Source organism: Athene noctua, chromosome 1 (assembly GCF_965140245.1).
Source record: "Athene noctua chromosome 1, bAthNoc1.hap1.1, whole genome shotgun sequence".
NCBI lineage: Eukaryota > Metazoa > Chordata > Aves > Strigiformes > Strigidae > Athene > Athene noctua.
In genome coordinates this window covers 17,300,975-17,373,063 of record NC_134037.1, presented here as the reverse complement: position 1 = coordinate 17,373,063, position 72,089 = coordinate 17,300,975, and the positions used below count along the sequence as shown (strand labels likewise).

The window sequence follows — 72,089 nt, the reverse complement described above, 5'->3', positions numbered from 1 at the left end:
GGAATATCTGGGCTCCATTTGCGTGACGCACTTTTCCACAATTGGGCTGGATACAACTCCAGCCCCTGGGTGCCTGCTCGCTCCTCCGCTCCCCTATCAGAACATCTCATCAGCATTTGGCTATCATGCAGTGTGCCTGTCCATCATCGCTGGCAAAGTCACACTTCCTAATGCTAACTGCCTGACAGGTTTTTCCCTCCACTCTGCTTTCATAGACCTGCCTTCACACAGAACTGATCACAATCATGTCCCCCTGTGTGTGCTGCAAGAAGAGATGGACACAAGCTGCTGCACTCACCAGTTACAAAACTGCTGGAAAAATGAAGGCAGCAGCCAAGAAAAGTGTTTCTAAAGTCTAACAGAAACAAACAAAAATGCATCATCTTTTAATGTTTCCTTTGCTGTTCTGTACCATTCCATAGCTGAATCTTACAGGATTATTAAAACCCTATAGAAATCTATAGATATTTTACCTTCTGTTAAATTCTATAGGACTTTTCTCATAGGGATCTTAGACCGAGGACCCTGCAGAATCACAGTAATTAAAAAATCAGGGTTAAGTCCTACTTTTTACTACCTACCACTGAACTTCTCCAGCCACATGCCACCATGGTGAGAGAAAGATTTAGGAAGTCCTGCAGCAGTGTGCACAGTGGCATGACCAAACAAAATTTCAGAAAAGGACTCTATGCAGCTCCAGTGGCTTTGTACAAGCCCTGACACTCATGCAGAGGTTTAACCGCCTGTCAATGGTGCTCACACCACGTCCTGCCCTGCTGGGACCCTGTGCCCTGGAAGCTCAGGGGCAATCCCAACCTCCCTCCTGGCGAGCAATACAAAGCAGGCCTGATCCTAACCTCTGCTAACTCTGCAATTCACTTAATTCCACAGCAAAAAATGTATTTATCAACACTAATTCTTGATTGTAGACAGGGTGACAGGCAGTACCCCCCAAAAACATCAGTACTGCACAACTCCCGGCAGAGTAGCAGCCCCAGATCACAAGCAGTTGAATACTTGGGGTCTCAGTACAGGATGGATGAGAAGGAGGGAAGAAGAGTCTAATAATTTCCTGTTGTGTAATTACAGTAAAAATAGTTAATTCTGAATAAAGTTATTGCTTTGTTGTATCCATGGCAACAGAAATGGACTGCTAGACTGTCTGCAAATGAACGTGGTTTTCTTCTCCATCACATAAAGCAGTTCAGTGTGCCCCAATATTTCAGCAGGCAGGCGAGGAAGGGCTTGGACTCCGTGCTAGGGTGGTCTCTGCTCTGGGGTGAGCAGACACACAGGAGCAGAGAAACACATGTCCAAGCTCAGCAAGCTCTGTATAAGCCCTTTACACTTTCATAGCACCCTGGTCTGCCCCTTGGGCCTTTTCTGAAGGCACGCACAGGGAGATGTGGGCTTATCCCCAGCCTTCCCAGCCAGCCCCTCACCAGCACCAGCACAGGTGGTGGGTGGACACACTCAGCTTCTCCTGGTGTCACAACCTCGACTAGAAGCCCAAGAGAGTTTCAACAGTTCTATGATCCCCTTGGGTTAAATTAAGGTGATGATATAGAGAAATTATTACTTGTTTTGAGATTTATTTACTTATAGAAAACTGCTTAGCAACTTATTTACATACTTATAGCAAGTTATAGTATTACTTACAGTATTTTTAAATATTTCTAAGAATCCTGCTTGCCCAGACTGTTCTATGGAATTTTACCAAGGACTACTGTGTTCATCAAAACAAAGCAGTTCACTGTGAAAATCTACCAAGGATTACAGTGTTCAGCAAAATATTATACTTTTGTCCTTGAGGAACAGGTGGCTCTAACTAGTTGAAATTTTGCTAATAAGATAGCCATATATGCATGGTAGATGTTCTATTGGTTCTCTTAGATAAGACAGAAAAATAAACCGGTTGAAAAACACTCTCGTTACACAAGAAATTGGCCAAGAGAATCTGCGCATGCTCTGGAGGAAAAACAAAGTGAGAAAGACTACGAGCCTTCCTCCCAAAGACCCCCGAAGACGACCACCAGGAGGCAACACGCAGGTGCAAAGAGAACATAAACTGCTGACATCAGCCTTTCTAACTAACCCAGCCTTACTCGTGCATATGTATGTTTGTGTTAGGTAATCCAATGAATATGGATATTCACACTCTGTAAGTTTTTGGTAAAATGTGTGGTGGGTGTGCAAGCTTTGTGGAGAGATCCCCTTGCACCCCGGAGCCGGAGTAAACATACCTGTTGTATGACTCTATTCGAGTTGTAGAGTCTTTTTTCCATGAATCAGTGAAATGACACTAAACGACTGGTTAAAATGTTTTACTTGTGGTAGAAAACAATTTAAACTTGGAAAATGATAACAAGCAATGTAGTCTCTTATAAATCTATGGGAAAGGGAAAGGGAAAGGGAAAGGGAAAGGGAAAGGGAAAGGGAAAGGGAAAGGGAAAGGGAAAGGGAAAGGGAAAGGGAAAGGGAAAGGGAAAGGAAAGGAAAGGAAAGGAAAGGAAAGGAAAGGAAAGGAAAGGAAAGGAAAGGAAAGGAAAGGAAAGGAAAGGAAAGGAAAGGAAAGGAAAGGAAAGGAAAGGAAAGGAGAGAAAGAGAGTCAAAGAAATCCAGATCACCACCCCTGGATCCAACCTTGTTTCAGGTCAGGTAATCTTGAGTGGTGGGTGCACACAGAGCAAAGTTTCTGTCCCCTTTTACATCCATTTTATAAGCTGGTTAGCATACTAGAGGAGGAGGGGCTGGTATTCTACAGACTCATTTCCATGAGAGACCAGTAAAAAGGTGGAGCATGGGTTCCGACTGAGTCAGTGGTTGTACTCACCCTACCCACCTTTGGTTTTTCCTCCTTTCCCAGAGATTTTTGCTGACTTCATGCTTCTTACCAGTCATCCCAGAAATGATCACCTATCCAATGGCAAAGGCCCAAAGTCATTATCAAGGTATGCATGGTGTCTGGTTTACACAACAGAGCCACATAGTACGGGGTTTACAGAATGAAGCCAGTGATTAGCGGTACTTGTGCTTGATGGCAAACATTTGGTTTCACTCAGTCCAGTTTCCCCCTTTGAGGCTTCTCTGAGGATTTTGTCAATGCAACTGCAAGGGAGTGGGGGGTGCATCCTTCTATACACTCCCGCTTCCTTGGGTGACATTCCTTATACTAACTCAAAGGTCACAGCTTGTCCTTGAGGTTTTCTGTGTTGATGAATGCTTGAGGCATTACTTCCTTCAGTTCCTTACACCTGGCTTTTCCTTGCCTGCCAATCTCCAGGGAAAAGGCTAATGATGGTGATTAAGGGGAACAGTCAACCCATGTGTCTGATCATCTGTCTCTTCTGCTGCTGCTGCTGAGACACAAGACCTACTTTTTGCTAAAAACAATTTTTTGAATCATGCCACGTTAAAAACTGAAACTACTCATACCTTACAACATCTAACATGATGTAGATGAGTTTCTTAAAATTATTTCCTCTTTTGTGTGGCATTTGTCTTATGTATTTGCCAGTCCTGTGCTTTAGCTGTACAAACACAAATTAATCTTCTGATATTGTAGTGCTCTAGAAAGGAGCAAGTTTTTACTCTGATTGTACAGATTTCTAATGTAGCTCTTCCACACTACTGCAAACTCTTCATCATGGATTTGGTCCTGGATGCTTGGCTTGATGAGGAATTATTTCTCCTGCCATCAGGCACAGCCACTGGCAAAGCTACAGGATTGTCCACAAGTGTCAAACTAGGCAAGATTCCCATGCTTATACAGAAATAAGGACAAATGCTGATGGAAATGGCCAAAATTGGAACATAAAAAATAGCATTGCAATCTTTCACTGTAAACCAGTCTGTAAAGCAGACATTAAATGTCCCCTTTTAGACCTAAAGTACGTGACTACAGTTTTACTGGCACCTGCTTATATCATTTAATGTACTATATGTGCCAAATGACTTTTGAATAAAATGGCCTTTAGGGAGAGATTACTTGACTGAAATAACTTTAACTTTCCCAACATTGCTAATACTGATACTGTATTACTGCATTTCAAAATCATAATTAACTTCTTGCACAGTATCCAGAAGATAAAAGATAAAAATATAAATTACTGTGCTGGATTATCTAAAACAAGGAAAAATGTTTAACACTGCAGCATCAGGGTCTAGAGAGGTATGACTTGAAGTAGTGTGTGAGAACTCCTCTAGGGCTCATGAGGGCTTAATGATGGTCCCTTACTTTACACATTTATCTTCTTCCAGTCTTCATTATTCTGGACTAAATATGTCAGAGTCTTCTGCTCCTCTGGATGGCCTTTCTCCATGAGTTTTTTTCTATATTTCTAGTAAACATACACACCTGAAACTTGTGTGGTAGATGAACCCCCTGCATAGAAAGAGTATGTCCATAGGCTTTAACCTTTGCTCCTGCTTATACTTTAAATTATTATCTTTGTGCAAGATATATGGTATTTACAGCAGATCTGGAAACATTTTGGAGCAGAGGCCATACAGACCACCTTACCACCCGGCCTAAGGCTCCCTTGAAATCGGTTGAGTAGAGACAAGAGTTCATACCAGCTCAGTATCTGTCCTCTCTTCGTTCTCGTATCAATACTTTAAGCTTACTAAATTTGGTATCTGGATGCTTCATAAGTAGCTAAAATAATGATGACATTTGATCCTACATTCACTGATAAAACCCCACCTAACAGACATGTAATGGAAAGTTAGCTTAACTGGACCAGCCACAAAATGGCAGCTTTCTGGTGGTTAAAAAAATGTAAATATCATCCCTCTCTGTATATAGAGTAGTTCACACATTTTTCTCTGCGTTTTTGTGCTTAAATTTAGAATTGAACTTGATATGTTCGTGGGGTAGAACAGACGGGAGAATTCATTTTATTCAAGTGTTACTCAGTGACTACTCAGGCTAGTGGTCACTCTGCAGTGTCCCACCACAGGTACACAGGGCATGCCACTGAGCCAACCCCTATGTAGAAAGGGATGACCAAAATAACAGCAGTTCTGAAGTGCAGCTACAAAACTGCCTAAAACAAGGACACATGTTGGTCTGTTCTCCACCTCCCAGGGTGGGGACAGAGTGGCTGTGCTAGGGGACAGGATGAAGAGAAATACCAAATGGCTCCATAAAAGAGATTAAATAGACTTGGACTGTCCAGCCTTAAAAAAGTCACTACTGAGGGCAGCTACACCAGGAGTCTAGAAAGCCAAGTGAGGAGAAGGGAAACAAGGAGTGCTTATTAACTATATTTTGTAAAACAGAATTGAGATGACAGTCTAAGTAACAGACAGATGGGGGTTTCAATCAAACTGCAGCTGAACCCATAGGCATTGGGTCTTCAAGGGCAATACCAGGCAATATTGACAGGTATCATCGGTGTCCTTTTTCACAGTAAGTGGTACTATAGCACCATGTGTACTTTCTCCTTGATGTAACAGGTCCTGTTTATGAAGTCCTGCCCAAGCAGTCATTCCTGTAGGTACAGACTAGGTAATTGAGCACTTCCCTGGCTCATGTGTGGGGACACCTCCCAGTGTGTCAGTTCTCAGTGGGGTAAGAATTCACCAGAAAAAGAGCCAATACAATCTCTGAAGTGACAATGTTACAAGGTGGCAATTTGTAAGCTCTGAAAGAAACAAATGCAGATCATTAGATCTTGTCAACTAATTAACATCCTCCTAGTGAGGACTGTAACAAATAACTTGAAAAAATGGTTGTATTATTTATGTCAGGGTAATTTCAACTTGCTGGGAAACGTTTTCCTCTTGCACACAATAAACACCAAGAAGGAAGGAAAAACTTATGGAACAAAAAAGATTTGTTTCGCACCAGCTGTAGCCCTTCCCTTCCCTTCCCTTCCCTTCCCTTCCCTTCCCTTCCCTTCCCTTCCCTTCCCTTCCCTTCCCTTCCCTTCCCTTCCCTTCCCTTCCCTTGTTCACAAAGCATTTATTTCATTAACAGGAGAAAGTAAAAATTATAGTTTCCTGACCACTGTTATTTGTCTCATGTGAAGGCAGAGTGCTTGGGTTCTCAGTCAAGAATCAGCAAAAATCAAATGATAGATGACCAGCCAAAGTGGACCAACATTTCTCCATATGTAGCAACAGGTTTCAGTGCATGCCTTGGGTGTTATCTGAAATAAGTTGGGGCGGTTTGCATTCTAATCTAGAAAAGATCTTGGTCCATTGCTGACAATCTGTAAATTACCCGTTGACACTAATATGTTTGTGCTTCTTCTGTGAAACTTTATACATGTCACTGAATGCCAATGAGCAGCAGGTCAGTGTTAGTATCCCTAATTTATCTGTTGAAGTTACATCACCATGTTGATAAGACCAACAATATTGTCTGGAAAACAGTAACCATCACACATATATAGAAGCCTACCTTTAATTCCCAACTGGAAAATATCCCTTATTTCAAATTCTGCTGCCCTATGTAATTTTTATTCCATATGTTCAGGAGATTAGGGCTGGGATACAAATTTCAAATGTCATGCCTAGGCGACAAGCTGCCGTAAGTATTGTATCCCAGCCGCATCTGTGTTTATTTGCATGTTCTCATCTACTGCTTATAATTAATTGTTGGTCATTAAATTCCTCCTTGTGAAATGCATACCAAATTTGATTATAATAATTAGCTTTTATTTGATATTAATATTCTTTTAAGTACAGTGAATTGCATTGCATTTGTAATGGAAAATCATGTAATACAAACTCTTATAATGTGCTCCACTGGCAACATAGCATTGGAAGCACATAAAGTTCTTGCAACTTTATGTATGAAGAAGCAGCTTTTCTAGCCGAAGTACCAGGAATAAGAAAACAGTTTGTAACATAATATTATTATTGGTGAAAATTGTGAACACTGAGCTGCTGGGAAAAATAAAAACACTATACTATATTTTTCAGGTCACATGAAGGATGGGTGAATAGTTATAGCTTATAATATAATAATATGTAATAGAATTATTTAATATATAATATAATAATATATTATTTTATATAAGTGCATGAAGTAGGACATGACAATTTGTGTGTATATAATATTTTTCAAAGAAATACTGTTTATTTTTTCTGTTTGTGGGTTGTTGGGGTTTTTTTCCTGAGGGAGGGTTTTGACTAAGATGCCATCTCCAGTGGATGGTATTTCTATGGGGATTTTTATTAATTACAAGAAACTAAGGAAAAAAAAAATAAAAGCTTTTTAAGGAATCTTTTTACCTAGGTGACAGACGTACAAAATTACCAAGGAGAACAAGTCTCATTTTTATGTTGTAGTTCAACTAGTTTTCTGTAGCATGGCTTTCGTAGGCAGCAAAGAACCATTCTGTAAACAGAGTTAGCCTTTCCACTGCTGTCCTGATACATTTTTCCCAAATATGCCACATGCACATTAGTGAATAACCCGTTCCATGCCCATATACCATTGTCTAGTTTGGAGGGTGAATGGCATGGCTTGGCTTGCACCTGTATAGGAAGACTCTGCTGTTCCCAGCACCCACACTGCCTCGAGGGACGGATCCTGCTCACCCATGTGCTGTGCCCCAGCGCTGTGTAGCAGAGCCGGAGCTGCCCCAAGGCTGTGCCAGGGACGTGTCAACAATCCCACAGTATGGGCAGCCACATGCCAGCACTGCCCCAGGTCCTCATCTTCTTTAGCTTACTGGTATGGATGTAACTTGTGTGGCCCAGAGAAAGCTGAGTTCTTCACGGCAGCTGCTCATCTGAAGGTTAACAAAGAACTCTCACTGTCACACTGATGTTGGGAGTGAATCCATCATGCATTGTTTGCAATTGATCTAAATCACTGGTATAACTGGAAAAGACAGTGATTGAAACGAAAGGGAAGGACTGCTGCCTGATGTCTACTCCAAACAAACTTGCCTCTGGATCCCAAGGACATTTGCATGACAAATCTTTTTTCCTCAATATCTGTCACATTTATCAGCAGCAGCCTGTGCTATCTCTAGAGTCCCTTGCAAAATCTGTCACTGTATTCCTTTCACCTAGTGTTTCTGCAGCCTCCGTCTCTTTTCCACTGCTGCCACCTTATGCATTTTTAGCCCTAATGGTTGTCTCCTTTATCAGCTATTCTTCTTTTCCCTTGCCAAAACCATCCACATTCACATTAGTAATTTGAAGTGTTAGAAAGGTCACCTTGGTGGAGAGTCCCAGGTGCAGTTTTGCCCAGGCCACCTATGTCACCCCAAGTAATATCTAAGAAGGGTTCAGGAGTCAGCACAGAGAGATCTCCAGGAGTTATTTCCAGCAGGAGAGACCAGTGCAACTTCTGTTTGAGTGCAGTCCCTGTTTTGAAGCAGAAGAGAGCATGACATTACTGACATGGCCACGCCATGCTGTATTGTTGCACTCTTATGCTCCCAAACTGGCTCTCCTCTCCAAACACAGGGCTAGTCTGCGCCTGTTTTGCATGGAGAGCTGGTGCTGGCACCATTTAGATTATCAAATATGAGCTGATAAGCACGTGTAGCAAATGTGATCTCAGCATAATGGCAGTTGTGGCATTTAATTCCTTGCTGCAAAATTTTAGGGCTTCAGTAACTGCCAAATATACTCTCCTAATGTGCTTCCTCATTCTTTGGACTGACAAAAATGTCACACTGACAAAAGCCCTTTATGCCACCACAATGGAATGCAAATATTTTCTTATCAACACTGTTGGGTATGATGGAAGAACAAGCTCAATATGTGACCATGAGCTGAGATGGGTGATGTTGAATGCAACAAGAGCTGCTGGGGAAGACAGCACCACCATCATGACAGTGGCCGCACCATGCAGTAGTGGGTCCCTCTCTGTGTCCCGCACCACCACAGCTGAGCTGATGGAAACCCTGATGCCTGCCCCACCAGAAATGCTCCAGTGCACACTGGGGAGCTGGTCTTTCACCCAGCTCCAGCAAAGTATATATTAGGGACAACACATGAGGAAAATTACAGGGTTTTGCCAAAAGAAAGAAAGAAGGAAAGAAGGAAAGAAGGAAAGAAGGAAAGAAGGAAAGAAGGAAAGAAGGAAGGAAAGAAAGAAAGAAAGAAAGAAAGAAAGAAAGAAAGAAAGAAAGAGAAAGAGAAAGATTTTCCCATTGTTGTCAAATATTTTCTTTGCCGTCTTTCAATTTTTCTTTCAAAACAACAAAACTAAAAAAAAAAAAATTGCTCAGAAGCAGTTTCTGAAATTTCTTCCTATGTGTTTTCATTAAAGAATGTTCGTTTTATCCCAATTTTCCCTGAATAAAATAAAATATATTGCTACAGAAAAAAAAAATTATTCTTAATAGGGATGTTCTGTCTGCTATGAGAGCGAAGGACCATGGTTTAGTGAGACAGTATGGGATGCAGGAGAGCTATGCATGCACAGTCCTGTGATGGGATTGCATGAAGTTTAATCTTGGTTTTTGAAGCTGAATCCTTTCCTGTGCGACATATGTGAGAGCAAGGGTAATCCTCCTGTACACCACCGCAGTTTTGGGAGGATTAATAGTCCCAGGCAGTTTGGAGACATTTGTGAAGCACCCACCATTTTTACACAGCAGGGTTCTGCCAAGCCACATTTGCAAGGACGATTCATTTTCAGAGGTTCTTTTTTTTTTTTTTTTTTTTAAATAATTCCAAATTTTTCCTGTTTGAAGACTGCCCTAGGCTTGCTGGTGCAAAAGCCCTTTCCCCCCAGCACGGCACTGGCAGGTATAACTGGGTATGACAGGAAGCAAAGCTGCTGATGGTTTCAGAGATCTGGAGTCACAATTGCAAGCGAAATGAAGTATTCCAGAGACAGCGACAATAAGGCAATACAGAATCTGGCAATTCACACTAATATCTAATGCTATAGCATCTGATTGAGCTGGTAGGATCAGAAAGATATGCAGCTTTTACATGAGACATTTTTACATTGTTAGTGGACTGTTGATACAGAGAAATGATTACTTATTTTGAGATTTATTTACTTATTTACTTATAGAAAACTGCTTAGCAACTTATTTACTTACTTATAGCAAGTTATAGTATTTTTTTAATATTGGTAAGAATCCTGCTTGCCCAGACTGTTCTGTGGAATTTTACCAAGGACTACGGTGTTCATCAAAACAAAGCAGTTCACTGTGAAAATCTACCAAGGATTACAGTGTTCAGCAAAATATTATACTTTTGTCCTTGAGGAACAGGTGGCTCTAACTAGCTGGAATTTTGCTAATGAGTAAAGATAGCCATATACGAATGGTAGTTCTATTGGTTCTCTTAGATAAGATAGAAAGTAAATAGTCTGAAAAACACTCTTGTTACTCAAGAAATTGGCCAAGAGAATCTACGCATGCTCCGGGGGAAAACAAAGTGAAAAAGACTACGAGCCTTCCTCCCAAGGACCCCCGAAGACGACCACCAGGAGGCAACACGCAGGTGCAAAGAGAACATCAACTGCTGACATCAGCCTTTCTAACTAACCCAGCCTTACTCGTGCATATGTATGTTTGTGTTAGGTAATCCAATGAATATGGATATTCACACTCTGTAAGTTTTTGGTAAAATGTGTGGTGGGTGTGCAAGCTTTGTGGAGAGATCCCCTTGCACCCCGGAGCCGGAGTAAACATACCTGTTGTATAACTCTATTCGAGTTGTAGAATCTTTTTCCGCAAATCACTGTCTTCAGAAAAGATACCCCATTTGGGGCTCAGAGGAGTGTAATATTAAGGTTGCTTTTAAAGAGATCACACATATCTTTTGAGTGCAATAAAATTGCATTAATAATTCCTGAAGGAAATATGATACTGAATATATGTTAAAAAGTTTTCCATGATTCCATAAAATGGTTAGTAATGTCATAATATTAATAAATATTAATTTCCTGGGAATGTTTTTGTTAGGGTACAATTTTTTCATTTTGTACAGGCTGTAAAAGTAACTATCCCTGTCCACAAAGACATTATTACTGTAGCTGAAAAACTGACTGCATAATTTATGTTGTGTGTTTATTTATTACTATTTGTGACTCATCTAGCAATAGTTTCTGCAGTTTGCTCTTTGCATTTTTAAATTATTGCATTTCACCTTGTGGGTAATAAGCAACTGCTTATGGTAAGAAGTTGATATGTCAATTTGGTGAGTAGGCATCTAATTCACCCAGTATCTGTTCTGCCCCCAGACCTGAAAATCTTACTTTCAGTAGGGTCTGAACGTAAATAAATTGTGGGTTTGGTACCCTCAAGGCGGCCCCATTTGGGATGCTTAAAAATCTTTCTCTTTTCCAACTATTTGATGTATTTTTGAGCATAGTAGAGAGACCAGGGTGACAATTCATAGGCAGCAAAGTATTCAGTTCAAAGTAAAGGAAATGCAGGCGACCCCAACATACCTATTTTGGAAAACAGCAATGGCCCCTCTTTCTCCAGATCACTTTGGCATTACTTTGCTATCACCATTACCCTGAAGACTGTAGATGAGACCAGGGCCCATTGGGTGCTTGTGGTGGTGCAATTCTTACCCCTCCCCACCCCTCCTTGTTGGGCTGCTTGGTGCCAGATGTGATTCCATCCACATCCCCCCAGAGCTATACACCAATCTCTGGAGATCAGGACTGATAACGTTAAGGAGCCTGGCTCCTGCCCCTCCCAATTGCTAGGAAACGGTTATAATGGCCCATCATGACCTGATGGCCTGGCACACCTGTGTCTGGGATGTGGTCAGATGGAACAATAACAGAGTTGCAAGTTTATCAAATTCTTGTGCAACTGCCAGAAGGCACCAGAAGCCATTTGACAAAAAGCCAATTATCTTGGACCCTATAAACTGTGACCACCAGGGAGACGCTTTGAGCTCTCCTGCATCGCAGCGGCCTGTGAGCAGCATCTCCCCTGAGCTGAGATGCCTCTCAGGTGCCAAAACCCTTAAGGCGTCGTCTGCTCCAGACCGAAGGCCAGAGGGAAGTCCACCCGCTCAAGTCTCAATTATCGTCTGTTGAGGAATGCCAAGGCGTTATGAGTATTTGCTCTGAACTTGAGAGGGAAATTTTCTTTGAGCTAGCTTCTCTTTCATCCGTTCTTTCTCTCTTTATTGGGGGTGGGGGTGAGGTGGGGTGTACGTACCTTTGTTTCTGTGTGTATTTGTCTGTTTTGTGTTCATTTTACTGAATCCAAACACCTTTGTTTATGAGTATGTCCATTTTGTGTATGTGCATGTATATTACATGTATAAATTAAGGTACCGTTAAGTAAGTTAGAGTGAATCTTGTTCTTTTAGAATCTGTGAGTAAGTCTCTTTTCTTTCTGAATTATTTTGTATTGATAAATTGTTGTTAGTTATTAATAAATCTAGATTTCTTACTAAATCATTACCGCGTCAATACTTAGATCCACAACAGTGCTCTATGGACACAAGGCTTGCAAGCCCAAGGCTCCGAATACTAAGGATCTTATGGGTAACCCAGAAAAAAAATGCCAACCAAATGCATCAAGAGAGCCAGAGGCACAGCAGGATGAGAGAATCAGACACAGACATGTGATGAGCTGGAAGCAGAGGTAAATAGACCAGCTATCACATGTGCTACCCTCACAGACCATGCCATGCTGCCTTGTAGGGATTGAAAGCAGTCGGTTGTGCCACAGCAAGTTATTTTTTCCAGTAGAAAGACTGGAAAAACTCATCAGGAATCAGTGATATGGGCAGTACTGTAATTACCTCATCACCACCACCACCTATAGAAACAGGTACATCTCAAGAGCGTTCTCAGGATTATCACATCCTCACAATTTCTGTATGTGCATGTTTTACCAGTTCTTCTCCTTGGCCACTTTTCTGGCTGGTTTTGATCTTGAACGAGACCTTAGAGCATATCTGCTACTTGAAATAAACGAAAAATGTATTTCAGATGGCTGTCAAGACAGTTTCTCAAAAAATGAGAGCTCTTTTCAACCTCTTCACTATGAAACTATTTCCTCTAACAAAAAAAGAAGGTGGCCAGGTTTCAAGTACTAATTCTAGTCCTCCAGCTAGCTACAGACAGATTTAATGTAGTGTTGCATGTTGCAACCATTCAGACAGCTCGAAGCCACAGAATAAGGTACAAGAAGAGCTTTGTGCTGCTTGAGAGTGCAGGACTGAGTGATGTGCAGCCCCAGGGAATGTAGCTTCGTTTCTCTGATGGTTCTTACTGCAACAAGCGGTGGGGGCTTTTTCTCCTCTTCTTTTCCCCTTGCAATCATTTTCTTGGCCAGTGTTTGTTCCATGTTTAGTCTTTCTTGGGGGTCAGGGACCACATGCTGAACAATTTGTCAAAGCCTTCATTGGGGTTCCCACTTTGGAATCTCCCCTTCGCTCTCTCAAACCCTGGGAATCGTTTGAGCCCCAAAGGACCATCAATCCGATACTGAGGATTCTCCCTCTAATCACAGCTTTGGAAAATAAGCCTTTTCTAATACTCTTCTGTGCAGAAATGATAAGTCCCAGTAAATACTTTGCCAGCCTTACACACCCATCATCAGTGTCTGTGCTGTTTTTCTCTAAACTCTTCTGCCAAACATTTTCCTTCTGTACTCACTGCTATCTCAGGTGTGCCTCTTCCACACTGGCAATGGCCGTACTGGGAGAAGGACCCTTCTTCCACCCCACACCCCCCACCTCTCTCTGGGACCCAGGGAAGATGCCATGAGCAGACTGCTCCAGCCCCACGGGCAGATGCTGCCTCAGGAAACATTCAAAAAGAAACTTGAGATGCTCCCCAAGCCCTTGTGGGCAGCTCAGAAATAGAAAACTTGCAGCACTCTCCAGCTACCAGCTTCTACTGGGACCTTATTGGGAACCTGGAGCATATAAACCTTAGCATGTCTATAGACGCTCACACAGAAAACATAAATTTATGAGTTTTATTAGCACAAGGAATCCCTGACCTAGTATCTGTAACTTAATCCAGAGACACAACTGTCTTCCTCTGCCATGGCTGCTAACTGTACTGTATCCAGTAAAGATGGGAAGGTCTTTGAGACCCTCTGAAGGAAGGCATAGTACCTCCAAAGTCGTAACTTCAAAGCTGGTAAAGCAGGAGGCAGCCACTGGAGCTCTTCCTTCCAGGGATATCATGCTAGGAGGGCAGTTACATACCATACTGTGCATGTAGGAAGGTCTCCAGGATTTGAGGTCTTCCAGAGCATGACGCAGGTTTAATGAAGTAGTGTCAGATTTTAACAGGCTCCAGATTATTTGAAACATGACAAGTCATATTACAATTGTTTTCTCTGTCCAGTAAAGCCTGATTCCACAGGACCCCAGTGAAGCTACACCAGTGAAATCCCAAATCACCTATTAAATAGTTCAACTAAAGTTTGACTTTCTGCAGCTTCTGTATAACATGCCACTTCAGGATTTCAGGAAGACAGTAACATTTTGTCTAAATGTCCAAGGCAGAATTTAAAGTATCACCATCTATCCAATGTTTAAGGATAAGCATTTAAAAGATGCCGATGAAGAGTACTGTGCACATCAGTTATTGTTTTAAAAAGAACCCATTCAGCCGCAGCAGTCACAGAGGAACTGGTGCTCAATATGAAGAAAAATTAAACAGGAATGTACTCTCTAAAGTTGATCATAACTGTATCAGTCATAGAAAGTGAGACATCTTCCTATTAGCCTGTACTGGTGGAGGACACTAATAATTAATTATCACAGTGTAAGGAGGAGTGATTTGCCTTTGCCACAAAAACAAATCTCAGCACTTGTTAACTCAGCAAAAGTACTGAGATGTGTTAATTTGTCATATTGGAATGAATCTAGAAGGTTAGGAGTGGTTTATATTTTGGGAATGAGAAATATTAGATTATTTGCAAGATTAGATTGATCTGACACTGAGGATGTTAATATTAATACGAGCCTCTGTAGTGCTAAAGAAATGTTAGAAACCACCCTGAATAACCCAAATGCCTTATAGAATCATTTATTACTGTTATTTGCAAGTTAAGGGCATAGAGAACCTTTTTTTTTAAAAGGTTTCTGCATTAATTTAGTATTTCGTATTTAGATTTGGTCTTCTGTGGGTCACAAAATGCAAAAAATAACGGGAACCAGGAACATTTTGTGGGTGTTTCTGAGTGGCCAAATCTGTTTCAGCATGTTTCTGGTAGGCTGTGAACAGTTAATATCCCAATTCCCTTTTCTGGGAAATGCAATATAAGGGATAGCAGAAGAAACACAATCAGCCTGATCCTCCTCTCAGATTGCTATCTTGATTACAGTGTTTAAGGAGGTCCCTGGGGATGAGGTTGCATGCACTAAAGATTTTGTTAGTCTAACAGGGAAAGAACTGGGAAAGCAAAGGTTGGAGGGTGCAGTTGAATGGATGCAAATCTACCAAGTCCAACACTCACGTTGTATGTGTAGGATGCCCACAACAAGCCCAGTGTTTCCAGGATCATCAGGGCACTCTTCCCACTGAGCACAGACATCCCATGCACAAGCAGATGTATAACCAGATGTATAATTTATAGTACTGGAGCCATCAGAGCCAGACTGCTGAGCTGCTCCTGCAAGCAAGCTCTCAGCCACAAACAGAGAATGCCCAAGTAAACAGATCTCCTTGTACACCAACACCTGCCAGGACACAGGGAGTTTTGTTCAGAAGCACTACTCTTCCACCTGCACTGAATCAGCCATGAAAAATAAAACCAGAAAACACAAGAAAATGGAAAAGCAAATTACCAGCTGACAGTTGAAATTAAAATTCTGAAAGGAACGTTTCTTCTGTCCCATCATCCTTTCTAATTACTCTCAAGACTGCAAAATAAACAAGATAAGCAATAAAATTTGCATTGTACTTCCCCACATGCTGAACTTCAGAAAGGAAGATCCACAGCTCATCCAGCTGTGGGGTAATACAATTGGATCCCACAATTTTCTTTTGTCTTTATATTTTCTCTGCCTGTTCCACAATTGGCAATAAAGTGGGGATATGAAGGCTGAATTTTTATATAGGGGTACTTGGAAACACAAGTGAGTAAGGTGGTTTGGCAAGATCTCAAATTGTATGAGGCTGAATCAGGACAAACAAGGGAAATAATAGCACTTGGGACTTGCACCCAGTTGCTGCTGTTGTTACTGGGAGCATCTTGGAGTTGTTTGGTTAGAAGACAAGCAGTTTTAGTAAAACTTTCCTCTATTTCTGCAGGTTTTGAGGGTTTTCTATATAGCAGAATTCAAAATGGGGAGAGAAAACTCAGGAGATTTCTGTGTAGAATGGTGGCCAGTAGCCTGAGGTTGAGAATGTCCAGTCATTGCAAAATGAGTCCATCTACAATCTTCCTAATGTCTGGAATATATTAGTAGGGATATATTCTGGTTTGATATATAGGGACTTAGTTTAAAACTAGTTTAATTCACCTATTGCTTAACAAATTACTTACAAGTCCATTTAGAGACACTATCACAGTCAGAATCGTATCTGGGATATAAGCAAGGGCTGAAGAAGAGTAGAAGTCAGATAAAGACCTGGTGGATTCACAAAACATACTATCTCCAAAATAAAAAAATGAGACTTGACATGATGCAAGAAAAAAATGCTGCAGGTTACCAAATCACCTATGCAGTCAAAGAATTCATATTAATTTGATCTCTGGTTCATCTGTTAGCTCCAAAATACAACAGTATGCAGAGATCTCTGGATTTCCAATAAAGTAAAACTAAATTTGCATAATTTTCAGTAGCTTTTGGAGAGATGACACCGTAAAAGATATGCAAGAGGAATTGTAACTCAGGCAAAATGGAACTCATCCCATTGCAGAATGGAATGCTCCGTAGTCTGTGGCTGGTTAATAAGGATACACCAAGCTGAATCAAAATTGTGTTGGTTTGTTAACTTTAACTGCACCTATATGCCTAATAAAATTTTAGTGCTTCTTTAATTTGGAGAAACACTCAGCTCTTCATCTCATCAATCTGCACTTACTTTAAATTGCATGACTTAGTTTCCCTAATGAGAAGAGTCTCACAAGCAGAAAGTCTGTAAATATTTGAACTCCTAGCATCAAGTCAAGACTCAGAATCAATAAACAGTTGTCTTTTAACCTGATATTGATATTCTGGGAAATGTAACACATTCTCATACAGGTAGTCCAGAGTGATAGGACTGGGAGAATTTCAAATATTCCTATAGTAATGAGTCACTCCAGATGCTAAAATAGCATCTGTGATTGTTGTTAGACAGCTGGCAGCAGAGATGTGGCCAAACAGCCAGTGATATTCCTCCAAGAGTTTATTACAATGCAAAAAGCCAAACGTGAAGATGTATGGAGCACGAGAAACAAAGTCTGGCTCTAGCTACAGTTTTACAACAGTGCTGATGCAGAACCGGATTAGCTAGGATGAAGAACTGGAGAGAAATCTCAGTACAGCTCTGTAAATCACACAGGAGACTCAAGGTCAAAGCAGAAGGTATTCCTTCTCAACAAAGGACAGGCTCCATTTCTGCTGCCTGTAAGAAATATGTCTATGAAATTCAAAGGATGGAGGTAGAATCTTAGGGATTGTTGACAGAATATTTTAAAAAATTTGTTTGTGTGGCTGTGAATCTGCACTAAACAAAAAAATCCTCAGACACTTGTGTTATCGTGAACTGGATGATAAAATATAATTGAGATTATAGCTGTGCGATGGCATGTTCTGCCCCTCAGCTGGAGCCTGGCTCTCACAGGAGATCTGTGAGCACTCAAGCCTTTCAGTCAGTGATCATATGAACAGCATCTTTCTACTTTTGAATCGTCTTAGTTTTTCAGGAAACCCTGTTTATTGCCTTGTTTTACAGTGGCACAGTCGCTCAGTCATTGCTTAGTCACCTGCCTGCCCTGTGGATAATGAAGCAACCTGGAAAAATCTCTCTGAGCAGTGAAGAGCAGCCCAAAGAGGGCTTAGAAATACATCCAGAGGCTCGTTCACAGTTAGGTCTGGAAAATCAGGCAGAAGGCCTTAAGATTACTTTTTTCCCAATATTTTCAGAGTTTCATGGCTCATTTGAGCTAAAAATGCTCAAGGTTGATGAACTCATCTTGCCAAATTTTAATAATCCTCAGAGATGAAGGTTCACAACTCAAAATTTGACTTGATGCTGACTTCATCCCCATTTCACTTTGCAGAAAACACAGGAAAAAGAGGCAGAAAGGAATGTATATTTCTAATATGAAAAATTATGTGCATATTGCAGCCAGGATTAACCACTCACAGTGGATAAATACTCAAGTGCAAGCTTTATTTTCTGTTAAGAATTTTCTTTCAGATCAAGTGGAAGGAGACTTTGGGGAAGCCACAACACTTGGGCTGACAACTGCCTATAATTTCATTCTCTCTAAACAGCCAGATGATGACTCTTTCGTGCTTCATTAATTGTGGCCCACTGAAGGCACTTCAAAGGCTTAGTCAACCCACAGGGAAAGGGTTTTTAATTTGCCTTGAGCAAATGACATTTGCCCTTTAAAAATCATCCACAGTGGATGGAGAGGGGAGCTAAAATTGCTTTCCAAGATTAATGATGGGTATGAGCATTGGTACTATTTCAATATATATATGTGTGTGTGTACCTGTCTGGTTCCAGGACACCCTTAAACAGAGCTCAGAGGAGAGAGTGAATTTAACAAAGAATGGTAGAAAGCAAAAGATCAGTGTCTGTCTTCTTCCTCATTTACCATGTACACTTTGTCTTTCTAGAGGATGATTCCCCTGAATAAAAAAAATTTAGAAATGCTTATTTGCAGCAGAAAGCCCCTCCAATAGCAATTATGAATCCTCACTGACGAGGTCAAAATGTGCTGCAATCCAAGCAATCAGAAGCAGGTTAGTCAACGCTTCAGCTCCCATCCTTGATCTGAGCAGCAGCACTGCCAGGAACCAGACAATCCCAGCAGCCCTGCAAGGGAGTGCTTTAGTCCTTCAGCAAAGTCCTCTGAAGCTGTGATTCCTGGGGAGAGAAGACCTGCCAACCAACCTGCCAACCTACCAGGCCAGCAAGGGAAACTGGAAGGGCTGGGCAGTCACCTCTGCTGCCCCCACCCCAGCTGGGCACAGAATCACTGCTTTGTCTTTCTCTCTGTATGGATGACCCTGGTACCTTAGGATGAAGCACACCTTATTCCCTCTGAAATACTTTCCTTCTTCTTCCAGAGAAGCAGTTTTTCCACCTTCCAGGCACAGCTGTTTTTTTCAAAGCCCATCAGTCCTCCTGACTACAGCAGGGCAGCACGTTTTTAAATCAATAACTGTGGCGTTTAGTAGGAGTATCCTATTAAATCTCAGAAAGCAGGGGCAAGTCTGAAAAGAATAATGATAACAGTGAGAATAATAACACAAAACACAAAGATGAACACAACCCTCCTGGAGCTGATGGATAATTTAGGGAAACTGCTTGTGAGCAGTTGTAAAGTGAGCGCTGTATTCCAGGAACTGCAGTTATCTGGGTCTGAGCAGAGGCTGTGATGCAAAGCTCTTCCATGCCATAAGATACCTGTACAGGACTTCACCCCTGATTTGCATTACACCTGTGATGAAGTTTGTACAGATTGACAAGGAAGTATGCTTCAAGTAGGTAACAGAAGTTTGCTGCGACAGCAGGAATTTAGGCAACATAAACATGGATGCAACCACATTAAAGTCAGAAGGAATGTTACACTTCCTCTTTGCTTGTTTTCATCTTTCTTTTTCCCTTGTACCAATGTTAAGATCTTGTGTACCTACAAGCCTGAGCTCTCTGTTGTTTTTTTTTTATTATTTGTAATATAGTGGTTATATCTACATAAAACCATTGTGGTATTGTGGTAACACTACATATAGGAGACAGAGAGGGGGGAGGTAAGATGATGCCAAAAATTAGATGACCTCGTGAATCCCCTTCCAACCTAAATAATCTTGTGATTTCATAAAGGCAAGACATCATCCTTTTGTAAGTCAAGCTGATGAACAGCAAGAGCTGAGCAAACTCACTGCCCTCGGGCACTGGGGCAGCACCAGAAACCCACACTGGTTGTTGCTCATCTTTCTCCTGTTTCACAGTCCTTGTTCATCCTCCTCCCTCTCACTTTTTGATCTGCTTCTTTTCAGCCTTCCACTCTTGTAACCTCACTAATCCATATTCTCCACCTTCAGCTGCCATCTACTCCAAAAGCCACTCTCACCATTATTTCTAAGTGTTACTCCCTTTTCCCACATCATCTATCTCACTTTAAGACATACTTCTGTAAGAGTGCCACTGCAAAAGGTGAGTCCTCCCTTTCTCCTTTGATGCTGCACAGTAATCACTGACCCTACATCCTCCTCCCTAATCTGTGCTCTTCTCTCCATTGATTCCACCCATACTGCTGGTGCTTTTCCTGCTGCTCACCCCGTTCTCTGCTCCTGCTGGGAAAAGAAGCATGGTTTGTGAGCAGAGCAGGGCCCTCCTGCTTCCCCTTAAATCGTGGGTGATTGCAGGCTCTGTGGAGGCTAAAGCTGCCAGCAAAATAAATCAGAAACTCACTCAACCAACTGAAGAGGAAGCAAGAGTCATTACATAAGCAAGGGACAGAAACAGCCCGCTAGATTATATTTTCCAGTCCATTTATGTCTGGCCTTTTATGGTTTGTGATGAAAAGAGACACTTGGAATATTTCAGTAGAATAAAATCATCAGGGATGTGATTATCATACATGCAGTTCTCTCACAAGATCTTTTCTGCAATGTTGGTTCATTAACCTGCTGTTTTATTAAAGACTCATTTAGAGGGTCTGAGACAGATCATTTCATGTCATGTGTTTTCTAGTATAAAATGTTCAGGGCATGAACGTGTACTGTTCAGTATTTGGGGAATTCATGTATATTTATGTCATCAACACATCACTCCTAGATTTCCTAATTCAGCCCACTTGCAGAGCCTCCACAACACAGCAGGAAACAAAAAATCAGAGCAGCTGGAAAAGCAAAGGCAGAAACATTCATTCATTCCTCTGCAGCTTGTGCTTTCTTGCACCGGGCAGAGATGGATGCGCAGCTGTCGGTTCCCCTCTGCGGCTGGTGCCCGGACACAGCGCAGAGCCACGGCCAGAGCTCCCCAGGGGCCGTTATCCACCAACGGAAAAGCAAGCAGTGCCCAAACTGCTCATAACCATGAAACAATGGTTTTCCAGGCAGGTGATCAGCACTTGGGTGACTCTGTACAAGGGCAAGTGCACATCAAAACAATTTTCACAAATTCTTTAGGCAGAGACCAATAACTTACTGCAGGGGGACTGGCTGTACTGCCTGGGGTCAGGATGTCTTGACCTTCCCATTACAAACACCAGGTTCGCCATGATTATAAATACTGTGGTTATAAATTTCTGTGATTATAAATTCTGTAATTATAAACTGTCATCATTATGCCTGAGAATTTTTCTGTCAGATCTTTACCTCAGACCAATTATTTTTAGCTTTCTACCAAAACAGTTCAGCAATTTCTGAAAATTAATTTAGTGAAAAGGAGAATTTTTTTTCTCCCTCATATTATTTGCTCCTTGGTTTGTTTTTTTACATTTTCCAGCAGAAACTTGAAATTGGGCAGCATGTGTTCAGGAACTGCTTTATACCACCAGCTAGAAAGTACGTAGCCAAGTTATAAAACTCAGAATCAAAAAATGCCTCTCCGCCCATGAGCAGAAAGAGACTTCAGAGTTTGGCAGCAAACCTCTACAAAGAGCTTGTCTGTGCTGAGAGTACACTGCTGTTTTTAGCCCTTCTGTGAGATTGCACATCCAGCATCTTGTCAAAACACTGCCCGAAACGAGCTAGTAACACCCTTCCTACTGACGACAGCAACTCAGCGGACCTGCTGGGAGAATACATGGCAGCAACCCTCCCACCCAGAGAAGCTCCAAGTGCTTTCAGTGGGTGCTGCCTGGACAAGGAGCCTAGGATTGCTCTCAGATTGCATCCTGAAAACACGGCAGCACATTCAAAGCTTGATTATTATCCTGAAGCAAGAACTATAACTCAAGCATACTTTTATATTTTCTGATTAGGAATTCGATATTTTTTTCTGATCATGGGAATTCTGCTACTGACTTCAAGAGAACAGGGCATGACTTTTTAATAAGAAATGTGCTTAAACTCCACTCTGTATGAAGGGCATTTCTTTCTGAGTACAGGAGGTCTGGTTTGAATCAATTCTGATACCATAAAATTAAAGAAGTCTCACTTACCTGGCTCAATGCCAAGAAAGGAAGCTGCTTACCATTATTCATATTATTACCATTATTGGTATTAAATTATGTATGCCCTGAATAATAGACTCTTAAAACTCTTAAACACTGGGAAAAAGGATGTCTTCCAGAGGCACAGAGATGCAGTCCTGAGCTACAGGTGTGTCTAACCAGCTTGCAGAACAGCAATGGCTGAAGGGCTATCCCACGTGCCAGGAACAGGATCTCTCAGAGCAGCTTTCTGTCTGGGGGGCTAGATGCTGTCCCTTTGACAGAGCTTTGCAGCCCAGGAACACACCTGTGATCTTCTTGTGCCTGAACTGTCTGGTGGGGTCTGTCTACAAGGTATGCCTGGCATTCAGTGAGCATCTTCTCAACGGGAGCCCAAATCTACAACAGGAACAGTATGCAGGCACAAAACTGACGGCTTCTCATATACCCAAAGGGAAATGAAAATAAAGGCCACCTTAGTCCTGGAATGTCTTTGGATTTTGATCAAAACCTTGTTTCAGCTTTTTTTTGGTGTAATATGGGAGCATTCATGCATGATGCATGTGTCCAGATGTATTCATAGAACATGGATGTATTCAATTACATATACTGAATAAATGACCTTTTAAAAAAAAATCCTTGTTTGGTCAAGCAGAGAGAGATTTATTATAATGAACTTTAATTTCACCACTTGCCTGAACACAAAATAGGGTCAACATTGTATACAAGGAAACAAGGAAAGAAACAAAAACCAGTACAAAATGCTGGGGTGGTTGTTTGAATCAAGCTTTCATTAAAATGATTAGGTTTATGTAAATTCATATTTAAGCTACAAATCAAGCACCAACATAAAAGCACACAGAAATGCAATGATACAGGTTGGCCACGTTGCTTGCTGTGTCAGTCATGCAGTTATGATCCTGTTACAAATTACAGGCAAAATACACAACACAGCTGTAACAAACTGCTGTTGGCTGATAAGGTAGTATGTTTCAACAAAGAGACACTTTGCATAGCAAATAGAAAATAATGGGAAAATGGTATATGCAGAGGATAGTTATATACCGTAATAACTGCTTCTAATGACAGATTTTGCAATCATTTCAGATCCCATTTCACCAGCCACTGACCACAGACTCATGGCTGATGCTTTGCTCAATGCATTACGTGATGCAAAAGTCCATTTGCAGTAAGTGTGTAATTCCATCCTCCGTCGCACTCTCAGTGGTGGGTACGTGTGCTGTGTGAAGAGACTTAACCAGCGTGGGAGGAGGAGAGGCTGAAATAATTTGAAAACCACTTCCACCCCTCTAAGTGGCTCTCAGGACTAGCAGCCACTGTGGTAATATAAAAACCATCTGGCTATCTTTAGGGACTTTCCTTCAGCAGTGAAGTACTGAAGATGTTTTTGAATATCTGATGGAATTTTATTCAGAGAAGATTTACAACAGGCCACTTAGCCAGTGGGGGCTACCTTGTTTCTTCTACTAATTATATGATGCAGTCAGAAAAATGTTTTCTGTACTTCCAAACACCTACTTAAAATTGGTTTATTTTCAGTTTCATCAAATCTCCATCAAGACAGGTGACCCAAAAGCTCTCTTGGACACAAACCTGGGCTGTTCACGTGCTTGCTATTGGGATGACTATTCACAGGCTTCAAGAGGACAGCTCTCTTCCATGCTTTCCTGGGGCTGTCAGACATAATTTCCAAACATCAGAGCCACTCAACACCCCAACTGTTACTCTGCACAGGGATATTTAAAAATAGGGCTGTAATAATTTTACTTAAGTTATATCTTGCACTCACCCTCAGTAGGAAGGAGAATAATCGAAATGTTATTATGAAAAACTCATTACAAGTTAGCTGTGGGTTGCCAGTCAGGCAGGGATATGTTGTCATTTCTTCTTCACATATTATTAGACCTACTTGAGAAAATACTTCCAAAAATGAAGGGAAAACCTGTGCTTTCCATTAGCTTTAGGAAAGGGTAGATAAACACATGCACATAAACCCAACTTTAACGTTTCTGCTTGCATGTCCACCTCTCAGGTTTCACTGGAGGCTTCCAAATGCTCGGACTTGCTTTGCACTCACTGCCTGGAACAAATTTGAACTGGCATTTCTATCTTGCAATTCCCAACAAAAGTCGCAGAGCAGCCAGGGGTATGCTATGCTTTTCAGTGCCATGCACTCTCCCAGCCTGAGAGACCCGACTTCTCAGTTCCAGCCACCCAGGACAGCTGTATTTCCCTGGGGAGACCATGATTGCTCATCATCTGAAGGCAACAGGGGACACAGAGGCTTTGTGGGTGAACATGAGAACCTGAGGGAGCGAGTATCCATGGGTTGCATGCTCCAGAAGACCAAAAACCTCTCTAGTTCCACAACTAAAGCCCACATTTGGTATTTTGCTCAGTTTCCCCTACAAAATAAATTCCTTCTCTCTGGCCTTCCTGTCCTTTCATTTACACAGTAATAATAAGATCAAAGTCTCTCTTCCCTGTATCTAAAACTTGGCAGAGGTTCTCACATGTGGGACCACAGGCCACTGCTACAAGAGGCTGCAGAAATAGCATGAGACATGTTTGCAGCCACTCTAGTTTAGGTTAATTTTAGCCGTTACTCCCTGTTTATCTGTACCCTCAGATTTCTGGATGAAAAAATATGATTGCATTGATTATGGAGATACTGCTCTTTCAGGCCCAGAACACCCCTTCTCAAAGAACAGAAAAGGAACAAGGGGAAAAAAAAAAAAAATCATATTAAAATTTTAACTTCAGGATCTGCCAGATGGGCAGCTTTCCCCCATTCCCCTGGTGTGGTCACATTACCCCACTCCTCCACAGAGCCCTGAAGACCTCACTCCCCATGAGACTCTAACAGGGAGAAGGAGTAAGAGGAAGAGGAAGAGGAGGAGGAGGAGGAGGAGGAGGAGGAGGAGGAGGAGGAGGAGGAGGAAGCCTTTATCCACCTGCTCAGCCACTGGTTCCACAGGGAGAGAGGATGAAGAGTTCTTCTGGCTTTCTCCTTCTCTACTGCTACTGCTGTCCCAGAGCTGTTTGTCCTCCAGCAGGTCCCTGCCACTATCCTCCCAGTCCTGCATCTCCTAAAGTCCATCCAAGAGAGATTGCTATTATCTCCCAAGGCTGTCAAGCAAACCTGTTCTGGCCTGTGGTTAGAAAAAAGGTCTCCAAAGAACTCCTGCTCTTCCCTGATCCTCACAGCATGCACGCTGCTGGCCATAAGCAAGACCTTCATTACCATCTCACTCACTTTAAAATTGACAAGGATTAATTTTCTTGGACTTGGACCTTTATTCTTATTTCTATCTGCACCAATAAAGCTTTTCAAGAAAAGGCAAAGGAAAGCATTTACATGCATGACTACTTTTATTTAATGTGCTTGTTCCATTTCCTTTGGTGTAGCTTTTTTTTTATAGTTTTATGTCTTGATTTCTGCACTGGTAAACCAGTTGATTTTGACAGTGGTATGTGTGATGTCAGGCATCAGCTTAGTGAAGAGAAAATTATAACATCTGATGCTGTTTGTGAGAGTGTGTTAAGAAGATCAATAAGGACAGGAGAACTTTGACTTTTCTTATTATAGTTTCTCTGGCAACCAGGGGAAATAACAGGTAGAATTTTAGTCCCATCACGCTCCATGTGCTGACAGTACAATATATAATTGCATGCTTCTCACCAGAAAGCTTACTTAGTATAATCCTATACAATCTTTTCTCTTGCACTCTTCTAGGTATTTCATCATTTTCACAGCTTGCAAAGCCCTGAAAAATTAAAGAAGAAAACAAAACCCCTTGAGTTGGTTTTGCTATTGCTTGGCTTTGAGAGCTTATGACAGGACTAATTTAGTTTGTCTGGCAGCAATAATCCTAGATTATTCAAAACTAAGAAGAAGTGGGTGTGTAAATCATGCAGAATTTCTAAAGAGACTTGGTTTTGTAGTTTGACAGAATCCTCATCCTACTAGAGGATGAACTTCAATACTTCTAGAGCATCTTTACTTCCCAAAACACCTGACATAAACTACTGATTTCAAAGAAGAGGTGGTGGGCCAGCATCTTTCTTTCAGCAGGAACTTTCCAACAGTTTGTGTATGGCAGTTTGTCAACCCCACGTATCTGCCTGTTCTGAGTTGTACTGGTCTCACAATTCAAGAACACCCTGGGCTTGCAGAAGGTACTCAGGGGTACCGGAGAAGCACTGACACTTTGATGTGGCATTTCTTCCCCTCTGACTCCTCTTCCTCAAAAAGAAGGCTGCTGGGCATATAGAATAGCCTGTCCTAGTGTTTGAAAGGAGAGGAGCTGGATAAAGCAATGTAAAAGCTTGCAGAATTAGCTTCTAACTTGCAGAAGTCAGGATTTGAAGCTCTCATCCTTCCCCTCCACAGCAGGTCCCCAGTCTCCATACACAGTCCCTGCCTTGCCTCTGCCCCACTCAGTACTTTGCCCGTGGGACAGTGGAGCTCCTCTGAGATGGCTGCTTTGGAACCCAAAATAAGTTCAGCTCCTAAAAAAGCAACCAAATCTCTGTTGAAATAAGCAGCCTCATTTCCTGAACTCTTTACAGGGCTCTCTGTGAGCCAAAAACCACATCAAACCTAACAGAACTGCCATTGCTCGGGGCTATACAAGTGAAATGCAAACTCTTGCTGAGGCCAATGACAGAGCATCAAGAGCTGTTTTTTTGTTCTCATCAGAGCATTTATTTGCAGATCCATTTCCCAGGTAAACGTTTTTGAGATACTGCCTCAGCTGTAACATCCAGAATTTGGATTTCAATAAAGCAGCTACCTTTTCCTTCATCTAGAGATCTTGTAACCTCTAAAGAAGCAAGCACATCTATTGCTATAATACACTTCATGAATCCAATCTCCTTTTTACTTCTAGCAGAGAGTATTTCAGATGTCTTTGGAATGTTCTACATTTGTTTTCTCATTGTTCTGTTTGTTTTCTAGTGACAGAAATTAGAATTACAAACATTAGCAGGATTGCTTTATTGACTGAGGATCAATACTAGATTGCTTTTCTCCCCACACAGCTGACAGCTCCATCCTCCTCTGACTTCAGAAATATTCATCAGAGTTAGAGTCATTTTACAGACTTTTTATCTTAACACTATCATGAAAGGCTTAGCAGACACAATGCTTTTCATATATCACCTCCTTTAATGCTGCCTTTCCTTTTCTGTTGGAGAGCCATAGAAATGGTTGAAAATTACTTTCCAGGGAAAGTTACAGCCATAATTCAAACCAGCAGATGCTTAATGTCATCCACACATTGCAACAGACACAAAATAGCAGATAAACCTTTATACTACAAAGCTATGGATTTCTTTTTTAGCATAAACAACTCCAGACGTTTGCTGTCTTTATTTCCAGGGTTAAAAAGCTTCATGTTGCAGAAGTGAAAGACACGCAGTGGTTCAGAAGGTAGCTGGGCTTTGGTCAAAAATACCAAAAACTGACAGTGCAGGTTATGGCATCCCCTAGTCCAGAGCTGCTGCCGGAGGTGCCTCCGTAGCAGGACACATTGTCACAGAGCTAGTGGTTTCTATAGCAGCGAGCGCTATATAAAAAGCTTGACTTTTCCCTTGCCTAGGTAATCTTTATGTGATATAAGGAAGTTGGAGGAGAACAGGCACAAACCTGCATCTGTGCATGTTGCAGGCAGGCTCTGAACAACCATTGCACTGGAGGCTCTGTGAGGATCAGCTACCCCTGGAGTTCAAGACTCATGGTTCCATTGATGTCTGTAGATACTATTTTTTCTGATCATTTCTATCAGAGAGGAGATGTCCTGAGAATTTCCCAGTTTCCCAGCTGCTCCATATTAAAACCACCTCTGTTCCTCAGCTCCCTGTGCTGATGGGGACTGGTCCTGATGCTCATGCCCACAGACGTGGACCCCCCATGGGTGCCACATACTACATCCCCCAAAATATTCATCAATACCACCCCTGCTGCAATACTACCCCAACACCTCCACACCTTCCTCCCACCACTCACATCATACCTCACCCCACGGCTCCCCAGCCCTCTCCAGGTCAGCCCCGTGCTCTGCACCATAGGCCTCCCACCCCTCCAGTACCAGCCATCCCACACCCACTCTGTGCCAACACCACACAGAGGTACAGGCTGCCCACCACCCCTAGCCTAAAAAATGACCCCACTCTGCTGAGCTCATTAGGGTGTGCAGACGTAGGGTATGCTATACCTGGTGGCGCCTGATTCCTGTACACATCATCCTTCTGCTCGATACGTTGTCCAGAATGAATTCAGGGGTTGAACCTGACCCTCAATTCTTCACCCCAATACAAATGAGGAAGAATAATATTCTACAAAGTACATTTCACCCGGGTCATTTGAGGATCATAGATGTCAGATTTGCTACTTAGATGATATTTTAAAATTCTGACCATGCAATGGCACATTACTACATTTAGCATGTTGCTTAAGAACAACAAACAGCATTGCAATACAGCTTCCTGTGCTAAAGAAGACATTTTTCAAAAAGTAAACCCAGGTCACTGATTGGGATTACACATGCTTCATTTGTCCAGTGAGATCATCAGAAGCTATGCCATCAGCTGGCCAGATAAACATTTGTATTTAAATTAAAACACAGATTATCCCACAGTACACACAAACATGAGCAGGGACCAAATCAGAAGCAGGTCATCACATGTGTAACCCTGCCCTGCCTTCTAATCAGCTTCTCCAGACACCCTCTGTGTCAAAACCCGTGAGGGCCTCACCAGATACAAGATCCTCCGAAACGGTGACTCCATCCCAAACTGATCCTTCCCCTGACCATGTTTTCTGTACCACTGGCCAAGTATAAAGGCATGGCAGCTGAAGCACTAACATGTATTGGTGAAATCTCTAAGGAATAAGGAATGCTCACACTTTGGAATAAAAACTTGCCAATTTACATACTAAAAAAATAAACCAACCCAAAGCACTGCTAGCAACAGTGTCTTAGTATCAGCTGCAGAAAAGAAAAAATGTCCTTTCCTGGCATACCCTTTAAAGGCCTAAAAACCACCTGCAGCCAGGATTTTCAGAGGCATGTTTCTCCACTAGCTTTTCTTGAGCAAAAAACTCAGTCAATTGACGTTTTGCTTGAGTAAAAGCTACTTCTTTAGTCAAAAGGTGAGGAAATTATAAACAGACGGGTTTGGGTTTTCAAAACACACACAGAGTTGCTCCCATTAAACAAAGGGAGTTTTAATATTTAATTTAATATTTAAATGGAGGAACTCATATTCTGCCCAGTGCTTACATGAACTCTCCCTCGGAACTGTCATGCACTTTTTAGTATGATAAATACGTCAAATAATATCCCCTCCCTACTGAGTGGCTGTGATGTATTATTTACTGGCAGCTTTAAAAAAAATAAAATTATTCATCATTTAAATATTGAGTGTAAATTTTCTTCAACTTATCTGCATTAATCCTTTTGTTAGTAAACCAATTAGCGTACTGATTTAGAAAATTCCTCAGGACATAAATTTCCACTGCACAGACGTTTATTTGAGCTGTAAACAGAAGCTGAGGGTTGCTATGGTGTGATCTTTTTCTCAAAGTCTATTTACTTCTCCCAGCCAACAACAGTACCAGTAGTGGACTCCATAAAACAGAAAGTATAAAGTAAAGCAGCCGTCACACACCATGGCACTGAGAAGTCCTTATTCTAGGACAATGAATTTGAACACTCACCATAAACAAAGGTATGTGGAAAAGCAAGATAAACTTTTCTTTCTTTTTTTTTTTTTTTTTAGGTTAAAAATGGCATTTTAATCTGTATTTTGTGATAAAACCTTTAAAAAGAAGAAGCAGTTTGAAAAGTCTGCCTTTGATTGTTGCTGTTTTGTAGTCCTGCAAATTGTAGGTTTGTGCAAGTTAAGGTCTGCGGGTGAATATTCACATTATGGCAAGTTAATGAGACTCTCAGGAATGGGAATGGGCAAGGAGCAAAGAGCAAACAGACACAGCACAGAGATGCCTCTTGCAAAATCCATAATTTAGCCTTTTGCTAAGTATGGTACCATTTTAACTGCAGAACTAGTGCAGGCTATTTCCAAAATGGATATTCTCATTCACAGCAAAACTTCTGGCTCCTGTGAACTGCTCTCCTACTAGAACTACAAGCATAAGAAAATTTCTGCTTTTTATTTTATGCTAATGGCATGAGTGGTTTTCATAATCAGATTTGCAAAAAAGGCAGTCCAAACACATCCTTAATTCTCCCATTGTCAGGTTCAAGTATATAGACAAAATTCTTATGAAAGACAAATGGCTGGAATTATGAATATAAACCATATCAAACAGAGAGAAAACACATACTTTCTTCTAACACCAGACTGGAAATTTAAGTTATTTTTCTATGAAGTCCCCCACCCAACTTCTCCCTTTAGTCCTGGATAAGTCCCTTTTTAAACAGCAAATAAGTAACAGAAAATATCATGCAATATAATGCAATCACTTAGTAATAAACTTCTTCCACTAAGGCAGGGAATGCTTCTGACTCCCACCCAGAGAGCGTGCTCTGGCACTATCTTCCTAGTGCAGGTGTATTTATACCTTTCCTTTATATTAAGAAATCTCATTTTTGACATGCGCGTGTAGGACTCCATAAGGGTATCTCCACTGACCTTACAGGTAACGGAGGTCTAGGGAACATGTCTGTAAGAGCAGGTAATGTGGATCTGTGGAGCAAAACCAGCTGTTATTAAGGACTCACAAGGACGTTGAATCCACCCTGTGGGCTCTGGGCTGCCTGCTCTTTCCTGGGCTGCAGCATTAACACCCATGAGCAGCTGGGGAGCAGGTACAGCTCGCCTTCCCAATAGCAAGCCAGGAGTCCCCACAGCCTGCCTGTTCCAAGACCACCCTGTGGCACAACCCAAAATACAGGAAATGGAAATCACTGGGAGATTTGCTTGAAAAACACTCTTAACTGGACGTCAGATGTGAATATTGATGCACACAGAGCCATCTAGTGCAGTCTGGCAGTCAGATGTTCCTGCCTTTCCCTCCTGGTGTCATAGAAAGACATAGGTCTCTTGCAGGTTTGCTACGGATCTGCTGGACCTGAATTAATTTCTCAAGTATCCTAGGACTATCTAAATTGCAGTAAATGCCTCTCTGTGTGACTAACTCAACTGACCCAACTGATTTTGCAAAGGTTAGTCGATCTTAAACAATATAGAATATATTTAAAAAACCTTTAGCATGCACAGCAGACAAGAACCAAGATTTGTGGAATGCACAGTTTAAACTACCAATGACCTGAAATGCTGCAGCAGATCATCGAGCATGAAAAAGGACATCTGAATACCCCTACTTTGGTTGCTATTTTTTCCACTCTTTTAAAAGCATATGGAAACCTTGAGTAGTCTGCCTAGAAACCAAGGATGTGGGTAGCCCAATATCCCAGAACTTTGAGATTCCTGATGTTCAGCAGCAGGAATGATGGAAAGTGTAGGAGACCCCACCTGTCATGGGGTTCTCCATGCTGTCAGGCTGCTGGCTTTATGCTGCTCTCTGTCCTGAGACTACAGATCCTGGAAGCATTTTGGAAACCCTGCTTCTCATTCATCAAAGATTCACTGATCTCATTATATTTCAAGCTGAAATATTTCAGGTTGAACAGGTCAAAAATCTTCAACAATCTCAGTTTTGCTGAAAAGTTTTTTATGATTTCTACATGGAAGAGGCTGGTAGGTGCACTTATGTCAATGCTGTGATCAGAGCTGGGTTTTTAAAGACAAGTAGATAATCCTCATACTGTACATGTGAAGATTATGTGGATAATTCACACAGAAAGTAGGATAAGGTCTTGTCCTTTTCTCATTAAGTGGCCAGTTGTAAGAAAGTAGGATTTTATCTTAATTCTGCAACTGTATATTTAATTGCATAGCAGTCCACTGCTTTGGAAGCTTTGTAAACTTAAGCAGTAACCTAAGCAAAAGATTTCCTAAACAATGGAACCTGTCCTGTAACCTGGAATATAGCCCATCCTAAGAGCCAGGCTCCCATTCTCTTCATTAAAGTGTAACAGGATCTTTACTGAAGCATCTGGTACGATGAACGTCTGGTCTGAAAGTTGTTCAATGTCTGTTTGGCTGCTCTGGCCCGAAGGCCTAGCTGTTTCCTTTCATTTTTGCTGTACTGTTTGAGTATTTGCATGTGAACTGTTGCACAATTGAGCTAAAAATACAAAGCTCCAAACACAACGAGGAAGATTTCACATTGTTCTGGCTGTTTATTTCTTCAGGGAGCAAAAGTTCCCAACTCCATAGCAAAACAATGAATCTCTCTACAACCGTAGAAGGAATAAGGCTGAACTGAACTACAGAACAGTGCAGGTGATCCAAGAAAAGAATGGCAAAATGGGCTGTGTCTTCCCGGTACACACTGTTACTTTCCTTTCTAGGTCTCACGGAGCACCTGCCCTGCTGGGCGTGAGTGTACGTGGTCAGATCAGGAAGGGATAGAGAACGATGCGAGTTAGGTAAAGGTCTGACAGATCTGTGTAACACAGGCAATGCAACTGGCAATCAAATCCTGCTCAGCCAGGAGCACAGAAGTCTGTAGGGAGACCCAAGAGCAGTCTCCCAGTACTTGAAAGGAGGTTACTGGAAAGACTTCACAAGCTGAAACAAGAGAGGTTCTGACTTCTCTAAGGTAAAACTTCTCCATCATGAGGGCAGCCAAGCGGTGAGATGCATTACTCAAAAAGCTTGTGCAGTCTCTGTCCTTGGAGGCTTTCAAGACCAACAGCACAAAGCCCTGACCAGCTGGTCTGACCTCAGAGCTGACCCTGCTCTGAGGGGCAGGTTGAGTTAGAGACCTCCTGAGGGCCCTTCAGACCTGAATTCTCCTATTATCTCAGGAAACTTGCCAGCAGATTCTAGCGTATCAAAGAAAAGGCTATACACAAAACCTCCTACATCCAGTTATGGGAACACCCTGCCTTTAGGAAGAACTTCCTTCTAATCCCCAACAGTCAGAACTGGCCAAACATCAACCTGAACTGTGATTTAACACTTTCTACAGTTAAGAAGGAAACCTGCACTAATAGCTGCAATGAAGATGCTAAAAGCTGTGCTGAACAACAGATAAAGCTTGTGATTGACATGTTCAGAAAAGGCTTCCCAATTTTAGACTCTGACAGCTATCTTGAGAAAAACTAAAAGGAAGTAGCTCAATTCTCAGCCAACAGAACTTGCACAGGTTAAGAACGTTTGAAAAAACAGGTCCCTTTCATTTTAATAGCCAGAGACCCAATTTAAAAATGTTTAGGTACCCCAGTTTGAAAACTTTGCCTAACTTGCAGCAGAGAATTTTTGATATCTCATATCAAAACAGAAAGTGAATGTTCTTTCTGAATATGGTGAGCAGATGGTAAATCAAACATTTAGTTTATTAAGTGCAGATCAACAAATAGACTCTTAGCTGCTGGAGGAGATATCTAAGAAACAGACAATAATCCAGAAAATAACTGAACAGCACCTTGAGCATTGAAATACATAGTGATACACATCTGGAATATTGTAATTCAAAGGATAAAATACTTCTAGAAGTACTACAGTGCCCCAGATAGCACAGAGAGAAAACTGAACCTCTGTAGTATTTTGAAGTAGCTCCCCCTCGGCTGCTACAAACTGACCTGTAAGCTGATGCTGTCAGAAGATGCCTATCACAGGAGCACAGAAAAGCAGGACTACGCCGGCCGTCAGAGGTCAAACTGCTGCCTTAGGTACTTAAGCGGTAGGACGCACAGCCTTTTCAGAAGTACTTAATCACTTTATACACTGAAATTCTCTTAGACCCGTTAATGAACTGTGCAATAAAACAGTGAGGATGAACAGAAAAAACCCATGCTCCACTATGCAGTTACCAGAGCTCCCTACTGTGGTGAGGATGTGACTTGAACAACTCTAATGAAGACGACTGTGGTTGTCCATGCAATATTGCTCTTCCTGCAGGGTCTAACTTCTAAGACTGAAATCATGTGGAATAGGAACTGAAAACATTCCTCAGCCAGTGAGGAACACAACTCTATTTACAGTTCTCCTCAAACCAGATACTTCCAAACATTCCCTACTCACACACTAGTCCTGCAGTGCTCCCTCCCTGAAATCCCATCAGGTGGCAGGTTTAACCAGAAGACTCTAATGTAACAGGCCTGCATATTCTATGGAACAGCTGCTGTTGAATATTTTTTCAAGTAAATAATATTTCTCCAAATAAATAATTTTTGTTTCAAATGAAGCAAACTGCATATCAGTAGCTAACATATTTTGTAACACTAGAATTTATATTATAAGAGGATGAAAAAAAATCACAACAGATTTCTACAGTCTGCATTACAGCTTTGATTTTATTTTGAAGTGTCAGACTCTGTGTCACTGAAAGCAGACATTCCCTTGATGGTATTTTTACGCTGCCGACGCAACAGACGCTCAACTTGCCAGGCTCTCTCAGCAGAAAACTCCATTAAGACAAGAAAGCAGCTTCTATTTTTTTATGAAAGCTACAGCAAAACCTAATGCATAAGGCTTTTAATCAAGCAGCTACATAATCATTTAAAAGGAGTTTTACTCCAGACTCTTAGATTGCAGGATTTGTTTCCATTTTGGTTGCATACAGCAACCCAAGGCACTCTGCTCCTGCCAAATCAAGACACAGCTTGTCAGCGGGATCTGTCACCTCCAGGCTTTCTAGGGCCTGTTGTGGTTACCATCCAGGGCCGGTGAGAACGCACCGCAGTAAGGCTCTGCCGTCACTTCTCTGCTGGGTTCCCAGCGTCCTCAGACCCATCATCTGATGCCCTGCCCTGTTCACTATCAACATGACCCGTCTTCCAGCCTGCAATCTCGACTGACTTGACTAACCTTTATTCATTTGAGGACGATGATGATGACAATGAAGATGTCACTATTTGAGGCAGGCAACACTGCTCATACTGAAAGTTTTCCATGGGGGTCTCCGTCCCGTTCCTGAAGTGGCAGAGATCTTCCTAATGGTGATCTGCTCTGAAAAGCTGGTCTCCAGAGAGCTGCCCTCTCCTCCAGTTGATGATTTTGCTCCTGCCTCTGCTGCACACATGACGTATACACTGCATTTGTGTTTTTAAATGTGTGTATTACTTGAATACCTGCAGTATCTCAAAAACACAGACTTTCTTATATGAAAATCGCTTTGCTGCCCATCAAATCACTATCACACCCCTTGGAAATTTGTTCTTCACAGTTAATGTGATACGACTGTGATCCTTCTTTTACAGGTGGGCTTGCTGAGAGCCAGGCAGGCATACCATGCATTTTCTCCTAAATTCAGCAGCAGATCTATGAGTGGGAGAATCCAGAAATCCTCCTAGCTCCCTCTTCCATGGTCTAACTGTACAAAACATGGCACTAATGTTTGGCAATGCAGTCCTTAGTCTGGAAAACATAACTTATGTAGGGAAGTATCCCAACACAGTACTGACTTATGAAAAAAGTAAAACCCAACATTGGATGTAAAGGAGAAATCTGGGAAACACAGATGAGCTAAACAAGATTTCAGACCTTATTCCTGCAAGTAGGACCATATGGGTAAATCAGATCAGAGTCTCACTGACTCTGACAGTGACCATCCAGGACCAGCATGCACTTCCAACCAAAGCAGCAACACATTCATCTCCTGTTATTATTTCCCTGCTGTAACTGATGTATTCTTGCATTTAACTAAGCAATTTCCGTTAAGTTTTTCAGTGTTTCAGAATAAGCCTCTGAAGTCCTTGTCTTCCAGTGAAATCTATAAGAACTTTTTGAGCTTCAGGAAACTTGTTACTGTGAAAAACAAAAACAACTCAGAAATTGCCTCTGGACAAGGACATCAAATACTGACATACAAAATCTGATTTTCTTAGCTACTGTCTGATATAAATGATCATTTTTGAGAAATGTGTCTTTAAAAATAAGGCAGTGCATATAAAGGCAAACATTAGCTGAAGTCTTGCATAACTGATACTGCAATACCCTCTTGTGGTGAAATGAAAATATTCTGTCTGAACACCTGAACTTTCTCCTCCATAAAAAGTCTCTCTAGACATCTTTTCCTTTCACAGGGGGAAATAACTCACATATTTTTCACAGATGAATTTGTAGCGCGTATCATCACTTGTCTGGCAACAACAAAAGACTAACCTCGGTCAAGTTCTTTCTCAGAATGATGGGCACAACACTGCTTGTCAAATAAATTAATCTCAAACCAAACTCAAGGCACCAGCTCCTACAGTGACTTTTTTCAAGTTTCATGTCCCCAACCAGAAAAAATAAAGGTGCTATAATCAATTTACATAGACACATAAGGCATGAAGCCGCAATAAACATCAACCTATTCTACCACAGAATGAAAAGAAGTACATAGTAAATCAGTCGTACCAATACAAACGAGTTCCCTCCTTAAATGCCCCAAGAAATGCTAAACTGGCAGATGGTAATATGAGGGGAAACAGTTCAGCATCTGCAGCAGTACTGCTGAGCTGTTAATCTAGTAAATGGCCTAAATGGGCTACTAGGATAACCAGTAAGGAATCTAAAGTAACACCCAGAAATTTCACCCTTGCACTCACCCTGATGTGCTTTAATGGTGCATAAGCACTAACTCAATGATTTCTGGTCCCAACAGAAAAGGGGATAATTTTCAAAATATCCGCTCTTAGTGATTTGGTTTTGGAACAGCAGCTATATTTTAAAGTCATATTATTATAATATTTTTTAAAACCCAACTTATTTAAACAGCCATGATCCCATTCCCATCTCTTATTTCCAGAGAAATGGCTTGAACACTCTGAAATGTCCAATATCCGCATGTAGACTCACAGGTTACTTTTGTTTAAAGCCTAAAGACTTCCTTCTTTTCTGAGATTGTGGCATCTCAGACCAACAGATCTGGCTTTGATCTGTGAGTTCACTTTCAGTAAGATGTTCTGAGAGGCACTTCGTAGCCCTACACCTGCACAAAACCTAGGGTAGTTACTACTCCTGCATCTTTGCAGAAACCACTCAATGGCACAGACTTTAAACACCTACTTGTACTCTTTCGATCCAGTTTATTCAGTGGCTACAAGTAGTCATTTGGAAGCTATGTACTCAGCTCAATAACCATTCATTATTATGTTTAATTTGCAGAAATTGACTTGAAGGCAGGATTAGAATCAAAATAACACCAGAACTTTGTAAACAAGAATTAAAAAGCATTCTATTAACAGAAACAGACTTTCCATCAGGATCCTTTCCTGACCTGATCAGGAGCTAAAATCCCATGCACACTGATTAATGCATTGGGTCTTCCAAACATGCCTCAGCTTCCTTTTAAAGGAGTTAGATGCTGCTAAAACCTCATTCTCTAACCAGCTGCACACACTCCAACTTGGAGAGGACCCTGGAACAAATGCAGCAGGATAAGCAGATTCCACAACAGAGTCAGCTATCGGATCAGGTTGGCAAACCTCATTTCTTTAGTTCATGATAATGCTTTGTGGATACATGACTTCTTTTGCTTTTTGGCTGAAAGAAATTAAAAACACTATTTAGGTTTCAATTATCTCAGAATACAAGCAAACAAACAAAAAGTCTACTAAAATTTCATGCCCAAAGCAAACACTGTGATTTGAGGTGGAGTTTATCTCTACTTTAGTTACACTACTGCAATCTTCAAAGTCAGAATAATTGTTCCAAATATAGAAATATTTCTTGCTCAAATATGCTACATGAAGTGTTTGGGTTGTTGTATAGTTGCAACTATTTTAAAAGAAATTATTTGCCAAATTCAGTATGTATTTCCCAATACTGCAAGCAAGGAAATTTGCCAAAAACCCTCTAAAAAAAGTAGATTCAGAGTTCATTAGCATTTACCAGGAAGATGAAGCAAGAGGCTAGAATTCATCTGGAGCTAATCCACACTATTCAAAAACAAGTCAGTCAAGAATTTCAGAGGAAATTTATACTTATACTCTTGTTTTCCTGCAAGGTCACAAATACTTGAGGAAGTGACTTCATACCACAAAAACCCAATAGGCTGACTGTAAAGACAAACACTGACATTCTGGACACTGTTTTGAAAATTCTCACTTTGTACACTAATAAACCTTTAAAGTTACTTAAAAACTACTTCTTATAGTTGCTTAATAACTTCTGCAGACTTTTGATGATCTCTGGATGCTTTTTTTTTTTTTTTTTTAAATCTGAAAGTAAGGATCTTTTGAAGCACAAATTCGTTGAAATACCTTATTTTAAACAAACAAGCTCTGCCCCAAATAGAGTTCAAGGCCCCAGCAGTTGTCCCATTGGGTCTCTGCTCCCTTCCTGGTGAATATTCACAAGTCAGACTCGTTTCCAATGGAGACAGTAAACACACCAGGGAAACCAGCAGCTCTCAGATTTTGCTTCTGCTACATAACCACAACAAAAGTCCTGCTGATATATTCAGCAGCAATCTCCACAGCACCCTTTGCTACTAAACCAGACTTTATTGTTCTGAGGATTTTGAATAGAAGGTGGTCTCAGCTGCAAGCAGCAGTAATCGCCTCATAAACTGAGAGTTTGCTGGTTACAGCTGGAGATTCAATGGTCTTCAGTAACAGTCATTTCTTACAAAATTGCTGTTACCATGAAAACTCCCTCAGCGTTCAAGCAAGGAAGCAACATAAAGCAGTAGGAAATGAGTGTTAAATAAGAGGGAAGTAAACGAGTGCTGAGCACTGCCTGTCAGTGCTGCCCTGCATGTCTGTTTTCTCAAAGCACTCCAAATCAGCAGCTAAAAAAATACATTAGGAGAGAAGGAACTTTGAAAGTGCAAACAACAGCAGGTTTAACTTTCCTAACAGTCACGATATAACTAACAATACTGGGGATACAGTAACTCTCAAAATGGACAAGTTGCGAAAGAGTTCTGGATTCAGGAGAAATACCTTGGTTAGGTCTTGGCAACCAGCAACCACACCTCTGGGGCAACCAGCCTCAGCTACATCTGTGTCTCTTGGCAGCACCAGACCGAGATCTGTCTTTGCACAACTGGCTACTCAGGCCTGGGCAGATGAGCAGGCAGCACTGCAGCAGGACCAGGTACAACAGGATAAGATCTGGAGAGAGTCTGTGGAGGCTGAACAGAGGGGAAGGAAAATCTGGTAAGTCACTTGCTGCAGTTCATTCCTCTTCTCCTCATCTTGACAATAGTACTGATGCTCCCTGAAAGTCTTAGGGCTTGACCCAAAGCCTACACTATCAAAAGAAATCTTCTTTGGTGGGGACTTTGCATCAGAAGTTAACACTTTTCTTTCTGAGATTATATTATCTCTGTTTTCCTTCACTGGACAAAATCTATGTTAATATCTCCTGGAATGCTGAAAAGAGATGCAAAGAACTGCATGCTAAGTATCTTTTAGCTTTATAGAGACTTCTACAACTCAGATATAAATGTGCCAACCTTTATAATTTATTGCAGACACACTGATACTATCACCTCTTCTCCGACTCTTGGAAATGACTGAAATGGAAGCTGAACAGAGTGTTCTGCCAAAATATGGTTTTGTATTCCCGATCTGTAAATCTGCTGAACATGCCCCATTGTTAGAATGTTTCAGCAGCCTGAACTGCATATATAAAACCTAAGTTTTGACTGTGTATGCACCAGTGACCTGAAGGAACCTGACATTAAGATCCTCTCTGTTTCTGTCACATATCTTGAAGAAGTGTTTATATTCATACTTCAGTACACAGCATGAGCATGCCTATTAGAAGACACTTGGTAAAAGTAAAATCAGATCCAGTTCCAACTGTGTACTAGCTAAGCTAAAGGAAAGGGAGAACATCACTCCCAGGATTTTTTAGAATGGGAGAAAAAAACATCTGAAAAGCCCTGTCCTCCTTATCCCTCTGGAGGACATACAAATCATAGCTCTGATTTCCCCAGAGACACATCTGCAGTCTTGTCTGGCTCCTTTTACCTGAAGGAAAGGCTGACGCCAGGACTCTGACTCATGCAAAGCCAGGGCCATGGTGGCAATGTTACTCTCTCCCAGTTGTGGACTCAGACTCTTCTCAAACAGGCCCAGTATGTTCCATACCCATTCTCTTCTTAAAGCAGCAGGAGGGACTCTGTGTCTCTGCCTGCCTCCTGGGGTTCACAGTCATGGATATTGGTGCAAACTCACCTTCATGGGAAAGTAAGATAACACATCACACAACTGATGCATGTCCTGCTCTCTAGTCTTAGCTACAAAGACAGAAACTCTTGTAAAAGGGTGAGACAGACATGTGAAGGACAGATGCCTAAAGATGGATTCATCAGATTACATCTGTACAGCTTGCAGAGAACTGTCCTTCAACTCCACATTCCCATCCAAACACAATGATGGGGAAAGGCTGCTACATGTTGGTGCTCTGACCTGAAGTGGATGTAGGTAAATGTCTGAGACCCAAGCATTTCTCGGTAATTAGCACCATCCAGTAACACTCAAATCTGGTATGTTCAAATAGTGGTTGGCATAGCAAGATAAAAAATTTTAAGACCTCTATGCTGTGTTGGTACACTAAGACAACTAGTGATAAACACAACAATCATAAATTAGCTTTTATTTGAACTTGGGGCATATTTGCACTTATTGGAGGAAAGCAGCACAGAAATCCAGTGCTCCTAACTCCATGTGGTACATGGCTGTGCTGTACTGATGAGCTCAACTTGGAAGGATGTACAACTTCAGCACTAGATCGATGAGGTTAGAGGCAGCACTCTACAGACACAGGTAACCAGCTCAGAGTCTACCCAGGTGTCCCTTGAGCCCCACTGCAAATACAGTTGTAGATAAATGTTTCCTCTCTTGACCTCACAGTACTTTTACAATAGCAGGTCAACTTTTGTTTTCTCCATTTCAGTCCAGAGAAAACAAAGGACAGAAAATCAAAGGACTTGCCCTGTAGTCCCATACCAGGTACAGAACAGAGCTGAAGAGCAAAACTCAGGTCTTCTAACTCAGTTTGCTCCTAGGACAGCTGCCTACCTGCACAAAATACTCCCATAGGTGTTTGCCTGCAGCAACTACAGCTCTGAGTATTCCTACCAGGGACTTCTGCTAGCAGAGTATCAGTCATTTAAAAAATAAGAAGCAGTGTTGCACTCAAGGTATGGGACAAAAGTTTGCTAGAGTGACTCAGGATTTTGCTAATTTATCTGCATTTGCACAAGGAATACACTGTGGACATGCTATCCTCATCCTCCTTTAGCAAAAATACCCCACTACTCCTCATGTAGTATAGGCTCTATATGGGAATAAAGAAAATCTTGGGCGTCATCACAGAAAAGACAGATTTCAGGACAAGGAGTTTGCAGGTGTAAGATCAAATTGAGCAGTTAAATAGGCATTCAAATATGACCAGCAGTAACTATTTTATTTAAAGACAGAAAATTTTACAGTGCATTTTTTGCTTCTATTCTAAGGCACCAGAACTGGAGTTTCCTAAAGGACTATGACCAAATGGTAAGTTTTGAACAAACATTCAACTGTAATCCAGGCTCTTTTTAGTTTTTGTCAACCTGAGCAAGGCTAATATTTCAAACTGAAGCATACTTAGGCATAAGCAATAAATGCTTTAAGACTAAAATCTTTCGGAAAAATAAAAGAGAACTGAAGTGCCTTTCATCTGCTACCTATGCCACAAAGAAATACAGCAGGTTCAATCTGTTTCAGTATTAACAACTCCATAGAAAGACAGGTGCTAGAAGAGCCAACTTCCTTGGAGAAAATCTGTAAGATAATGTCATCATGCTGAAATCCAAGCCACTTACTAAAAATGAAACTAAAAACCTTCCACATCACGACCATTCTAGAGCTGGCTAACTTCTGTCCCAGCTGACATTTTATGCAACACATCTGAAAATTATTAATTTCCCTTGTTGTCCTATTCCCATGTAAGGCAAAAGGAAAAAATAATAATTTTATTTCTTCAACACTTTTATGTACATTCAGTACGACGTTTTAAAATATATTCAAATTCTAATTTCAAAAGCACAAGTGCTGATATTATAATAATCTTGGTAGCTTTTATTTTTGTAACAAGCAATGGATGCAATTCTGAAAACTTAGTAATGGTCTTTGTTTCATCCAGGGTAAGAAAAAGGAGCAGAAGCCACTGCCAAACTATATGCCTGTGTTCTCAAGTGAAGTTCCCAACTCCACCAACCAGACTATTGGCAGTCGAATGAATACTGAACTTGGCAGGGCTCTGGTAAACATGGATTACTTCTTCAGCAGTGGAGCACGAAAGAGGAAACTCGAGGGTGAGCTTCAGCCTTCCTAGTGCTTCCATAAAAATATAACAGTAACAAAGCAAGTTGAATGGTTCTAGCCAAAAGACTCCACAGCATGTAAGAAAATTCCTCAGTCTTTTACTCAGAGAGATCAATACTACTGCCTAGCATAGATTTTCTTTCAAAAGCGTGTCCAACAATGCCGTAGAAGATAATCCTCTTCATATTTGGCGTGACCGGGCCATATACAGAGAGTTAGGACTACAGATCTCATCCATCTTTCCACACAAGTCTACAGTAAGGTTGCCATTAACATCAGAAAGATTAAGATTACAGCCCAAAGGCAATTTCTTCCTGAATTTTTATCTCCTGAAATAAACAATTAATGGAGACCCACTCAAGTAAGTCCCAACATAAACAACATACTTTCAGTTCTGAAAGTCAGCGCAATAAAATGCAGAAGCTTGCTGCATTTTTTGTAGTTAGTCAAGGATTCATCAGCCTCTGTCATCTGCATGTTTAAGCTTGCTCTAAAGAATAAAATTTAAAGCATGTGAGACATGTCCTGTGCTTTTTTCATCCCTCCCCGCTGAGGGAGGGCAGAGCAAATTTTTTTCACATTAGTTTTCGTTTTTGTTTCTTTAGATTTCCTGTTCTCAAATTCCCTTCTCTTTTTTTTCTTTTTTTTCTTTTTTTTTTATTTTTTTCTGGTTTAGCTGATGGAAACTTACTGACAACACAGCAGGCTTTCACTTCTTGCTCTGAGGGTGTGTTGGCTCAGCAACCTGTCTTACACTCTTAGGATCATCAACCTTGAATTTAACAGGTTCATAGTTCCTAAAACCAGCAGTTGCCCAGGGAAACCATCATCAAGCTAAATCAACAAAATACCAAAACCCTGTTCACTACTGCATCTTCATTACATAGGTGCAAACTTTATGACCTGTCACTCTGTAGGGAAAAAGCAGTAATCAGCAAAGCATGGAGAGTGTACATACAGTATCTGACTTTTGAACTGTATGTAGCTTCTGTAGGATCATGCTCAGTCCTAGGTGGACATCAGCAGAGAAGCCATTATCATTGCCTTGATACACCAGGCTGCAGTCTCTCACCAGACTAAGGTGGATGAGTGTATACTTATGCTTTGCAACTATGACTATTTATGATTAGACTTCAGCAGCAGTAGGCAGTTCAAAAGCACAAGAGGTGGTATGGAACGGTGTGATCACCGTCAACATCCAAGTGGTCTGTGGAAAAAAAATCAAACCAAAGACACTGTAGCAAGAAGAGCCAAATCCCACTCACTGAAGCCATGGCACGAGGCAGTTCACCTCCTGGCTTCCTTGACACAGCAAGAACTGGAGGATTAAGGCTTCCAAGATGACAGCTAAGCTACCTAAAGAAGGAAGACCACATCATGCAATCAGCCCAAGTGAGGAGGACTGATTCTACTCTGTGCAGACATAAACTGTGACAGACAACTGTGTTCAGACATACAAAATGGGTACCTACTCTTTAAGAAAGACATACTGTTCAGCTAAAATGCTTTCTGCTCTCTCCTGTGAGCAGAAAACTGCACCAGGAACTAGTTTGTCATCAGACATCTGAAACAGGGAGAGGAGAGAGCAGATCAAGCCTTTCCTTGTCCCTATGTTGTCCAGAGGTTCTTCCAAAAACTGCACAGGCCACTCACAGGTTACGTATTTACTGGTGACTGCATAGTACTGAAAGTCATTACACTTGCATGCTCTACTCTGGGACATCCTGAGCAGCGTCAACTCTTGCTATGGGTCACAAACTATACTAAGTGGCAGATGTCCAATGTCTGTCAGGCTCAAGCTCCTATTCATGTAAGAACATTTCATTTATAAAGCATGGGGATTTTTTTTTTTTAGCAAGAAAACATACAGAGCTCCATGTTTCCTAACCTCCAGATGGCACTCGCTCCACATTAAGTAATCCACTGAAAAGGACACTAAGTTATAGGAAGGCAGTGTTACACAATTCTTTTTTAATTTCAAGGGACATTAAATAATTTCAGATTCCTGACTCTCTTTGCTGTGTCCAGAGAATCCCTCTCCCAGAGAATTCCCGCAAACTGAAGGGTATGGGAAAGAGGATGGTCTAAGCAGTGAACTATTTAATCCTTCCACTTCACTTAGCACTGGCATTGTTTCAGCTGAAGCACTTCTCCCAGTTTTGGACAAGACCTTCCATGTCTCACACTGAAGATGTGGGCCACTAAGCAGAGTCTAGAGAAGCAATGATGGTGACTGGAGTACAGGAAGATATGGCTTATAAGGAAAGATTGAAAAGACTATTAAAGTTTAACCTGAAGAAGAAAAAGAAGTCTGGGAAGGGGATTGCAGTCTTTAGATACATGTATAGCTCTGGAATGAGAAAATGAATCATCTGCACTTCATGTGAGTGGCAGACAATAGTAAAAATAACAGGCTTAAATTATATCAGGGAAGAATCATGTTAATTCTTTGGGAAGCTAGTGGTATGGCTAATACACCACTGGAATAGATTCTCTGAGGAATCTCCACCTTTGAATGTTAAACACACGCATCCATCAAGAATGACATATTTAATAGGGTTTATCTTTTAGTGTATAAATTGGATGATCACCTGAAGAGCTTTTTATCAATTCTCTGATCTACACCAGAGTTGCTGGGATCAGAACACACTTTGCAAACATTTTTCAAACACATTCAAAGAGAATTTAAAAAAAATCCTATTTCAATTACACCAGGTTTAAAAAGATTGCACCTCTAAAATACAGATTTATCACCTTTTTGATAGAAAATACATTTCTAATTATTCTAATTACTCATATAGAAAATGCTTTTCACTAAGTCTAGACATGCCTCTTCACACATTTGAGAGGCTTAACTAGTGCTCTCCTGACAGCCACGTAAGAACACATCTCAAAGAGCACATTCATGTCATTATGTCATGTGTATGAATGGCAATAACTAATTTTCTTTCAACAATTTCAGGAAGCTTTTATTAATGAAGTGTAGATCTGATTGTGCCCTTAATCAGATAAAGCATCTGTTGAGATGCCAGGCAGCTCCTGCAGCAGGTATTTGCAGTGATTACATGTATACAGTACAGTAAGACCCTTCTACTCTGCTGTACTTTGCACAGATCACTTCAGTCCAATAGATCACAACAGGAAATACTGTAGGTATACCTGGAGACAAAATATGCAAGGATTTTTGGCTTAATCATTGAAGCGTGCAACCTTGGAAAATGCATCTCTGTGCCTTGTTGTGAGATCACAGCAACCCACAACTGTACTGTCTGTTCTGATGTGGAATTAAGTTAATGCCTTGACTTTCAGATTAAGCTAACTGAAATAACTCTAAAATACTGGTGGGCAACAACTGGTTAGGAATAGCCCTTATCCCCCCCAAAACTCCAATTCATTCCTATTCCCTGTTGAAATCAGTAGTAACTCTTAAGTACTTAACATCTTTAAGGGAAAAGTGACTGTTTAGAGAACAAAAGTTTCCAATGCAGAACATATCTAATAATCCATGTGATATGGGAACATTGTGTAGAGCTGGACACCTTGCTTTGTTCAATTATTACACCTTATTTAGAGATACAAATTATTTTATGCTGCTGCAGTTATCCCTCCTCTGGTACACAACGAAGTTAGTTTGGGTGTCACTACCATGTACAGCAACATCTGGAAAAGACCCTTTGGGAGTATCCAAGGTCCTAATCAAAACTGCCTTAGCATCTGTGAGTAGAAGGCAGCAAACAGATTTCCTCTAGACACCATTTTTATCCCATGTTTAACAATCATTTTTCTTTTACCATAATGAACTTTGCCAACTAATAGTTATTTATATGAGCAGAGTCTCTTGAAAAGATTGATGAAATGGTAACTCCACTGAAATCTGTAAATAATCAAGTGGAAATTTAATTTATTAAAGAGATTGTGTAGATATTAAACTGCGTTGTAAGCTTCTCATAAAGACTTATTATGTATCACTTGAGCTTCAGTTTTATAAGCTTTTTTCCTATTGCTGCCAGACTCAAACAAGAGATTATAGATGTTTAGACAATTCCATTTTCTGTATTTCTATCAGTTAAACAGCACAAGTGGGCAGCTATTAATTTAATTCTTTGGTTAGTACACTGTGCTCTCTGGTAGGCTTTTGAGGATTGTTACTGTTAATTGTAATTTGGTGCACGGGTGCTCACTCCAACTTTTGTGTGTTCTGAGTTCTGCTTATTAAAAAAAAAGTGTGGAAAATACTTTTTTTAACAAAACACATGTAAATTCATATTAATCTGTATTTCTCATACTTTTAGAATAGTCTCTGTATATAGTTCCCAGATGGCAAGTTAACTGTAAAGTCTGGTTTACAGTGATGAATGTAAATCCAATTGTGTTTCTTAGAAACTATATTTAAAACTATTTTTTGACCTTTAAATTACTCTAAAGTAAACAAAATAACTAAATGCATTTTTCTACAAAGAAGGAACCATGCTGTGAAGTTATGGCATAAACAGTAAGAATAGGGAAGGGAGAGGATAATGTATGAACATTAGAGAGACAATACGGCCAGTCCAGCACCATGTTCGTATGTATTATGTTATACACATTCACATGTTTAGTTTCTGTAAAGAACACTCTATAGAACAAAATTTCTGAATTGAAGTTCATCTTAAATCAGATGATAGCGTTCTGAAGTGGGGCATTTTTTGGTTTGTTGGTTTTAGAAATCAACAATAATATGTAAGGGCCTCAAGCTGCTTTTCCTAAATCCTTCCCAAATAGAAAGCAGTAAACCTTTCCTAAAGCAGGATGTCTCTCTTAAAAACTGTACTCGCTACTCTGAAACCATGTCAGGTATGCTTTGCCCTCTTCAGAAAACTTCATGTCTTCTTGGATGAATTCCTTGAAACACAGATGGTTCTTCATGAAACTCAGAAGTTCTGCCAAAGGCTGAAGAGGCACTTGCACAGTTCTGTCAGTCACAGCCCTGCCCACAGCCCTCTTCCATCAGCGGGCACAGATGCCATAGACTGACTTCAGCTTGTAACTTCTCAAGGCCTCTCTCAGACGCTGTATGTATCCACAAAACTACCAGTACTTAAAACCAGAATTTCCAAGTATCTGGGTTTACAGCCTCATCTCAGCACAAGACCTTTATGCCAGGTTGATGGAGCAAAACCACTGAAAAGGTCTCTTAACCTGGGGAATGCCCAGAGGAAACTCTCAGTTGCCATATACTGATTGATAAATCACATTAAGAAGTAATCTGCAAGTATACAGGCACAATAGCTATAAAAATTACATGATTTGGTTTCACTCTATGACTTTAACCAGATCACATCAAACTCTGGCTATTTTTCCCATTTACTAATGACCAATGATCTTCACAGGATATATTTTATATAATCTGTGAATTAACAAATATATTCATCCAGTAACTCATTTCAGCTACAGGTATTGCTGAGAAACAAGCCAAACCAATGATGTAGTGTAGAACCATGTGCAACTATTACAATGCTTATTAGCAGTTATACGATTATGTCTCTTAAAAGCCGAATGGACTGCAAATGCAATGTTTATATCAACTCTTCTATAGCAAAGCTTAACACATTGCTGACACATTGCTAGCACCATATTACCATAGGGCTACTCAACTGCTTTTCACTGAAAAACATAAAAGCCATGGGATGAAACCAGCACACAGAGGTGATTCAGATCTGGTAAGCCAACTATCCTCCTTGCTGGAACAAGCATGATTACACTGTAGCTGCTCCTCAGTGCTTGCAGATCTATTTGCATGCTCTGGGAGAATCCGAAGACCTCTAGAAAGCATGCAGCAGGCATCACACAGCAGGACCTCAGTAAGGGCTGCCATAATGTACTCATCCTCTCAACTCTTACTGAAGCCTCTTATTTGAGTAATTCAGATGTAAGTATGGATGTAGAACAGCACCAGTTCCAGATCCAAATGCTACAGCTACAGCTCTCTCTGCGCTACAAGCTCAATGTAGATTTTCTACATAAAAGGGACAATTCCAAATTTAATATAAAAATAAATGTAAGAAGTCCTAGTACAAACTAAATAATATATTTTCCTTCTCTTTTGCTCCTCCCAGTTCTTTGGCTTTGTTAGGTTTGGGGTTAGGTTTTTAAGTCTGTGTTTGGTATTCTAGGCTCTTTCAGTACTACTTTTTAGCTAACCATATTATTTTAGATAACATGCCACTATCCAGAATGGCCTTCAGGCCTTCAGTTAACTGAATGAATCATTTCACAGAGCAAACCCTGAATCAACAGGTTTGGGTTTTTTTCTGCTTACAATACTTTCATTCAATTTGTGATGTTTCTTTTCTGCCTAACATCAAGTAAACCTTATATAAACACAGACATGTTTTCAGTTTGCCACAAATATATATAACACACTGTATACAAACCCAATGAACTACATGCAACCTCCTATGTTTCTTTTACAGTTCTGTCATGCATACTTGTAAAACATAACCTCAAACATGAAGTACACAGGGATCCACTGGACTTCTTTAGTAAGAGGAGGTTCTTCAAATCAAAGTTGAAACACTGTCATTCTGCCACTGAGGAGTCTCTCAGCTGAGACATAACCTTCCTCATGGCAAGCTTTCATGGCAACTCTGCATTGGTCTTACTACTCAAGTCAATAGTAATGGGCACTACAAAAGTGTTCAGCAAATATGACCAAATACAAACAGTAGCTAGAAACACAGTCATTGTTTTTTTAAGTGTTGATCATTTTTACCTTGTTTTCACCTTGATGCCTCCAGCAGCAGAACGGGACCTCAAATATGCAGCTTGCACAAGGACTAAAGTACATGAAATCACAGTTATGTTGGCCAGAAGGGACCTCTTGAGGCCTCTAGGCCAATCCCCTTCTCAAAGCAAAGCCAACGTTTATGTTACAACAGGTTATTCAGGACCTCATCCTGCCACATTGTGAAAATCGACAGACATGGAGATTCCAGAGCCTCTGTGGGCTCCTGTTCCAGTGTTCATGAGTACCCCAGGTGTGATGTCACAAGTGCCAAACAGAGAGGATCACTTCCGTGTACTTGCAGGCTATGCTCTTGCTAACACAGCTCAGGCTGAAGTTGTCCATCTTTGTTGGCAGACCACAATACTGATTCACATTCAACTTGTCCCTTAGGACTCCCATGTCCTTTTCCTCAAAATAGCTCTTGGTCCTGTTGGCCCCTAGCCTTCATTAATGCATGGGGTTAGTCTGTCACAGGCAGCAGGCTTTAATTTTTATTAAACTTCACCAGTTTTCTTCCAGTCCATCTTTTCAGACTGCCAAGATCCCTCCAAGTGGCAGTTCAACTGCCAAGTATGTTGAAGGCTGCCCACAACATGGTATTGTCTGCAGACCCGCTGAGAACACACTCCACCCCTCAGCCAGGTTGTTAATGCAAAACTTATTGGCCCCAGTATCAGCCTCTGAGAAAAAACACCCACAATTTGGTGACCCACTGGATATCAGCCTGCTAACCAGTATTCTCTGAGCCCAGCTGCTCAGTTTTCCACCAACCCTGTAGTGTTCCCATCCAGCCTGTATCTCCCCACTTTCACTACAGGGATGCTAAATGAGATCATGTCAAAGACCTTGCTAAAGCCAAGGTAAATGACATCTACTGCTCTTCCCTCATCCAAGCCAGCTCTCTCAGAGAAGGTAACCATGACAATTCAGGGTCAGTGTGCCCTTGGTAAATCCAAACTGGCTGTTCCCAGTCACCATCTTGGTTTTTATGCACCTGAAAAGGGAAGGAGGCCAATATGGAAGATTTGCGTCATAATTTTCCTGGGAACTGAGGCTAGGTTCACCAGCCTATCGTGCTCTGGATCCTCCTTCTTGTAAAAAAAACAGATTTGCCTTTTTCCAGTCATCTGGAAATTTTCTCTGATAAACACAACCTTCCAAAATTTAAATGGTCAGCAGCCTTGCAGTAATAAAGACCAGCTCCTTCAGCTCCCTCACATGCATCCCACTGGGTCCCATGAAGCAGTCTTTGTCCAGTTTGCTTCTGTAGTCCCCAGTTCTGTCTTCCTCCAACATGGTTAGTATTTCTCTCCCTCTGACTGTGCCACTAGACTCAGGGAACCTCAGAGGCTTGTGAGCAGACCTTGCTAGTAAAAACTGAAGCAAACAAGGCACTGAGCACCTTGGATTTTTCTATGCTGTTCTTAGGTAGGCCCCCTACCTTGTCATAGTGTGCCCACATTTTCCTTCATCTTTCTTTTGTTGCCAAAGTAATTACGGACACTTTTCCTGGTATTGTTCATATCCTTTGCCAATTTCAACTCCAGCCGAGCTTTGGTCTCTGAACTCCATCCCCCCATGTTTTCATACTGACTGGCTAGCTCATCCCAGCTTCCTTTCAAACCCTCCCTTTTGATGTCTGAGTTCAGGCAAGTGTTGCTCATTTGGCCAAGCTCTTCCTCTGCCAATTCTGCTCACATTTCAGCTCACCAGAGAGACTGGTTTTGTGCTATGAGCATGGTGTCTTTGAGTATTAGCTCATTCTTTTAGGCTCCATCACTTAGGCAGGTTTCTTGACCAAGTCCTCTTCCTTTCTTCTGAAGTCCAGAATCTTTTATTCTGCTATTTGCCTTCCTCACTTCTTTTGGAACCTTAAGGTCCTGGAGTCATTGCTGCCAAGGTTCTCATTGCTGCCAAAGTTGTCCTTGACCTGTACATTGCCTACTAGTCCCTTCTTGTTTTTGAGTAACAAATCCAGCATCTGAGGCAAAAAATTTGTTCTTGATGCCCCACAGAAATTGGCTGGATTGCTTCTACCTCACTGGGTGGAGTGTCTTTGCATTAGAATCAGAGGGAAGGTCAAGAGGGCAGATGTTGTAGGAGGAGCCTACTGTAGGCCACCCACCCAGGACAGAGAGGTGGATGAAATATTCTATAGGCATTTAGGAGAAATCTCATGATCATTTGCCCTTGTTCTTGTGGAAATAAAACTCAGCAGAGCGGGACCAGTCCCAGAGATTCCTGGAATGTGTGGGAGACAACTTCCTGATGCAGCTGGTGAGAGAACCAACTAGATAAGGTGTCCTGCTGGATCTCCTCTTTGTAAACAGAGAAGGACTGGTGGGTGATGTGGCAGTTGGAGGACGACTAGGGCACAGCATCACTAAATAATAGAGTTCTCTATTCTTAGAGAGGCCAGGAGAGGGCTAAGCAGAACTGACATCCTGGACTTCCAAAGGGCTGACTTTGGCTTGTTTGGGCACCTGCTTGACAGGATCCCTTGGGAGACGATCCTGAAGGGTACAGGGGTCCAGGAAGGCTGGGCACTCTTCAAGAAGTGTTAATGGCTCAGGAGCAGGCGGTCCCCAGGTGCTGTAAGAGAAGCTGTCAACAGAGAAGACCACTCTGGCTGAACAAGGAGCTTTGGGTGCAACTTGGAGAAAAGGAGAGTTTACAGCCTTTGGAAGAAGGGGCTAGCCACACACAGTGATTACAAAGAGGCTGTGAGGCTATGCAGGGAGGAAATCAGGAGGGCTAAAGCTCAGCTGGAAATTATCTGGCTTTAGCAATCAAGGACAAGAAGAAAGATTTCTATGTGAGCAGCAAAAGACAAAGGAGACCTCCATTCCCTGCTAGATGCAGGAGGAAACATGGTGACAAGCGATGAGGAGAAGGCTGAGGTCCTTAATGCCTTCTTTGCCTCAGTCTTTAATAACAAGTCTAGTTGTATTGAGGGAATCCATCCTCCTCAGCCAGAAGACAGAGACAGGGAGAACGACCCCCCCGCAATCCAAGAGGAGATAGTTGGTGACCTACTGCATCACACAGACACGCACAAGTCTATGGGACCGGATGGGATACACCCGAGGGTGCTGAAGGAGCTGGCTGGGGTGCTCGCCAAGCCACTTTCCATCATCTACCAGCAGTCCTGGCTGACTGGGGAGGTCCCAACAGATTGGAAATTGGCCAATGTGGCACCCATCTATAAGAAGGGTTGGAAGGATGATCCGGAAAATTACAGGCCTGTCAGCTTGACTTTGGTGCCCGGGAAGCTGATGGAGCAGCTCATCCTGGGTACCATCATCCAATATGTGCGGGACAACCAGATGCTCAGGCCCAGTCAGCATGGGTTTATGAAAGGCAGGTCCTGCCTGACAAACCTGATCTCCTCCTATGACAGAGCGACCTGCTTATTGGATGAGGGAAGGGCTGTGGATGTTGTCTACCTTGACTTTAGTAAGACCTCTGACACCGTTTCCCACAGCATTCTCCTGGCAAAACTGGCTGCTCGGGGCTTGGACGGGCACACGCTTTGCTGGGTAGAAAACTGGCTGGATGGCCGGGCCCAAAGAGTTGTGGTGAATGGAGTTAAATCTGGTTGGCGGCTGGTCACGAGTGGTGTCCCCCAGGGCTCGGTTTTGGGGCCACTCCTGTTTAACATCTCTATTGATGATCTAGACGAGGGGATCGAGTGCACCCTCAGTCAGTTTGCAGATGACACCCAGCTGGGTGGGAGTGTTGATCTGCTCGAGGGCAGGGAGGCTCTGCAGAGAGACCTGGACAGGCTGGAGCCATGGGCTGAGGCCAACTGGAGGAGTTTCAATAAGACCATTTTTCCCAATATATTCCTCATGTGCACCACAGGGACTTTATCCCCATCTACAGCACGTGGAGGTTTCGACTGAGCCAGGCCAGCTCGTCTAGCAGATCCTCTTGTGTTGACTAGCCAGGTGGCCTTTGCTAGATGCATGTCCCAGTCTTTGAAGGTCCCACCTCCCAGTGCTTTCAGTGTGGTTTTTAACAGTCCATTGTAGCGCTCGATCATCCCAGAGGCTGGTGCGTGGTAGGGGATATGGCAGACCCACTCGATGCCGCGTTCTTCTGCCCAGGCACTTATGAGGTTGTTTCAAAAGTGGGTCCCGTTGTCTGACTCAATTCTCTGTGGGGTGCCGTGTCACCACAGGATTTGGGTTTCAAGGCCCAGGATGGTGTTCCGGGCAGTGGCGTGGGGCGCTGGGTAAGTTTCCAGCCATCCAGTGGTTACTTCCACCATTGCGAGCACGTGGCGCTTCCTGTGGCGGGTCTGTGGCAGTGTGATGTAGTCGATCTGCCAGGCCTCTCCATATCTATATCTTAGCTATTGCTCTCCATTTCGCTGGGGCTTCACCCTCTTGGCATGTTTGATTGCAGCACACGTCTCACACCCGTGGATCTCTGCAATGGTGTCAATAGTAAGGTCCACCCCTCGATCTCGAGCCCACCTGTATGCTGCATCTCTACCTTGGTGGCCCGAGGTCTCGTGGGCCCAGCGAGCTATGAACAGTTCACCTTTGTGCTGCCAGTCCAAGTCCACCTGAGCCACTCTAATCTTAGCAGCTTGGTCTGCCTGCTGGTTGTGTCGATGTTCATCAGTGGCCCGACTCTTGGGTACATGGGCATCCACATGGCGCACCTTCACAACGAGGTTTTCCACATGGGCTGCAATATCCTGCCATACTTCAGCAGCCCAGACGGTTTTACCCTTACGTTGCCAGTTGCTCTGTTTCCATTGCTGCAGCCATTTCCACAGGGTATTCGCCACTGCCCACGAGTCGGTGTAGAGGTAGAGCCTCGGCCACTTTTCCCACTCAGCAATATCCAAAGAGAAAGTAAAATCAAAGTTTCCCGCCCCTGGACCTGATGTCAGCATGGTATGAATAACCCGGCTGGAGATCCCTTCCCCCTCTCTCTCTGCTGGGGAAACTTAACGCTATCCTAGCTGAACCAGGACAATGATCTTCAAGATCCTTTCCAACCTAGATGATTCTGTGATTCTGTGGGTGGCTCCTCCAGATGTCAGAGCAATTTTACATTCCCAAAGAAGCTTGGGTCTACAATTGTGAGCTTTCTTGTAGTTATTTAAGGCTTCATGTGGTTCCTCTTCCTGATCAGGCAGTTTACAGCAGGTGCCCCAGCAGTGTTCCCCATGCTGTTCTCCCCACTGATCCCGACCCCTCAGATCTCAGTTGGCTTGTTGCTCACTCCAAAGAGGAGAGTTCCAGGAAGAGACACTTGTTTGTGTAGAACACAACTTCCACTAATTTTCCTGCCTGCTTTTCCAAAAGAGCTTATATCCTTCTATCACAGCACTCGGCATGAACTTTGCCACCCTGTCTTTGTGATCCCAAAGAGGTCACAGCTCTGCAGCTGTGCCCATACTTCCAGTCCCTCTGGTTTCTTTCGTGGGCTGTGTGTGTTCAGAGTGTCACACTCCTTTCTCAGGGCAAGCGAGTGAGCCTCTTGCTGCCTGCTGTCCCTGGCCAACTCTGTCCATCCCCAGCCTTCCTCCACACATCTCTTGGGGGTTGTCTCCATCCTCACAGGTTCCCCAGTTGTGAAACTTCATTTTAACCTGGATCTTGAAACACCAATTATCCATAAAATGAACTGTTCCCTGTTAGCATGGTAGGCTGTGGAAACAATGAGCAAGAGAGCACTCTCTGCATTCCTTGCAAAACCACAAAACTCAGGACATTATTTTGCTTAAAAACTCAGATACAATAAACCCATATCATTACTGGAAAAAAAATCTGGTTTGGCTTTTTGTCTTTCATTATTACAGAGTAATAATTCTCTATTTTTTTAAACAGGAATTAGTATTTGCATTCCTATTTGAGGTGCAGCAGTGTTAAACCACTGCCCATCTGCTGCAGAATACGCAATCTGCACTATAGATTCAAATGTAATGAATTTATTCACTGAACTGTAAAGTGGTTCTGCATTCTGCTGGAATTTACCAAGTAAAAGAGTCTGAAATTTGATATAAAACTGATTCATTTAAACAGAACAGGAATAATCCCTTATACTCTTTTTTTTGTTGTTGTTGTAACCTCGAACAGGGCTGTACGGCACTGTGACATCTGTTCTTTCCCTAAACTGCTACTTAAGTGGCCAGTAGAGCGGTATCATTACACAGACAGGACAGGGGAACGACAGTAAAAAATTTTGCTTAACCGATTGTTTGCAATGCAAACCAGCATGTATTCTTTAGAAAGCTGAAATAATGACTAAAGGTAAACATTTCATGTCTTTTTAAAATATAGAAATAGCTGAATGAAAATATACTCATGGACCTCCTTAACAGCTTGAAGACAGTTCAGACTCTTTATTATTCTAGTAGGATACAAGGCAGTGTGTATTATTATTTTCACATTTTGTTGGATCAGCACCCACACAGTAATGCAGATACACAACTTCTACCTTAAATATTTCTCTATTATTCTCAGATTATCTGAAATGACAGACATGTCTACACCTCAAACCTAATTTTAAATGAGATAACTTCATTTAGTGTGATGGGTTACTCAACTATTTTTTCAAGTACACAGTACTCCCACAAGGGTGTAAACTCAGTTTATCAAGAAAATCTTGGAATAGTTAATATTCAAGTAACTTCAAATTTTCTTCTTTTAGAGTATATTGTCTTTGAAAAGCTTGATTAAGTTGAACTATATTAACAGAAAGTTTTAAAATTAAAGTTTTGTGTTGGGGGTATTTATTTCAATCAGAGTTCTGAGAATTTATGTACTCCTACATACTTGCTTCTTTTTTTTTTTATGACTGAATTACACACATGGTAACATGATTTACAAATTAAGCATTAGTAATGCTGTTTTAAAATACCACTAAAGGTATGTGGAATGAATGCAATAAACGTGTTTGTAAAATCATATCATCAAAAAAACAGAAAACGATTTATGAGAAATGTAAAACAGCTGAAACCTAACCGTTAAGAACTATTAGTCAAACAGAAATATAACATTCTTTAAAATTAAAAAGAAAAAATTTTATGCCCGTAACCCCTTGCTTTAAGGCAATTAAAATGTAGGTAAAAATCTGAATTAATGGCATGAATTTGACACTCTGAGTAGTCCTGACCATATACGAGTATGAAATGGCCTAGATTCTGTACGTGTGTGATCAGTACAAATGTGTACTGCTTGGATAATTGCTCTTATTTAGTTCTGACAAGCTGATAAGTACAAAAGCTTTAAAAACCGTGCTTCACTATTTCTGTGTCACTGTGTATGGTGGGTAGGTGTGTGTTCCGGGGAAGCCGCTCCATCTCTGATAACCCAACCAGTCCAACATTCAGAACTGCTTCATTTTCTCTCTGTGTAACCCAAAGTGTCGCTGTCAAACCTACGCCATTCCTACTGATGGAATCGGCGCCGCAGCAATCCAGACAGCGTGATCTGAAAAAAACAGGAGCTGTAGCACTGGAAACTGCACTCTGGGGGAGAAAACTGAAACCCAGCCTACAGCTCCAAACCCACGCCACTCCGAAGTGAGCACAACCCGTGGCTAACCTTTTACACCAACACAGCATCTGACGATGACTCTTCCCTGGGGTTTGTTTAAGGTAACTAAAGAGTAGTTTCAGGACCAGCGCTCTCAACCTGGAGCTTCCAGTTTGTAGCGCTGACCCCGCGGAGCGCTAGCTGGGGGTAGGCCTCAACCACCGGCACGGAGGCGAACCGGCAGCCCCCGCCCCGCTGCCCCGGTCACGGCGGCGTTCGGCCACACGCGCGCAGGGGGACGGGGGGGTTACCGGCCCCTTCCCCCGCCGGCGGCTGCCAGGAGGCACCCCGGCTCCCGGGGCAGCCGCACCGGCCTCCTCCGCGCTGCCAAACCGCCCGGCGGCTCTGCCGGGCCCGGCTCGCCCCTGCTCACGGGCCGCGTTGCCCCGGGCGTTGCGGCCGCCATGAGCGCCCCGTGACGGCTGCCCGGGCGCCAGCGGGGCAGGGCCGGGCCAGGCCGGGCTCCCCGCCCCGCCACACCCCGCCCCGCCACACGGCGGGTTCCCCACTCCGGGCTCCGCGGGTGCGCAGCGCAGCGGGATGGCGCCGACGGTGCTGGAGCTGGCCCACTGGAGCACCTGGGCCGTGTGCGCCGTCGTCAAGCTGCCGCAGCTGGCGGCGGTGCTGGCGGCCGGGTCGGCGCGGGGGGTCAGCGTGGGCAGCGTCCTGCTGGAGCTGGCGGGGTAAGGCGGGGGGGGAACACCCGACCGACGCGACACACGGGGACAACGCGGAGCGCCAGCCCCCGCCCCGCCCCGCCCCGCCATGCCGGGGGCCTGCACTGCGCGCGCAGCTCGGGGGGGGGGGGTCGGGGGGGTGTCGGGCGCGGCGGCACCGCCTCGGTGGGGCCGCCCTCAGCGGCGGCGGGGCCGGTCGGGCTGTGCTGCGGCCGCGGGCGGCTCAGCTCCTTCCGTGACAGCCGGCGGGTGTGCGGGGCGGCTGCAGGGAGTGGCAGCGACAGCCCGTGCTCTGCTCGGGTTTAAACCGGCTCCTCTCTGTCACTCAGGTCACCCCCCGCCGGCTCCCCGCGCCTCCCCTGTGCCGGCGCCGCGTCCTGCCTTCACGGCGCGCACGAACTGCCGAGCAGAAACTTCCTGGTTTGGTGTTTCCGCGCCGTTGGTTAAGGGAAAACGGATTTTTTAACGTGCCCAGAACCAACCCGGGCCACCCATGTAGCTGGGGACAACGTGCTGTTGGGTTTAAGCCATGTATTTCGGTTGTTTGATGGTCTGGGTGCCCTGTTGGGCAGGTAGTTGTACCAGTTAGACAGGCTTCTCTCACCCGAATAAGTAAAACATAATCATTCTTTAAGAAAATTATAAACCATGTCAAACGCCAATGATTTGTCAGTCTGTAATAAGCTCACATGGGCTAGGCTTATTAAATCTTGCTTAAAGAGGATTGTATGGAATGAAAAATAAATAAACTGCGTGCATGTACATTCAGATGTGGGTGCAAACATGTGAGAAGATCCCTTGAAAAGGTTTGTGTTTGCTGAACCGAGGGATGGAGGTGGCCAGAACACGCCGCACCAAGTTTAAAAAGGGCTTTTTATCAGAAAAATCACCTCACAAAAATGACATGTGATTTCTGAATGCACTTGTGACTCGTCTTCAGTTAGGGGCACTGGCCGGTCTGGCTCTGCAGAGGCTTAGGTGTACGGACACCTTTCTGCACAGAGCTGTGCGGAATCCCCTTGGTCTCCACTGCAGCCGTTGTGCCACCCACGTTTGTCCACAGCGCTGAACCCCTGTTGTTGCTGGTTACTGGTAATACACCTCAGAGTAAGTGAACTAAATTCTAGTTCCAGAAAAGATAACTTACCCCACAGCCCCTGCCAAGGAGCGGTGGTAGCATTTTAAAATCATTCATGTGTATTGATGTGCACTGAAAACGCTTTGTAAGTCATGTCTCAGATGGGTGTGGAGGAGCCGTAGCTCGTCTCCTCAGCGCCTGGGTGATAACCGCAATACCCACACCGCTGCAGGTTGTGCGACTGCTCTGGGCAAAACTGTTTTGGAAGAGTTACAAGGAGGCAACATGTATTGTGACTGTTTGTTTATTTAGTAGACTATTTATCCTGGACTATTTGTCCAGCTGCAGAGATCTTTGGGGCTACTGGTGCAAACTGGGATGGTTCTGTGGAGTTAGCATGCAGTGACCTGGCAGAGGAGTGACTCAGAAACATGAGGCAAGGAGTCTAATTTGACCCTACAAGAAATAAGACTTCTAGGAAGTTCAGATACTTAAAATTCTGAATACTCCAAAAGCCAGTTTCTTACACGACAGGCAGTTCCTTAATGCCATCTTCCTATGCCTGAAACCATTGATTTTTCCTTATATAAAACTATGCCCTAAGAGTCCTTTGTATTTTGTCTGCAGCCTTGAAGTTTCTGTCTAAGCCCATGGACTTGCATGAAAGCTGAAGAAAGTAAAGAAATGTGATAGAAGTTCAATTCCTTTTAGATACTATACGGTGGAATGGCAGGAAGAGGAATGGCCATTGATTGGTGTACTTCAGAACAGACTCTCAGTCTGACCCACCTACACTGGGCAATTTTATAACAATGTAGTCTAGATGGCTTGCACTTTGTCTTCATGTTGTTCTGATCAGTTTGACAGCTACACCCATCTGGAGCCTTTTGGCACAACAAAACAGTAAAAAGGAAGTTGTGAAGGAGCTGTCCTGTCCCTTCATGCAGTCATGCTGTTTTGTGTCTTTCTGTTCAGCTTTCTTGTGTTTCTGAGGTACCAGATCTATTATGGTTACCCTCTGCAGACATATCTGGAATACCCCATCATCATTGCACAAGGTAATTTTTTAAAGTCATGATTTGGAAATAAAGCAGGGCCCATTCAGCACTCCAAGGCTCTGCATGTAGGTACAATACTTCACTGCAGTGATGTGAATCCACTGACCAGTTCTAGCTGGAGTCAGGGGAAAGAGGGAATGAGTATCTCAAATATAATGGAATTCTTACAAATTTTATGAAAACGGGTAGAGGAGAAAAATCTAATTAATACATACACAGTGGAGTTGCAGTATAAGTTCATCCTCACCAGTGTAAGTGATTCCACATGGGAGAAAAGCATTATAACACTCCAGACTTTATGAAAAGCTTCATTTTGGAGCTTGCAGTGTTTTGGACATCAATCAAATTTGAGAAACAAAACCTGCAAGAAACAAATTTCCATAGACATGGTGCCCAGTGGAACTGTCAAAGATTGCATTTGGGTCCCTTCTCTCCCTTCTGTGACGAGCGATCTTTTATTTATTTCAGATGTCATTCTCCTTTTGCTTATTCTGCGTTTCAGTGGAAACATGAAACAAGCTTTGTTCTATGCAGTCACGTATCCTTTCAAATCTGGGAATTTTGGTTTATGTAGCTTGTTTGGTAGTTCTTTGCATAGCAGCTATGTCATCATTTGTTTTGTGCTACCATTGTAAATAATTTTCAGCTGCCCCTCAACGTGCATTTCACGTTCACATGGTGATCTCTGGGATCACAGAAAATCTCTACAAGAAGTAAACTTTATATGTAGCTGTGCTTTAGAAGGCCCACAACTGATAAGGAGTAAGATCAATTCTTAATTTACATCTTAACTAGAGATACAGGGTGGAAATGATGAATCTTTTTTATTTGATTGATGAACACAGCAGAGTTTGGCTTTTTTTAAAAGAAATAGGACTTGGGTTTAAATCTTGTGCTTTGGAGCAGATCTTGAGAAACTGCTCAGCCAAAGACAGTGTGAAAAACAGGAATGCTTAATGTTTCAACCAGTGCTTAATCTTTTATCTAGATTGTCTAGTCTGTTATAAAGTTTCAATAAGATTACTTCCAGATGCTTAAAGAAATCTTATTCCCCAGGCAGTTTCAAGAGCTTTTGTATCCTAGAATGTTCAGTGTTATGAGAACTTAACATAACGTAAGATTCTGGGGGGGCTGGTACGTGCTAACACTGCGGAAGTGGATAATAGACCTGGCCATGGTAAGTGCTGTGTGATTATTTGAAATTAGGTCCACATATGAAATAACTTTCTTTCTGGACATCTCGATTAGTGAAATATCACCTTGTATTTGTCCTTGTAAGAATTAATCGTCTGGGTTAGCTTTCAGAACAAACCCAGTTTTCAAATACTGCTGTTTTCCTTCTGTGAGTAGCTGGAAAACATAGCACCGGCAATAGAGACTGTATGGGAAAAAAAAAAAAAAATGTTCAGAGGTAAAGTTGTTAATTGTGTTGCCTTAATTAAAACTAGCAAAGGTTTAAGGTGTTGAAAAAAGATCTCCTCTTTAGTCCTAATGCCATAATCCCCATTGATAAACCTTTAACATAAGAGGAAAAGAATAGAGCATTGGTTAAAGCATTTGAAATAGGGAATGCTCAGTATTTCACAAGATCTTTTTTCCCTTTAGTGCTAGCATTTTACAAGAAAAATATAATCTGATAATGCCCTATGCAGCTTAAAGATGGTCTTTTTACAAGAAGAAAGTTAAAATTTAATTGAGATGAGCTGGAGTTGCTAATACGCAAGGTGATACAAATGGGGATAAAAGCTTCTAAGCATTAATACCAATCCTTACTTGCAAGGGAAATCTGGGCATGGCACAGAGACCCCTGTGGAGGTCCCCTCTACCCACTGCCTTTGGAAAACCCCCCTTAAAAGGATGACAGAGTGAATAGTCCATTCCCTTCATTATTTTTTCCCACCAATTGGACTCATTTTCTACACATTCTTGTCAGTTTTCTCATTCTTTTATGGTTTAGTTTGCCAGACATAATGGTAACAGATGGTCTGAATCAACCTTGCTGTTTAGACTAGATCAGTCTCATTTTAGCTAACTCTCATAAACAGTTTTATGTAGCAGGTTGAGAAGCTTTTTTATTTCTTTGCTTCTTACTGTATTTGCTTCTATCAAGCATTTGCCAACAGCAGTAGCAATTGTGCTTTTTGCTTTTTTCTGGGCAGTACCTCAGAAATCAGTGCCTTGCTTTTGGCAACTTCAGTTTTTTGCTTCAGGGTTCCTTAGTAAGAAGCTGAAATGCTTGGGTTGCCAAACACTGAAAAAGTTTTGGTTTGTTTTGTTGTTTTATTCTAAATGAAAAAGCAAGTCCTTGTTTTCAGTAAGTTACATACTAACAGCCATAAACTAAACATTCAGATAATGCAATGGCAGAGGTTCTTTCTCTTTTTTTACCTGCTTTTCAGAATTTGTGCACGTTCATCAGTGCGGCCAGTAAGCTGGCTCAGCTGCGGTGTCTCTGGCAGACAAAAGATTCCGGACAAGTGAGCGCCTTGACCTGGAGTATGTCTGCATATACCTGTGCAAGTAAGCTATGGGCAACTTGGTGTGAAGCACTGAGTTTTGATCTCCTCTTAATGCCTTTTCCACTGGGTTTTTACTCCATCATAGCAGGTAGGAATCTTGCCTAATGTAGTTTCCCTTAGTGCCGACTTCTGAGACTCAGATACCACGCAGTCTCTTGAAATCAAGTTTTATCATTGACACCAGCTCAGTCACAATGACACTTTGACTTAGAAAACATGCAAATATGGCCAAGGGTACCTGATACAGTTGAAATAACCGAAAGAGTGTCTTTTCAAAGAAAAGATTTTCATGTTCTAGGATTTAATAAAATTGCTAGTGATCCAGCATGAAAAGGTGCTAAATTTTGGGTTAGACAATCAGGCAACGCTGGTTCTGAAAAGTTATCTACAAATAAATACACACTTAATGGTAAATACCTTTAACTCTATGACTACATATAAATACATTTCTCAACAGAGGAGAATTTAAGAACGTACCAAGAACAGTGATTTGTGAAGTTCATGTGTTAATTACCTAGTGGTCTGCATGAAGAGTTCTTCAAACAGCTATTTGTCAGGAGTGCCTTTGTCATATTAACAAAACTTGTTTAAAATAGTCTTGCTGTAAAACAGTGATTCTGGATCTATTTCCCCATGAAACAAATGTTTTAAAGTCAACAATTAGAAGTTGTGGTACACTTGTTGAACAATGGCAATAAATTTTGTGAATGGTTTTAGTCTGCTGCAAACATGAAATAATTAATGTTTAGATTTGTTGTGGGAAGGAAAGCTGAATTCCTCATATTTGCGGAAGCCTAAAAGCATGCATGTGAACATTCACAATGGTTAAGTCACGCTAACTCAATTGTGGGTGTAGCTCAGTATCAACTACTGAAGGAGGAGGCTGAACAGAAAGAGAAGTAGTAAACTGACCACATCCATCTAGTGAGATAAATAGATACAGATAAAAAATTCTATCAGTGATTTCCTTATTAAAAAAGACCTTTAATACAGTGACGCTCAACTTTGAGAGCTTGATCTCTGAAGCTAAAATAGTGAAGAGTGGGAATGTCTATACAATTTATATTTTCTCTATTGAAAAATAGACATTTCATAATTTTTTGAAGGTATAAATGTGTTGTATCTAGTCTGCTAATCAGTATTCATTCAATTTACAGCAAGAATATTTACAACTGTAATGACTACGAATGATCTCGCAGGTGAGTAAAGCATGGAACTAACTGCCTGCTTTTCCAAGATAACAGCTGCTATGGTAGTTTTTAGAAAGCAGTTATCTGCTCTCAGGAGAACAAACCATGAACCTGGCAGGTTAGCATGGTGACGGAAGGAGTTACTGCTAAAAAAGTAGCACGGGATTACAAATCAGTCAAATACCTAGAGAAAACAAAAAAACCTGCATACGCTTATCATGTGGTGACAAGTGGTCCAATAGCCATTATTTTTTTCAAAAGGCAGAAGCACTACGAAATTAACTTTATTATGAAAAGAGTAGAATAAAGCATTAAAAATCTTTAGTATTTAAACACATAAATAAAATTTAGTAAAATGCAACTTTAAAAATGTAGTAATTGAGCAATAGCTTTTCAAATAATGTGTTTCCTTTTGTGGGGTTTGTGCATTAAAAAATTCTAGAAAACTGAAGTTCAGTTTAGTATATGAATACTAATTGTAATGATTACAACATTCAGAACGTTTATGGCAGGCTGAAAATGAAATGGTAGGCTGGGAAGAAGCTCACAAAAAACTGGTTTAAAATATATATTTTGCAGCTGATTTCATTATAAAGCAAATTTATTTAACAGCTTCTTACCATCCTGACAAAACTGAAAGAGCTAAGGAGTGCAGCAGATTTTTCAAGAAATGGTTTGAAATCAAGACTTTGTGGATATAAGAACAGTAACAAAATCACATTGTACTTTATTTGGTGGTTCCTTGTTCTAGTTCAAAACTGGTATTTCATCAGAAACATGAATGGATTATTTTTTTTTACGCAGCCCCCTGCATCACAATTAGGCTCTAGTTTTACAAGCAGTTTGAGTGGCTCTTTCACTGGAAAAGGAAGTCCCCTTTTCAATCACTTATTTTCACTTCTACGCTTGCTGCTTTCTCTTTGCCAGAGTAAGAGTTTTGGGGCCATGTGGTTAAACTGGATCACCAAAAAATTGACATAATGTGCATATAGAAATATAGTCTGGGTCAGTTATTGAGTCCAGTTCACCCACAGCTACACACTTACGCTGATCAGAAGTGAGAGAGGTATATTGAGGGGAGGAAGGAAGGGAGAAAAACACCATGAAAGTACTAAGCAGGCTCTTGAAATCAAAGCTGGCTCTGGTTAAAGCTGCTTTTTAAAATGTAGCACGATACACTTCGGAACATGGAAGAGATGGGAGCAAACATTGATACTGCGCTGCTCTAATGGAAAATGTTTCCACTTCCAACACTGAACATTCCGGCATGTTCATCTTAGTTTCATACACACATCATAAAACTGTCAAATATCACATATTTCTCAAAAAAAGTTTTGTGTACAGTTCTGTGAATATTCCATTTACCAAACAGATATTAGATACACCTGTACTTCCCACTGTGTTCTCACCAGGTATACTATGCTTATTTTGATTTTAAAAAAATCCAAAAGTTAATCAGGATACTGAAAAACTGCTTTTTTCTCAGTTGTCAGATTTCCTCTCATTAAAATCTAACAGATACAAGTATCTCCTGTCTCCCTGAAGTCTAAACTTAACAGATGGCAGTAGAGAATAATCTTTTTATTATAAACAACACACATGATTATAAAGGACATGTGAGCTGTGGCTCCTGAGTTAAATTTTAGGTGTAAATATAAATTTGTATGAGGTGACTCAAACTTGTACTGTTTTCCTGGTTTTGTCACATAGGAATTAAAAGCACTTGTACTGTATTATCTTAAGATATCACTCGCAAGTGCTGAATGCTCTTCACTGCTCTATTTACTTTGAGAATGTCTGGATTCCTGAACATGGTAATTAAACTAATTGACTGAAAAGAGTTGCAGAATGGGAACCATTTGTACACCAGTGAAGGTTTATAAAACGTGTCTTCTGAAAATTACAGCAGTTGATTCTTTTCCATTCATGCTTACAAGATTTTTTTTTTTCCCTTTTAGTTCTCATCCGTTTCATAATCATGCTCATTCTCAATATTTGGGTCACAGCCACTATCCTGCACTACAGGAAAATTAAAAAGACTGATTAGAAGACACTCATCAGCACATAACATAGTTACCATCGAAAAACCCTGATATAATTAAGCTTAAACAACATAACAAAGGTTGAGGAGCTCTCTCTCTTAAGCATAGTATTTATCCCTAAGCATAATTAGTAGTCATGCTTATTTTCTCATAGAAATAATTCTGATAAGATACTTCATTTAAGCAGCATATTTTTATTGGTCATTTAAGACAAGTTTCACTGGTATCACATTTTCTCTGGACTTTTTTTACTAGATGAACAAGGTTATTTTATATTCAGATGTTTATATATTATCGTATCACTTCAGTACTTTCTGGTTACATTAAGCAATTTTCTTCAATTATACAAGAGTAATTTTGCACCAACATATCAACGCGTCTTTCTGCATCTGCTGTGAGTTTGAAAAACAACAGATGTTTGTCATCTTCCTGCAAGCAACTCAGTCAGACATTAACTATGTATTTTAGGATGAAGAAAATTGGGAATCAAGGCCCAATCCAAAATGAGGTTCTAAATGTATTTTACTAAGTCACAAATCCAGTTGGGATTGTAGTGCTTACATGCAACACTTAAATAGTACAGTTTATACAGCTGATACAGGATACCCATGGCCACTTTCAATATACCTGTTTTTTATTAGAATAAGAGCAAAACCTCCACTATGAATTCTTCTTTTTCAACCCGAGCTCTCATTCACTGAACATACTGTTTTGGGAGCAGCAGAGACTACAATATATAGGAATCAATGAAACTCTGACCAATCAGAGTTCCTCAACTGACACCCAGACTCCCCAAATGCAATCCCTACCGACAGTGGCTGTTTACATGTCCAGCTTGGGGCGTCACAGCAGACTCATCTCAAATGGTTATCAGTTTGTGATGATACCGCTCTGTGCTTTCTCAGTTTTTAGCCTGTCTGTGCTAAGTGTGCTGAAAAACATAAAAGACTTCACTTAAATTTCTACTTTGGAGACTCTAATTTGCAGTAAGTGTATCAAAAAGGGAAAAGGATATTCTTGAGAACTATTGGCGAGGGGTTTTGCTTTTAGAAGTAATGCCTTTCCACCCAGAAGTTACAGCAGTAATCATATAGCTTGCCTTCAATTCTCATTACATTCTCCAAAATGAAGAGACGCCTTTTCAAGAGTTCTTACGGTAGTGTCACTGTTAAAACCAAGGCACCCTTGGTTCTGACACTCTTGAAAACTACAGGAAAACTGCATTGACAACATTTGAGGCAGGTTTTCCTTGCAATGTGCTAAATCACTGGACTCTTGTGGAAGAGTGGGATCTGCAAAAGCAGATGTTTCCACCAGTGTACACTCAGCAGTCAGAACGAGACCTTCACCGTCAGAAAACAGCTGCTTTTTAATTTTAATTTTAGTGCGGGAAGGGGTGGGAAGAGGTATGTCTGTGGGCATAAGATTTGATGTATCTCACATTATTGAGAGCAAGTTAAAAGATGAGGATTTTTCACTGCTTTAATAAATTGTATAAATGTTTCTCTGTTGGTTGAGAGAGTAACTGTAAACATGCTGTTACTGATTTTACTAAAGTTGTGTAAAATATCTGAAGTGGTATGAATGGTGGCAAGGGGGCATGTGATACATTTTCCAGGTCATATTAATAAATACTGTTCTTCATGATTGATTAATGTCATTCTTACAGTTAATTTTCATTAATTTAATTTTTTTATTGTTTCCATATATGGAGAAAAAACTAAATACTCATTACAGGTCATAATGGGCAGCTTTCACCTTAATATTTGAAGCATCAGGCTGTGTATTAACCTGTAAAATTCCAGCATCTTGAAAGAAAAAAAACACACCTCATCTCATTTTTTTAATTGAAGCCTCTTCTTGGTAGATAAAGATTTGTGTAGAGTCCAAACCCTCTCTGTTATGGACATCTTTCATAGTCCTGAGTGATGCTGCAGCAAAATGAAGACACTCCATTTTCGATTTGAGGATCAGCACTTCAAGTTGGGTTTTGTCATCATAAAACACAGAAAATGCATTTAAGAAAAGTTCTTTATAGGTTACTTAACATATTTCAAATAAATTGTCTTAGAAACCTGTGGAAAGAAAGAGACTAAGGAAAACAACAAAGCTGGTTAATTCACAAGCTTAAGGTAATTTTGTGGACTTGGAAAGTTTGATTACAAGTTCTCATTCATCTGCAAGAGAGGAACAAATGAGTAGGTAGCAGTAAATAGTTTTACACGCCTTTTTCTCCCCCCAGAGAACAATTTATTTCACTTGCCTAAGACAGGCGCACGTTCAAGTCCTGAGCAAGCCCGATAGCACAGACCCTGTGGTTTGGCAATACATAAACCATAATCTTCTCAGTAGCTGGATTAAAGGCAGTAGCTTTAGACAAGATACACAGGGAGGATGAATCTTGTTAAACTTGTCATTCAGCAGTACCAGGGCGGACACAAGCTGTCGGCTGCATAACGCGTCTTGGATTTATTGCAGTGTGTGTAAGCCAGCAAGCAACTTTTATCCATAGGGCTGGAAGGTCTCCATCCACCGATCCTGTCTAAGTGCTGAATTATGCACTCAGTGTCCAGTTGTACCAGTCACAGAATGCTCACAGGTAACACAGCCCTTCCTGTCTGGCTGATAAAGTGTGGGTGCTGTCAGGGCTTTCAAAAAGTATGGGTTTTCTCGCTGTGAAAAGACAAGATCTGAATTCTCGTAGAGTCCACTGAATAACCCCAAATATCTCCAGCTATGGCTATGATGAACTAAGACTCTGCATTTGGTAACTGATAAGCTACAAGCTGCACTTAGCCACAAAGCTCAGTTTAACAGTATGAAAGAGAAAACGTGAGATCTACTAGGAAAAAAAAGAAATGAGCACACAATTCCAGAGACAGCAGGTTGCAGGTCTGAAAGTGAGGATGTAGAGTCAAAGATGGGTGTAGTTTACTTTTCCCAAAAGCCTGTTTCTGAACGGTCCTCAGTGAACAGGAACGTTGTACACAAATGCAAACCTATTGTCGTCCCCACCCTATGGGCCTCCGTAACGCTTCGCATTTTGTGCAGAGTACAACTACGTAGGCATCAATGTGTTCCTTTGTGCTACTCTAATGCAGCATAAGATCTTATTGCTTTGACCGTGCAGAAGTCCCTGTCTGACCCGAGTCTCTTCCACTGCCTTACATTGTGCATGTAGCTGCTCCCTAACCTGGTTCTGCTCATCTGATCTATTAAAACACAGGAGAGAAATGCGTGAGGTGGGGAGGCAGACACACACCTCACCCGCTGGAGCTCTGCGCAGCTTGACTCTTTGGAGAAAGTAATTCACTATCAGCTAAAAGGTCCCAAACAGCTTACAACTTGTAGAAAGCCTTCATTCACTCCTTAAAATGAGGTAAAATTAGTCTTCCTCCACCAAACAATCCAATTTCCAACAATACAATTATCCATGAAAAGGATATGTAAGGGGGGGGGGGGAAGGAAATGACACCTCAGACCCCACAGGAAGAACTATTATAAATGAAAAGCTACACAGATGTGGAGATCAGCTCAAAATGAGGTAGTTTCCCAGACATGTGATGATAAATCATAATTACTTCCCTGCTAAGTCTTTTCAGGCAGGTTTATTCTATTCCCTTCCAGATTCTTCAAAACTTGAGATTCATATTTATGTATGAAGCAAAACATGAAATGTTGCCTTCATCAACAAAAATGGTCTAAGGATGTCCCTATTTGCAATGGCAGGAAGCTGAAAAAAAAAGCTTAAAATACAGGATGTTATTGAATTCTTGGTGTGTACTGAATTTAATTTGCTTAATTTTGAGCTAGAGCTCTCTAAGATACTTAAAGTTATCAGAATGATGGATCTTGATGTCAAATATGTGTCTGGGAGCCACGGTAAACATCCCTGTAAGAACCTGCGAGCTCATCACTTGTGCTGGATCCAGTTGCAAGACCTTGGCAGTCTGACAGACCTGAGTCCTCATGGACCTCGGGCGTTTCCTGCCTGATGGCAAAACAGACATATAGACCTCTTCAAGTTAAAGCTGTTAATTATTCCATTCTACCTTGAAAGTGGCTTGGGGCAAGCACCAGCTCTGTCTTGGAAAATAATCCAGTTTTTGGACCAGGGGTAAAATAAGAGATTTTTTACACTACGTGATACTCTTGATGAAATTTAATTGGGGATACATAAAGCACAACTGAAATAATTTTGTTCATGCCCTGTTTTGTTTCATTATTTCAGCTCATAACTGTCTTAAATTGTCAGTGGTCTAAAACAAGTACTTCTGTACAGTATGTGGTATTCTTGACTCAGGAAGGGAGCTTTAAGAGGTCAAAACAAGACATCTTGTTTTATCTGTCAAATATTCTGGAAACTAATTTAAATGACAGAACCTGCACCAGCCTAAAATGTGACAAGTTAGCTAATAATGATTACGATTCAAACTGAATAGTAACGTGATTCCATGCTGAAAATAAATCCTACTTGCCACCTTATTGTAATTGTGAATCAACTGTGTACACGCCTACTCTGGGATATACAGTTTCTGCTTCTCAACTTGGAGGCTCTGGCCAGCAGTAGCAAGATGCTGACCTGTCTCGTACAATATGAAAAGCATAAATGGAAGAACAGGCTTCCTGTGCCTCGGTGTCCCCTGTCATGTAAATCAGGAGTCTAAATATGTACAAATTGAACTTGTGTAAAACGTAAAGTTACCCAATTAAAGAAATTCTTTCACCTTTGAGCAATTGATTTCATACATATTCCACTGAGCTGACTTCCAAGACAGTGACTTATCTTGAGTGATTTTAAGTTGTGTTCCTTGAAATGCAGTCAGCATGACTTACAGTCCTCATGGTCTCTCTGAGCTGAAAGACATTTTCCGATCAGTGCTGATGGTTATTTTATGCTTGCACATACGCCTTCCCAGTAATAAAACTACCGTTGCTGTAGCTCTGAGCGGTGTATGAAGCATGTAGGGAAGATTCCTTACTGTATTTATCAAACCCTTCCATTGCTCCAGAGCAGACAAGTGGCTACACAGACCCTACTGAATCTCAGTTGGCCCCCAGTATATGGGGATTGTAATATGCCGGACAACATCACGCAGGCATGTGAGGTCACGGGATCCAGCAAGCAGATGCAAGCCCTGAAGCTGCAGCCAGACCTGCCCACAGCTACAAGATCAGCTTAGAGAGCCTATTCAAAAAATGGAACACAGTTGAGGCAAGAGATGACACTAGGGCCAGGGAATGTGAAAAATGGTTCACAGTGGTGTTCCTGGCTCCTTCAGCCTTAAACCAGTTAAGGTATTAAATATTTTAGATGCCTCCAAAAAAATTTTCCACCAACTCACTCGTTAATAAGAAGTAGCACATATCCTAGATACATTGCTAACATGGCAATTCAGTGCTTAAAAGTCTAAAGAGTTGGCAAGTCAAAGGAAAAGAGGACAAGTGGAAGTCATCCCACAAGCCTAATGTACTTCTTGTTGAGTTGCCATGCTTACCAAGGGGTGCAACAGCATCCTGGGAAAAAAAAAAAAATCCCAAAGAGCTAGCAAGGGCACTGACAAAAAGACAAGAACTGGAGAACCCAAAAGGCACACTGGGACCTGGTAACAGAAGACTACACATACAAGTAGGCTCACATCTCTGAACAAATATTGAAGGCCTACACCTCAGAATGGGGTGGCATCACTGAAGCATCACATGCAGTTGCCTTGGCTGTGAAAGCATTTCTACATAGCTCCTCCAAGCAACCTGAAAGGACTGCAGGGACATGCAATTGCTGCACACACTGCCCTTTCTTTTCAGGGTGAATGTGTCTTTCCAGATTTCTTTGAGGTATGCAGGACTATTACATACACTTATAACTTTGTGATTTTGACACCTTTCACCGTGACTTCCCTTTTGAAAGATCATTTTAATTCTGATGCTTCTCCAAGATTACTGGAGCAAAAGCAGCTGTGGTCAAATCTAGCTTCACACTTGCAATAGCAAGTATCAGGTAGTAACTTGACTTTCTTACCCTTGAAAACACTGCTTCCTGCCTACAGAGCCCAAATCTTCACAATGAGCCTGGTAATTAGTATCTCTGTGCTAATAAATCACAGTTCCTCTGAGTCCCCACTTACTGGAGCTATGGTCTTACAAGGAGCTTTTCCATTCACTGCAGTAGGTTTTGGGGAGAACTAGATTCTATGTGTTCAGACAGTGTTCTTTTCTGCCACATACTTCTCAGTAGACTTGTGTAATTTCTCAGCTGAGCATGTCTGAGTACATCACTGTCCACTTCATAGGCAAGTTCAGCAAAGAACACCAATTAGTTTCAGAACCACTCCATCAACATCTTTTATGGAAATCCAAAATAATACTGCTTCCCACTCTCATGAGAGATACTTCAAAGCAGTAGGCAAAACCCCATAATCCCCTAAGTGCTGTATTTGTTATTTTTTAAGATGATCCTATAATGTTTTCAATTTAAAGTGTAGTATATGCAGAGATGATAGTCCCTAAACTATTCTGAAGACCACTGACAAGGCACCAAGCCTGTCAGAATTCAAGGAGCATCTGGATGATACTCTTAGTTGTATGGTTTACTTTTAGGCAGTCCTGCAATAAGCAGGGTCTTGGACTTAATGATC

The 72,089-nt window shown here is 41.7% G+C and overlaps 2 protein-coding genes across 4 annotated transcripts; both read left to right on the top strand.

Annotated features, from left to right (window-relative positions):
- Positions 1 to 39,143: 39,143 nt before the first annotated feature.
- On the top strand, positions 39,144 to 42,575 carry CIMIP5 (ciliary microtubule inner protein 5). Its single transcript, XM_074922109.1, has 3 exons — positions 39,144 to 39,406; positions 41,716 to 41,755; positions 42,384 to 42,575. The coding sequence occupies exons 1-3, from the start codon at positions 39,150 to 39,152 to the stop codon at positions 42,573 to 42,575; spliced, it is 489 nt and encodes a 162-aa protein (XP_074778210.1). The 5' UTR covers positions 39,144 to 39,149.
- Positions 42,576 to 57,391: 14,816 nt separating this feature from the next.
- Positions 57,392 to 71,069, top strand: SLC66A3 (solute carrier family 66 member 3). 3 transcript variants are annotated; one of them, XM_074895634.1, is made up of 7 exons: positions 57,392 to 57,573; positions 59,621 to 59,703; positions 60,172 to 60,241; positions 60,823 to 60,880; positions 62,103 to 62,199; positions 63,380 to 63,421; positions 65,371 to 71,069. In XM_074895634.1, the coding sequence occupies exons 1-7, from the start codon at positions 57,431 to 57,433 to the stop codon at positions 65,457 to 65,459; spliced, it is 582 nt and encodes a 193-aa protein (XP_074751735.1). In that variant the 5' UTR covers positions 57,392 to 57,430; the 3' UTR covers positions 65,460 to 71,069. The 3 variants fall into 3 exon arrangements, with proteins under 3 accessions (XP_074751735.1, XP_074751734.1, XP_074751736.1); XM_074895633.1 differs by having other exon boundaries at positions 62,103 to 62,223; XM_074895635.1 differs by lacking the exon at positions 63,380 to 63,421 and having other exon boundaries at positions 62,103 to 62,223.
- Positions 71,070 to 72,089: the final 1,020 nt, after the last annotated feature.

Coding starts and splice junctions, on each gene's coding strand:
- CIMIP5 (XM_074922109.1), top strand. CDS start 39,150: ATGGACAAGTTGCGAAAGAGTTCTGGATTCAGGAGAAATACCTTGGTT. Junction 39,407..41,715: donor CAGAGGGGAAGGAAAATCTG/GTAAGTCACTTG, acceptor TTCTATTCTAAG/GCACCAGAACTGGAGTTTCC. Junction 41,756..42,383: donor TAAAGGACTATGACCAAATG/GTAAGTTTTGAA, acceptor TGTTTCATCCAG/GGTAAGAAAAAGGAGCAGAA.
- SLC66A3 (XM_074895633.1), top strand. CDS start 57,431: ATGGCGCCGACGGTGCTGGAGCTGGCCCACTGGAGCACCTGGGCCGTG. Junction 60,242..60,822: donor GCTTTGTTCTATGCAGTCAC/GTATCCTTTCAA, acceptor ACATAACGTAAG/ATTCTGGGGGGGCTGGTACG. Junction 60,881..62,102: donor GGATAATAGACCTGGCCATG/GTAAGTGCTGTG, acceptor CCTGCTTTTCAG/AATTTGTGCACGTTCATCAG.